This window comes from Tiliqua scincoides, chromosome 3 (genome assembly GCF_035046505.1).
Source record: "Tiliqua scincoides isolate rTilSci1 chromosome 3, rTilSci1.hap2, whole genome shotgun sequence".
In the NCBI taxonomy this organism is placed as follows: domain Eukaryota; kingdom Metazoa; phylum Chordata; class Lepidosauria; order Squamata; family Scincidae; genus Tiliqua; species Tiliqua scincoides.
The window spans coordinates 70,637,682-70,709,770 of NC_089823.1; the positions used below are offsets into that span (position 1 = coordinate 70,637,682).

Consider the following 72,089-nt stretch of genomic DNA (forward strand, 5'->3'; position numbering starts at 1 on the left):
TAAGCAGGGCAAAGGCTGCAATCCTAACCACACTTTCCAGAGAGGAAGCCCCATTGACTGTAAAGGATCTGAGTAGACAGGCATAGGATTGGGCTCAAAGGCATTACCGCACCAAAGGCAGCAGCAAGAGATCTTGGATATAGACAAGTTATTGTAGTCACATTAAACTCCATTGCCTCAGAATGGAATTGAGGGGGTGGGGTAGGCAGGCAGGCATCGCTTAAAAGGATAAAAATACTTTCCGCAGACCTACCTGGAGGTTTCAAGCTAAATTTTGCCAGATCAAAACATTCTTACTTGGGTAGAGCTATTAATCTTTGCTGGATTATAAATGAAGGGTATATTTAATGCTGAGACAGAGGGGGGAACAGCTGGAAAATAGAACAGAACCACATTTTGCATTAGTAAAATCATTTCTCTTGCTCTATATGTGGCCCTACCTTGCCAATAGAAAAGCACAATAACAATTTGCATTTGTTTATATATTGATTTCAGAGCTCATAGCCCTTCATATATGTTCTCACATTGATCCTTAACAATAGCCTTGTAACAGCCATCATTATCCTGACATTGTAGATGGGGAGCTGTTGCTGAGAGAATAGTGCCTTGCCTAAGCCTCTCTCTCTCTCTCTCTCTCTCTCTCTCTCTCTCTCTCTCTCTCTCATGAGTCGTGGAGTTGTGGGTAGGATGAGAATGCCAAACTCCCAGATCATAGCTGAGATCTTTTCATACCACACCAGTTCAAGGAGCAGGATGTGACATTTTGTCAGCATCTGGAACTCTTCCGGCATTTCTTTCAATATCATCATGCTTAGCATTTCTGTAGCACTTTCAAAGTGTTCAAAGCATTTCACATTTCATAATCTTTACATCAGCTCTGCAAAATGAGCATAATGATACCCTTAATGCAGATATGAGAGGGAGTAGGCAACCTACTGGGGGCTGGGGATAAGAATAGGCCCTCAGTTTGGCTGTACTTGTCGTAAGAGGTACTAAACAGCCACCGGGTAGGTGGGACTCGTCAGCCTGGAAAGGCAGCTCATCTGAGAGAAGGAAAACTCTGATCCCAAACCTCCACTGCCTTGTGGCTACATCCAGTTATGGAAAAGGCTTCAGGAGTCAACTTCGAGGCAAAATCCGGAGCCGGAGTCCCTGAGGCAGTTCATGGCTGAACACAGTCACATTCTGGCAACTCCTGCGACGCCACTGGAACCAACCGTATTGGCTTCTGCCTTTCCATTGGACCATTTCAGTGACATGGAGAGGGGGGATTTGCTGCATGGGTAACAGTCTATCCTCCATATCTACTTTACCCAGGCTTTGCGGACTGGAGAGGACACTGTTCCAGAACCACTATTCAGAGCGCGATACCATAGTCTTCCAAGACTGAAGGATGCCAACACTAGGCAACCTAAGGAGTTCATGGAACAGGGAGATTTGAACGGAGAACATTCTGACTCATAGCTCCATCCCTTAACCAATGTGCCACACCATGTGATGAAAATCCCTGATTTTACCCTATCAGGCTGGAGAGAAAGACTTGAGAAATATTGATAGTTTAATTAATGAGAATACAGAGGCAGCATTTGTAAATACAAAGAAGTTCTTGATGAATATTCTCCAGATTTCATACTTTTTTGATGTGGAACTTGCTGTTCTTGGAGGAAGAGAAGGCAAGTTCACTTCAATCAACTGTCCTGCTGGTGACATATTCTTTATTTTATTTCAAATATTCATTTCCTTCCTTTCCTCCCGTAATGGACACACAAGGCATCTAATGACAGAAGTTAAAAAATACAAAAAAAAAGATGATAAATTCTTTCTGCAGCTTCTTGGACACTAAGGGCCCGATCCTATCCAATTTTGCAGCACCGCAATGCAGCCCCAAGGTAAGGGAATAAATGTTCCCATATCCTAAGAAGGCCTCTGTGACTGCCTCCCCACCATAAGATGCAGTGTAAACCCCATTGGCGTGGCTGCACCAGCACTGGAAAATTGGGTACATTGGGCCCCAAAACTTGTATTTTGTGTGTGTTTACAAATGGCAACCACACGCAAACAGGCATGGACACATAATGGGTAGGATTATAAGTTCTGAAGGAATAAGGGAGAATGCAACCACTTTGACCCAGAAGCCATTCCTCCACTCAGTGCTAGCGCCAAGTTCCTGGAGCCACCATGGCACCCCATCCACCCGCTGATGGTACACTGAATACTACTATTGTCATTGACACTGAGAGTTTAGGAGTGTACCTGACTGGGTGGGTGTTCTCTGGATGGGGTCTTGTCCAACCTGCATGGCACAGGCACCACCCCAACCTCCATTGCCCTCTTTGATTGTTCTCTTGCCATAGGTCAGACTGTTTAGTACAGTAGGTACAAGAGGGAAGGGTATGCAGACTCTTGAATCATTAGATGCATTGGCTACATACTCTCTTGCTGCTTTAGAGTTTCTAAAAGGGACAGGCTGATTTCTCTATACTCAGGCTCTATGGTGCATGTAAATGAATGACTGGACATCTGAAGTGCGTAGACTTTGCGAAGTGCGTAGACTGATTACTTTGTTTTATCACCCCATTCTATTTCTGTGATTTGGAAACTTTCAACCATAGATCCTCTAACAGCCTCATCCTATCACCCACGCACCCTCCCTATGCAGCCACACCACCAGAGTGCACATTGCATCCTGTGGGGGGGGAGCAGTCTTGGTGGTCTCACCTGAGTAGGGTAACATTTGTTTTCTTATTATGGGTAAGCCTCCTCTACACAAATGCATCTACTTGGACCTGCCCCAGCAATTTTGCTGGTGCAAGTCCAAGTGGACCACTAAAGGACGGGAAGTAGGATAGGATATGGCAGATCCACCCCCCCAAGTCCACCCCAGTCTCTGCCCTGTTCTGTACCCTTCCTGCCCTGTTCAGCCCAGCCCTAGCTCCCACCCCCTGGTACTTGGGCTCCTTGGAAGGATGCTCGTGCATGGCCACAGCTGCTCACCACTTGTGGCAACAGCCTCTGTTTGAAATGGCATGTTGTCATGTGCAATAGTTGTAAAGCATGCTGTGCTGCTCTCACATGAATCCCAGCATCACAGTATGCCCATAAGATTGGGCTGTCAGTGTATCTGCTCACTGCTATTCTCACCACAATACAACTCTTCTTTTAAAATCCATAGCTGACCTTCTTGTGTTTGGTAAATGCCATCTCCTCCATCCTGTTTGCCTTCCTGCCTTGCCAGATTTAAAGATTTTCTGTTCTTCCCCTTTAATAATATTGGATGACCTCTCTACTCACTCTGTTCATGATCCTAATGTGAGTTCAGTCCCACTGCTTCTTTCTTGGCTGCTTTCCCCCCAATTTTATCCATGTAATATGCTAGGGTACCTCTTTTCCTGCTGTCGTATAAATCACATTGTTATGTCTTTGTGGTTTTTTTTTTTTTTTGCACTTTGGAGTTACAACTTTAATTAGCACATGATCTGGGCTTATGGAAGGTGATTTGACAAGCTGGTTCCCTTGTGTCTTCAACTGTCCTATTACCTCTTATTAATTTTCCTATATGGTTTCATACTTGCAATGTTCAGCAAGACTGCTGAATGGCTGTTATAAAAACTTCAGGCACTTCCACTCATTACTAGCACATCCTATTAAAGGTTGCCCTTAAATTTGAACTATATAATATTATGGCACCCTATAACATTGCCATCAAAAGCCCTTTTTCATTTTGGGATCAGTCTTGTTTTTTTTCTTCATTTTAGTGAGAAGTGACATGTCAGATATGATCAGTGCTATCACTGGAGGCCAATGTTAGCACATTTATGTAGCGTTACTGTGACTTATCAAGCAGGGTGGGGGGATTTGCAATCTTTCAAATCTGGATACAGTCAACTCCATCAATTGCCGGAAAAGATTCCCTGTTAGAGCTAAAATACAATCCACATAACCTAGAGCAATCCTCTCAGCTTCTACAGAACTATGTTGAAATATATTAATGTTGCTTGTGGTATTGAAGTAGAACCGTTTCAGTGCTTTTGATTCTCTGCTGTAATGTGCAAACTCTGTGAGCTTTTCCTAGCTTTCTAGCCAAGTCTGCATTCTTATTTCCCTCCTCTGAATTCCCCCGAGGCTTTCCTCGCTATCATACATGGGGATATTTTAGGTTTCTTACCTTTATGCCATTCAATCCAATTATGTTTCACAGGAACATGACACACAGGGATTGAACCTGGGACCTTCTACATGTGCTCTACCACTGAACTATGGTCCCTTTTCCTGAATTTAGGTTTAAAGGCACAGCTCTCTGCTCCCCTCTGGCTATAGCCTGGGCCAGGGATGTCCAAAGTTTTTGGCAGGAGGGCCACATCATCTCTCTGACACTGTGTCGGGGGCCAGGAAAAGAAAGAATTAATTTACATTTCAAATTTGAATAAATTAACATAAATGAATATATTAGAGATGGAACATATGAATGAATGAAGGTCTTACAGTAGCTCAAGGCCTATAAAAGGCCTTGCACAAAGCAAGGCCAACCTCTCCTTCACTGCCACTGCTGCATCACAGACATAAAACAGCAAGCAGTGGAGGGAGCCCTTGTCCCATAGCTCACATGAGAGGTCAAACAGTCGCCCTCACACTGAAAGCAGTTGCATCTGGCCAGTGCGGGCTCCAACAAATTTTGGGAGGGCCAGAGGCTCATTGGAGACTGGGGGCTCCCTGGGGGCCGCATTGGGAGTCCTTGAGGGCCACAAGTGGCCCCAGGGCCGGGGTTTGGGCACCCCTGGCCTGGGCTATAGCCATTTGCCACAGTTTGCAATAACTGAACACATCAGTGTTTTTAAAATTTATATTCAGGATATACTTCATACAGTAAGGTGTCTGCCTGTGTGTATTACAAAGGATTCCATGTTGGAATTCAGTGTGAAATAGCCCAATCCTCTCCCATGCTGGTGTGGAGGGTACAGAGTCACCAGCACACTGTCTGCTGCATCCTGCACATCAATTGGGTAGTAGGTCAGTCAGAAGAGGTGAGAACAAAAGACTTTGCTTACCTTCCCAGCCACATCATGGTGTCTGAGGGACTCCTCAGATCTACACCAATTTTGTAGCTGCTGTACCTTTGAAGAGGCTGTCAGGGGCATGTCAGGCCCAGGATGGGGATTCCAGATACAACAGACACTAGTGCTGCTGAAATCCATCATCACGCCACTGTCATCCTGCCCCTAACTGCCCCAATTCACCCCCTCCACTGGCAGGACTCTGCTGGAGACAGGTCTGTAGTGGGCTGCTGGTGGTGCAGCACTTCTGGCCCTTGCACTGGTGGCAGCGCTTCACAGGTCAGTAGAGCCGATGTTGCAATGGCCCAATCACCTGCAACTGTATAATGCACGGGAAAGATCAGTAGTGGTGAGTAACTTTCCTTTTATGGAAGCTTGTCCACCATTATTGATGTTCCCATTGGGGATTGGAACCCTTGAGAAAACCCAAGGTAGCCCACTATACAATTTTTTGAAAAATGCTGGTTTATACTAATATAATGTATAGAATATTTACTAAAATGGACAAAATAAGTTTCACTGAATGACTCTGGATAACTCCCACAGAAGATAAACACACACTACTCCCTGATCAACTTCAGTTAGCAGAAGAGTAGATAAAAGTAATTGCAGAGAGCATCTAACCAGAATCGCAGTGCAGATTCCGAGCCAACAGGTCCACCACCGATATGGTATTCTCCCTTAGACAGCTGCAGGAGAAATGCAGAGAACAATGACAGCCACTCTTTATAGCCTTCATAGATCTCACAAAGGCTTTCGACCTGGTCAGCAAGGACGGCCTCTTCAAGATTCTCCCCAAGGTCGGATGTCCACCCAGGCTCCTCAGCATCATCAGGTCTTTCCACAAGGACATGAAGGGCACTGTAGTCTTTGATGGCTCCACAACAAACCCCTTTGACATCCGAAGTGGAGTGAAGCAGAACTGTGTTCTCGTGCCGACCTTGTTTGGGATTTTCTTTGCTGTCCTGCTGAAGCAGGCCTTTGGAACTGCAACAGAAGGCATCTAACTCCAGACCAGATCAGACGGAAAGCTCTTCAGCCTCTCCAGACTGAGAGCAAAGTCCAAAGTCCAGCTGAAATGTCTGCGTGACTTCCTCTTTGCCAACGATGCAGCTGTCACCGCCCACTCTGCCAAAGATCTCCAGCAGCTCATGAACTGTTTTAGCAAGGCCTGCCAAGACTTTGGACTGACAATCAGCCTGAAGAAAACACAGGTCATGGTTCAGGATGTGGACTCACCTCCCTGCATTGCAATCTCTGCACATGAGCTGGAGGTTGTCCATGACTTTGTGTACCTTGGCTCAACGATCTCCAACACTCTTTCTCTGGATACTGAGCTAAACAAACGCATCGGTAAAGCAGCTACCACGTTTTCCAGACTCACAAAGAGAGTCTGGTCCAACAAGAAGTTGATGGAACATACCAAGATCCAGGTCTACAGACCTTGCGTCTTGAGTACACTTCTGTACTGCAGCGAGTCATGGACTCTTTGCTCACAACAGGAGAAGAAGCTGAACGCTTTCCACATGTGCTGCCTCCGACGCATCCTTGGTATCACCTGGCAGGACAAAGTTCCAAACAACACAGTCCTGAAACGAGCTGGAATCCCCAGCGTGTATACAGTGCTGAAACAGAGACCCCTGCGTTGGCTTGGTCATGTCGTGAGAATGGGTGATGGTCGGATCCCAAAGGATCTCCTCTATGGAGAACTTGTGCAGGGAAAGCACCCTACAGGTAGACCACAGCTGCGCTACAAGGATATCTGCAAGAGGGATATGAAAGTCTTAGGAATGAACCTCAACAGATGGGAAACCTTGGCCTCTGAGCGTTCTGCTTGGAGGCAGGCTGTGCAGCATGGCCTTTCCCAGTTTGAAGAGACACTGCCAACAGACTGAGGCAAAGAGGCAAAGAAGGAAGGCCCATAGCCAGGGAGACAGACCAGGGACACACTATATTTGCTCCCAGTGTGGAAGGGATTGTCACTCCCGAATTGGCCTTTTCAGCCACACTAGATGCTGTGCCAGAACCACCATTCAGAGCGTGATACCATAGTCTTTCGAGACTGAAGGTTGCCAACAGATAAAAGTTTGAATTACCGTAGATACTCACCTACAGTACGTGAAATTTTTGCCAAGTAATCAATCTCAAATTATCACTTTGCCTTATCTCTGGGTCAATCAGAGGGCAAAGCCTTTCAACTCTGAAAAGTTTTGTTTCTCAAGTGGCAGACAGGCCGCAAGTTTCTCAAGCAGCAGGCAGGTACAGCTCCTTAGAAGCAATTTGTTAACCTTTTATTCTCCTTCCTTCTGCTGCAACCTGGTTCTGCTTTGCAAATGCTTGCAAAGCAGGTCTGTTTTTTGAAACACTAGGATGGGAATCCTCCTTTCCATTTGAAGCAGGCTACAATTCAATGCACCCTTACTTAAGAATAACACCCATGGAAAGCAGTGGGTCTACTTCTCAGTAAAAAGGGTTGCAAATATATGCAGCTTCATCTCTCTGCTGTGAATTGAATTGCACACTCCCAGTTATGTGTTCTGGGTTGTATGTTGTGCGTAGAGCTTCTGGCTTAACACACCAGACACCTTAAAGGTGGATTTGATTCATGGTTCTCCTGCAGTGGTTGCCAACCTTTTTCACTTGCAAGCATGACCTGCCTTTTTCTACCCTAAAGGTCCTGTTGAGTGTCCCTGGGAGTACATGAATACCAGGCTGGGAACCACTGTTTTACTGGTATGTTGTTTACAGTGCACTTACTCTGATAGTGCTTACAAAAAGGTGATGAAGACCAGAATTTAGAAAGAATAAAAATGTATCTTATGATCTTTTACGATGTTTTTAACAGAGACTACAGTTCTTAGGTAACAATTATTGGTGGGTTATTTTTCAGGATCTGGCCTCGAGTAAAATCAGACAAAACTATAGTCAGACACCCCCCTAAGTTTAACCCATGACTTATCTGAAGGTCATAGAAAATTCCATGATTGTTGGCTCAAAAACCTGCCCTCGACTTATCTGTGGGATCGACTTATAGGCGAGTGCCTGCGGTGCTCAAAACTTTTCTACAGGAAAATTGGGAACTGATGTAGATACTGTACATTTAAGAGACTCTTCACCAAACCTCTATGACATTTTTGGACTCATTAAACCATTTTTGCATACATTAAACCAGTACATTTACTAGAAGGAATGGACAGGCCTCATTGCAGAGAACTATTTGTCTCTTCGTGTTGTCTCTTTGTGTTTGTGTGTATATTTGGTGTAACTTCAAATCTTGCCTCCCTGCTGATTTAACAAAACATGTACTTTATTAGTTTAATTGTGGTCACTGCTGCTTAGAAGCTGAGAATTAAATATAGAAACCAATCATTCTGGATGATGAGTTTTCACCTCATTAGGATTTATCCTGAATAATTGCCTAAAACCGGAAGCCAAGAGCTTTGTGCTTCTAAAATTCAGATTATTTTCCACTCTACTTTTACATGTGATAGATGAAACAGTACTGTTAACCCTCCCCACCATGCATATACCTGTATGCTTTTGTGAACATATGTGCACACACAGATAAATACTTCCATTTCATAAAAGTATGCCTGTGGACATGTGACATGCATGTGAATGAGGATATACAAATCAGTACCGTAACAATTTATTTCTTGTCTCCTTATCATTTAACTGACTATGAACATTGTGACCAGCTTATACAGTATTTTCAAATGGCTCATTTGTCTGTCCTGGCATCGGTAAGTACTGTATTTTTTCCAATTATATACTTTAGACAAGCTGGAATGTGCCATTTAAAAACCCTTTGACTTTGCACTTTAAATACCAGAGATGACCCTGTGGGGTGAAGCTACATGATTACTTTCCACAAGGTTTTAGTGGATTTCCTGTAAGTCAGGTCAGAAGCAGTCAACAGCTGAGGCTTCTAGCTATCTCGTCAAATGAACCATTTCCAGAGGCCTTTGGGATTTAGGGTAACTTTGCTTCTGCTAGACACACAAAAATTGTAGGCGGTCGTGTTGGTCCAGTAGAAACAATCAAAGGGAGGAAAACAAATTTGGACATGTAGTCTTCAGGCACGCAGAGAGCAGACCATGGGGGCTCTTCTGTCCTGTCCAACTTAGTTTCTCTGCCCCCTCCCCTTTTTTTACATAACATCAAACCAGAAGAAGATTCTAGAGTTTGAAAGTTTGCTCAGTACTTAGTGATCTTTTAGATGGTACTAGTAAAGGTCTTATCTTACTTTTGCTTTGGGATTTATTTCTTCTTTTCTATACAGTACTTGGGTATTAGCAGCCATTTTTGAAAGGCTTAAAAGTCAAAATATATTCTTATTTTCTTCCTTTTCGGAACACACAAACACACTTTCGCAAACTTTCACCTCAGCAGCTTCCCTGCTAAGGGCATCCAGTCACTCTAAGGTTACAATCCTATCCACACTTTCCTGGGAGTAAGCCCCATTGACTATAGTGGGACGTACATCTCAGTAGACATGCATAGGATTGGGCTCTGGGTCAGTAAGGAAATGCAATGATATTTGGTCCCAGTAACTTTGCACTCTGGGCTGGCCCATCTATGAAGCCAACTGAAGTGGTCACTTCAGGCAGCTGATTGGTGGAGGGCACTTGTCGTTGTCTGCCAACTTGCCTCCATTGCTTCTCCTTCTCCTTCCATTCCCTGGAAAAGGGAGAGGGGGATGCAGAGGAAGAGGAAATGTGGAGGGAAGGAGAGTGCTGAGCTAGAGTCTGTCTCATTTACAGTGCAATCCTATCTTGCACTGGAACAGGCAGACCAGGAGGTCTGCCTGTATCCAGCACAAGATCGGGGCCAGAAGTGGCTCAGCCACAAGCAAGGGGGAGTCACAGGAGGTGGCACAAGTCTGAGGAGAACGGAGTGGCTTCGAGCCACTCCACATTGCTCGGGGAACAGGGTTGGGATCTGGCATAACTGCTGGGTCCCAGCCCCGCCTCCTGCTCCCCACCTGTCCGGCCCCTGGAACGCCCTCCACCTGCCCTCCCCCCACCCTGGAATACCTCCCTCCCACCTCCTCCATGCCCTCCCCAGACCCCTGCATCAGCTGAGCTCGGCCGATGCAACCTTTCCTCCCTGCTTTGGCACAGAGGCTGGATACAGCCTCCATGGGCCAGTGCGCATCCCTGTGCCAGCCAAGGGCCCAATCCTATCCAACTTTCCAGCACTGGTGCAGCCACAATGCAATCCCAAAAGAAGGGAACAAACATTCCCTTATCTTCAGGAGGCCTCTGTGACTGCCTCTCCACCACAGGATGCAGCGTATGTCCCATTGGCATGGCTGCACTGACCCTGGAAAATCGGATAGTATTGGGCCCCCAGCTGATGCCCAGGGAGGTGCAAATGTGCTTTACGGCACATTTGTGACCCTCCTGGGCCTGCACAAGGGACTTGTGCCAGCCTAGGGCACTGTTATGATTGCAGACATAGTGTCCATTTTCCTTGATTTGATTAAAGCAAACCTGCCTAGTGCCTTAACCCATTGCAACTGGCCTTCCATTTCTGATACCTTGCTTGACCTCACATGCTACACAAAGGAAGCTTGAGTGGGTCTGTTATTGTATGGAGATGCGAGGAGGAGAGAGGGAGAGAAGTAAAGCATGGACATCAGTCAAGATGCGCCCCATCCTTCTCCCTCTCTCCCCCAGCTGGGGGAAGGTGTGAAAGCTTGACCCTGATTCTGTTTTTGGGGGCAGGGAGAACCTACCTAATGTGCAGCCTGGACAAGGTTGTAGCTGTGGTTTTGCTGTGATCTCAGGGTTGGGAGAAGCACTCGATTTCCCACAGGGGAACCTGATTCTTTTTGCTGGCACTGCCCTGGAGGTAGCCACAGCATGCTTGCATACAGATGTGCTGGCAGGATGGGTGAGTGGTGGGATGTGGGGAAATGGGCTTCAGCATTTGAGAGGAGACATGATTTGCTGCTGTTTTTGGCAGTGGATAAGCTGCAGCCTCCCCTGAAAGCCTTCATAGAAAACATGAAAAATGTGCATTAATAAAATATGCTGTAACTTCCTCTCGGCATTTTTCCTTTTCCCCTTAAGTTGCAAAGAAAAGTTTTCAAAATGCAGAGTGTGAGAGGTTAATGAGGTGGAACTAGAGAAGGGGAAAAATGATTGGAGGAGAAAGCATATGTGAACCAGAAAGCTCCAGAAAAGAGTGCCAGATTCTATTAAAGCTTTCTAATTTATTTCTTGCATTTCTGAAACAAAGGCCATATTCTGGTTACCATTAAACAAATGGAGACGTGCAATAATTTGCAGTGGTTGGAAGGAAGAAAAGGGATGGACTTGGACCCGCTTCTTCTATTCACTGGAAACAGCCATTCACATGCATGTACATATGCTTACAGATATATAATTACCTAGACACATACACTTGTTATTTATATCTTGCTTTTCCGCTGTCATTGAGCTCAAGATGATGGGAATGGGGATTCGAGGTAGTCACCCTCCAATAACTGATGGGTGACTTAAAGAAGTTGTATCATATGTCCTCAGACCATGCCCTAACATTCCAGGTGCACTACACACATTAAAAGGTTGGTAACCATAATGGGGTGCAGCACTGAAATTCATTTCTTTACACTCCCCAGCCCACATATAAGGGCACCCTGAGTTATGAACATTGGATTTACTGTCATCTATACTTACAAACAAATATCCAATAAAAGATGATGATCACCGTTACATGGCATATGAAAGTCAATGTGCACAAGCAAACAAGGACTCATGCTTGATGGAGATCTGTGGTGACTTGTGGTGCAGTGGTGGACCTCCCATTATATTTGATGGGGCAAATACCCCATGCACGAGCCTTTAGGACCCCGCAGAAGCCTTTCTGAGGCTCCCGACAGGGTTGGAAAATGTGCTTCTGTTTTTCCAGAAGCACAGTTTATAACATTGGGGAAGCTTCAGGAAGCTTCCCTGATGCAGCCTATGGTCGCGGGAGGCTCCATTAGCTTCAGGTGAGTGGGGAAGGAGGATTTGCACATGGGGGGAGGCAACAGTGTGTGGGAGGGCGCCATCACAGACCTTATTGTTCTGGCCAGGAACAACAAGGTGAAGAAACATGTAGAAAGAGAGAGAGAGAGAGAGATGACAGAAAGTCAAAGAAAAGAAATAGGTAAAATAAGCTTTTGTGGGCTAAACTGGGAACCTAAAACATTTATGACATTGGAAGTGTGTTCCAATGTCAACCAACCTACAAAAGTCAACCAACCTACAAAAAACATCTGAAACACAAGCTGTTTATAACTTGGGACTTCCTGTATGTACTGTACACATGCCCAATACAATTGGTTGCTAGAAGAAATGGAACATAAGTAAGGAATGCTCCCACATATATATCTATCTATCCACACACAGAAAAACTGCCTGTCATCAAAACATCCAAATGAATGTTTCTTTTGCTATCTATCATATCATTTCTTCAAATGAAGAAAAACACGGAAGAAAAATGGTCAGAACACAAATTACAATCTGTCTCCAATTATGCCCCTGTTGGTGTAAGAAGTGATCTTAAAGGGGAATGATTTAAGGAAGCCTGGGTAGAGAGACTCTAACAGCCCAGTCCTGAGCTGTCTGGTGTGCTGGGCTGCAGCAGTACTGATAATGGCTGCCACTGCATCCAGCACACTCCAGCCAGCCCCCATCATCTCCTTGGGAGAAGGGGAATTTTATCCCCTTCCCCCAGGTAAACTGAGTAGGTTCGCAATGAAGCTACTTGATTCTACGACGATCCGAAGGTTGGCGTAGAATGAAGAGCCTCCGTGTTGTGTCAGGCGGCCAGCCCAACACAGAGGCTCTGGATCCAGTGGAGCAAAGCTCCACCGGTCCTGCCTCCCTGCAGCCCCGCTCCCTCCCCCTAGCATGCCTCCTTCCTGTCCTCCCTCTGCCTCCCCCCTTCCCAGAACACTTCCTTCCCACCTCCCCCCACACGCCCACCTACATCTCCGCTGCCTGGTGGTCCACACAAACCCAGTTCTAGCCCAGCGCCGGCCAGCGCAAGGCTAGCACCAGCGGAGCACCGGTGCTAGAGCCTACAAATGTGCCTTATGGCACGTTTGCAACAGTGTGCACCGGCAGTGAGCCGGCACGCACTGCGTAGGATCGGGCCCTAAGAAAGTTGACCTCAAGAGAGTGTGGCTGGCCATTTATTAGATTCTAAAATTAGTGGGCCATGTCAAGCCATGTGATAAAGTGAATGTCATACCATATAATATCTATCTGGAAAACTAAATACTCCTTTTTGGATTGGAAACTAATTTTGAGTTAGTGATCTATAGTTTGCCCTGAGTCCATAAAAAGTTCCTAAAGACCCAGTCGATCCTAATGAAGTATTTATGTGAAATTATCACCAGCAAAACTCAGAAAAAATGTATTATATATGGAAGAATGGCCATTTTAATAATGTTTATTCATCCCCAGAGTGCAACTTGCAAGGCCTGCAACGTCTGTTTGTGTCATCCTGAATCTTAATTTCATCTGTCCCATCTATTTCTAACTTGATACAAAGCAATAACAAATGTTCTCTATTCAGTTTATACAAGCCTGTTGTATATTTAATGGCTCCTGGTACTACCCATCAATGTGGTCTTTCTTTCTTTCTTTCTTTCTTTCTTTCTTTCTTTCTTTCTTTCTTTCTTTCTTTCTTTCTTTCTTTCTTTCTTTCTTTCTTTCTTTCTTTCTTTCTTTCTATTACCCACTACTGTTTGGGTATTCAGCGAATGGTGTCCCAATTCAGGTCCAAGGCTGCAACCTGGTCCCAGGTGTTGTTCAGACCTGGCTGATCATTGTTCTGTTAGCCCAATGTTATGAACTTATTTAGGTGGGGTTTCTGAATTCCCCTTTTTATTTTCTCAGGTTGCTGCTGGTCATTCCCCATCAGTGTCCTGACCATCAGACACTCCACTGTGTTTTGGTGGGACCTTTTTCTCCACCCTGGTATCTTGTTTTCCTCGCCTTTGTTTTTTAGAGGTGATGGGAAGCATTTGTTCATGCCTAGTGCCAATATTTTTCTTTTGGACCTGCAGTGGGATTAATGGAGCCTGTTGGGAGCCTGTTAATCCTCCCTCTGCCTTCCCCCTCCCCCACGTGGTAGGTGGCTTGCTGGCAGGGTAGCCAGGAATAGGGGTGGCATGCATGCTGAGGTCAATAAGGTAAAGGGGTGAGTTAGGACCACTCTGACAACACTTGTCTGGATTGATGAGGCTGGCGAGCCCCTTGGCTGGTTTAAGCAAATGCAAACTCAAGGCTTTGCCTGTGTGGGTTGGTGCTAGCCAGCTGTCTTGACCTTTTGGGGTTGGCTGGGATAACCTAACCCAGTCTCTGAGTGGGTGACACTTTGAGTCAGTATGTCATGTCCATGGGGTCTGGGGGAGGCAGATGGCCAGGCCATTTCCCCCAAATGACTAACTAATGAGGTTGATGCTAACAATGGGATGTAATCATCCTATGGCCTAGAAAAATGTAAACTTGCATTACTTACAGCGCAATCCTATCTTGAACAGGAATGTATCAAGCACAAGATAGGGCTCCAAAGTGGCTCAGCAGAAGGTAAGGGGAAACTCTTCCCCTTACCCCAGTGTTATTCAAACTGTGAGGTGCAGCTCTTTAGGGAGGCGCCAGGAACTCAAAGGGGAGGCGCAGGATGTCCTCTGGCTGCGATACAGTCACACCCCTGGGCAGAATATGAGCCTGTCTTCTGTCCGTCGTCTGCGCTTTTTTTAAAGCAGAAGAAACGGGAGTTGCTCAGCTGCGAGAGTGGCTGCTGCCGCCCCACCCTCTTCTCCCTCCACTCCGAGGCTGCCGCCTTCTGTGTTTGCTGCATGTTGTTTCCAAAGATCTTCGACTCCAACCCCCATCTGGCAAGTACAGAGCATGCTCAGCTTGCAGTCCTTGTCCTTGCTGACCTTCAGAAAGAAACCCTCCTTGATTCTTGTCAGGTTGGTTCCTAGTTCCCAGCCTGGGATCACTTCTCATCAAAGTGAAATCTCTCTTTTCAACCCCCTCCCTCTTCCACTCCTCCCTTTCGATCTCCAAACTTTCCCACTTTCCTCCCCCTCCCCAAATAAAACGCTTCCTATTTTACTAGTCACCAGGGGTCTTAAAGTTGTTTCCATGCAGTTGGCAAAGGGGGGGGGGAGAGGGGGAGAGAAGCAGACACTTTACTTGGCCAGGAGCAGAAAAAGGGTACTGTTTTTAAAGTGATTTATTAATCTTGTTGTTTGACTGAAGAGGAAAGACTGTATTTTTAAAGTGATGAATCTTGATATTTGAAGGGAATTCTTATCAGCCATTGATGAAGTGATTGCCAGCCCAATCCTATCCACACTTTCCTGTGAGCAAGCCCCATTGACTCTAATGGGACTTACTTCTGAGTAGACATGCATAGGCTTGAGCTGTGCATCTTCTAGTATAGGAGACAAATCAGCTTCCTAACCAAACCCTTATCAGCTCTGATATATTTTCATGGTCTATTTTTGTTTTCCCCACCAGCTGCTGGAAAAATGTAATTTCATTAAATTAATAAAGGGTTCAATCCTATCCAAGGAGAATGGGAGAAATGACTAGTTGGATTGGGGTCCACAGGGGTGTGTGTGTGTGTGTGTGTGTGTGTGTGTGTGTAATGTTGGTCAGACTGGTTGTTCACAAAGTTCATTTGATAAAACAATTCTACTGGTATGCTTACAAAGTTTTAAAAAATGAGTCCTCCTGGACCAGACAAAATCTACCTACTCCAGCATCCTGTCTCCAACAGTGATCAGCAGCTGATCATTTATAAAGCATGTATATTGCTGTGTATTAATAATATATTTTTAAAATCTGCATTCAATTAATGATATGATTAATATAGTTAATATTAATATAGTTAATATATATTAAATATTTAATATTATATTACAATAAATATATTATAATATTATATTTAATACAGTTAATATAGTTAATATTTCTGGCCACTTCCTATTTAATGATGTCACTTCCAGCCCTCAGGAACATGATGGGGAGTCATGGCCAACAGCCACGGAGGTCAAGGAAGCCACTGGCCAGAAAGGTTTGAGTACCACTGCCTTACCCCCAGGTAAGCCACTGCAGCTCCTATGGGTCTCCTCAGGCTTGTGCCATCTCCTGAGGTGGCACAAGTCCAAGGAGAGTGGAGTGGCTTGAAGCCACTTCACACTGCTCGGGTATGGGGGTTAGGACCCGACCTAACAGCCGGATCCCAGCCCCGCCTCCCGCTCCTCGCCTGCCCACCCCCAGTACCACCCTCTGCCCACCTTCCCCTGCTCCCTCCCACCTCCTCCTCACCCTGCCCAGAGCCTTGCGTCAGTCGACCTTGGCTGACACAAGGCTCGCTGCCTCTGTCAATGTGGAGGCTGGATTCGGCCTCTGTGGGCTGACACGCCTCCGTGCACTGGCCCAGCTGACTCTCGAGGAGGCACAAATGTACCTTACAGCCTTGCGACCTAAGGGCGAGTCTGGATTGTGCCCTTATTTTATTATGTTTTATGAGTACTGATAGAAAAGAGGCTATTCTCAAGCTTTCACTGCAGACTGAGAATTAAAGGGAACCATTTATCTATGGTGTTTTTTTTTAAAAAAAAACTCATTAGGCAGCATACAGTAGAGGAAAAAGAAGCTTTGATACTTTCTGTGTGTCCTCAGTTTCTTTCATATGCAGGCCCACTGGGTTGAAGTAGGATGAACAGAATGTTAGATTTTTTTTCAGATAGTCATGATTTTTTTTCCATCCATCATTTTGCCTATAATTTTTCACTTTCATTTGGGACTGCTGTAACCTCTGAAAACCACACTTCTGAAAACTGCCTGGTCACACTGCTGGCACACTTTTGTGTTCCTTGGATAAGAGGATTTCCCTTGCGTATAGGAGATGGGACTGACACCGCAGTTAATGAACTTCAGATGTCCGACAGCCATGTGCTGCTGCTCTAAAAAAAATTAAGGTATCAGTTCATTTGATAGAACAGTGAATGAGATACTTGCTAGAGGGGTCTTGAACTTGCTGAAAAGGAGGGTGTTATGCACTTGTAGTGTGTAAAAAAGCAGCGGAGATCAGCCATTACAGTGCTTTTACAGTTATCACTAGGAGGTGGTCATGGCAGTAGCAGTACAAAAACAGAGTCTTGTAGCACCTGAAAGCATAACAGCTTTATGCTGAAAGCATAACAGCAAAAAGTTTGTGGACTGCAGTGTTCACAGTAGTCTGACATAAGATCTTCCCACCCTTCCTCCTGGTCTCAGGGACCTGGCAGTGTCCTGTTCCACACAGACTACAGATCAGTGGTGACTGTAGATAGTTTCTCCTCTCCAAACAGGGGCAGCTTATGCTTGTTCTGAATTCAGTTCTGAGAGACCTGAATTACAGACCTGAGAGCATTGTTGTTAGTTTTCTCTGAGTGCAATGTCTGTGCATGTGTGCCTGTAGTTGTAATGAACTTGACTGATGGGAATGCAGAGGAAATGCTGGAGGATTTGAACAGAGGTGGAGTACACTCTAATCCAGTGGATCGTCAAGTGGTACCTCTCCTTCACATCATTTAATCAAGAAGGTCTGTATGTGGGAATGTATCTTGTATGTACAGGTGGGACTGCACAATGAGCCTGTGACATATTCAAGAATGAGGTTGTAAAGTCTTGGATTTCTTGTGTTTAGGTTTTGTGAGACCACTCCCTCCAGGAAGCACATTTTAAGCACTGTGGTTCCCCCCCCCCCTTTTTCAGAATACATTAACTGAAAACATCATATGACTGGGAGGATTTGGAGACTTTATCCTTCTGGGCCTTAAAAAAGTTTGCTGCATCTTAGAGGCAGCTGTGTCATCTATTACAACCAGCATAACAGATGAATTTGAGGTCTCAGAAAGAAAGAAAGAAAGAAAGAAAGAAAGAAAGAAAGAAAGAAAGAAAGAAAGAAAATCAATTTCTTCAGTAACAAATGGATTCCTGTTCTTGTTTGCTTCCAGGCACACATGAAATCCCAAATGACAAGTGAAGGAATACTTGTCGTTCTGCAGTACATCTGCAGTACCACAGCAACGTTTGAGAAAAAGATGCTGAGATTCCATGTGAACAGAATTCTAACAGGCACCAATAAGCAGAATTAAAGCCAGTCCCTCAAGCGTGCTGTCTTCGAGAGTTCATGGTGACTCACATGGCTGCATTGGGTAAGATTATGTCAGCAGATAATAAAGAGTCGTCATAGTCACAGCCTCATTCTCTTTGCTGCAGGATGGAGACACAAACATTGCCCATCAACTCTCTTTCTCAGACAACCTTCATTGTTGCCATGTGTACTGTCTTAATCAATGGCTGCCTCCCTCTGTGCTGTGTGTCATATCCCTGTCCTTTTTTTGTCAGGGAGTGGATAAAAACACGTCACACACTGGATCAATCCAAAACAATTTCTCTAATACTAAAAGTAAAAATGGGAAGAATGTCAAAGCATCTTCTACTTCTTTAGTCCTTAGCTGGCACTTGGGGAGAAGGTTGTCCTCTCAACCAATACAGTGCTGTAGATGCCACTGCGATCTGTATGTCATTCATGATGCACTTCCACTCTGCAATTGCTGGCAATATTTCTAGCTTCATCAATGGTCAATCGCTGGTTCCTTAGATCTTCTTTAATGTGTTTGAGCCACGTTTTCTTTGGTGCAGTCCATTGAACATTCCAGCAGGGAGCTCACTCTTGCCAAAGGAGCTTGTGTGGCAGCCGACTGGTGTTAATTCTGCAGACGTGGCCAAACCATTGCAGTTTGCGTTTCTGGATTTGCTCTTAAATTGATAGCTGATGGTCACGCCTTATCCGAATTGTCTCTCAGTGGCAATCATGAAGAGAAACACCCACGATTTGTCTGAAGCATCGCATTTGGAAGACCTTACGCTTCTCAAAGCATAGCTTGCAAATTTATTTTGGCCGGCAAAAAGTATAAATAACTAAGGGCGCAATACTAACCCCTTATGTCAGTGCTTTCCAGCACTGACATAAGGACAATGCAGTTCTGAGGTAAGGGAACAAACATTCCCTTACTTTGAGGAGGCCTCCATGAGTGACACCCAACTGCAGCACATGTCCCATTGGCACCGCTATGCCAGTGCTGGAAAGCACTGACATAAGGGGTTAGGATTGCGCCCTAACTATATAACATATGTGATTGTGTACAAAACCTAAATAAAAGAAGAATAAACATAAGAACGTTAATGAATGTCATGGAAGGTTCAATGAAATCAAATAAAAGGGAAAAGCACGTGGACAAAATTTGAAATGTGTTTATAACTGAAAATGGCTGACAGAGCAAAGCAATGAAATCCAAGTGGATGGAAGTCAAGGTAAGGTTGAATACCTTGAAAACTGATGTTTTCAATTAATTTTCTGAGGGCTGGATCTGGCTTATGAGACATTTTTAGAATCAGGACAAGCTACTATTCATTTGCATTGGATTCTCTTGTGACGAGTGAACTTGCAACCACTGAACGCCATCTCCTTGAGATGTGACTGCCCCGTTCTAGCACACGACAGTGCAGAAACACAGAATAGGGTGAACCCAGAAGAAAATGCAATGTTAGGGATTTATTTTCTCTTTACATTAGGACCATTTTCAAAGTGATGTGCAAGATAAGATTGGATCCATATTATTCTCAAGTCAGTTAAGGAAGTTTTAATACTGCTGTTATTACCCTTTCTAGAATAAGCAGGGAAAGCATTAAACCTTTCCAGTTCACATCTTTGAGCCTGAGATTATTGTTTATAGCTTGGCCAAAGTATATACTTTATCATTTTATAATTCCATTCTCATTTTCTAATTACATTTTCATGTTCTAATTAATAATTATCATATCAGGTGAAAGGAATGCGGAGATTAGCCTAGAAGTCTGGTAGGCTTATGGATAAATGTCTTGTACATACTAATCGAAAGTCTACCAGACATTAAAGAAATCCATACCCTTATTTTTTCATCCTTTCAACTTTCAATTTTTAAAGAGCAATTTTAATATCAGTGCAGGGTAATTCCTGGGGATGAATGGCTATTGGAGATTAAAGGCTGCAGTTCTGCCCCACAAGTTTCTAAAGTGTAAAAATGCTTTAAAAAGTCTAAATTGGACTTGAAATCAGAATGAAATATTCATGCTACTTATTTCAGAATTATTCACATAGAAATTTTAAGACTACCATGTAATAAGTGGTTTACTTCAAAATGTGGTTCATTGTGATTACAGTGAATAGTATAGAAGTGAATATATGTTCCCTGTTTAATTTCCTGATTTTTCCATAGGTTTCATCCTCTCTGCTTATCTTCTGGTTTAATTTGGTGAATCTTTAAAATTAATTTTGGAATTAGTGCATGCACAGTTTGCTACAATTTTTAGTTCATGTATTTCCATTGTGCTTTTTTTTTCTTTCATGTTACCAATACATAATACAATATTGTCTATAAACTCTATAGTAATGGTTCCCAAACTTTTCAGCACCAAGACCCACTTTTTATAACATCACTCTGTTTGGACCAACCTTGGCTTACCAGACTTAAAAAAGGAGATGAAAGAAATATTTTATTTAAAGTAATAATGACCAGAAAAAAGACCCTCAAACTTTATTTCTCTATATTTACATATGTTTGCAAACTGCAAGAGCTCAGCTCCTTGCAGGGAAATTAGCAGCTACAATATCTGATTTTTCAATAGCCGCAGGGCTTGAGGCAATTAGTTATCTGATCTTTCCATCACCCTTTGGTGACCCACCAAAAATGAGGTCACGACCCACCAGTAGGTTCCAACCCACAGGTTGGGAACCACTGGTTTGTACACATAAATTAAAATATCATGTAAAAAGAATGTTGATGCAGTTTATGCCATTGCATGATTCTGATCATATACATTTTAATCATCATGGTCATTCATTATAATCATCATAAACACTTAAACATATGAACATATATGTGCATTGAAAACCTTGCAGAAAAAAATATGTTTCTTGGTGAGATTGCATGATTGTATCAAGATTCCTTATTATGCTATGATTTAATTAATGCACAGGTGGGCCACATGCAGTGATTCAAATCACCCCAACTCAAATAAACTTGAGCTGCAATCAAGTTTACACTTGCAATCAAGTTTACACTTAACTGCAAGTAAGCTCCACTGAAGACAGTGGATCTTACATGCATAGGATTCCACTGTTTTGTGAGGCTAAGAGCCCAATCTTATGCATGTCTACTCAGAAGTAAGTCCCAGTGCAATCAGTGGGGCTTACTCCCAGCTAAGTGTGGATAGGATTGCAGCCCAAGGCTATCCACACTTTCCTGGGAGTAAGCCCCATTGACTATAATGGGACTGGCTTCTGCATAGATATGCATAGGATTGGACTCTAAAACACCACTTTGAGATGTGTCAGCATTCAAGATGCTGTTTGGTACAAGAAGCCCATAAAGACAAGAGTGACTTAGCAATGATGACTGGGGGAAGTGGCAAATCTGTGGCTCCCTGCCACTGTCCCCAACACAGCACCTGATTAACCACTCCACCCAACCACTGCCTCATCCTCCTCTCTCAGGCAATCTCCCTGAAAGGAACACAACAGTGGCGCTAATGGAGAAACTGCTAGAGGAGGGTGACAATGAGGACCATGTGCGCTGGACTGTGGTGTGTGTGCGCGCGCTGATGTCTCCACACCAGGAAGTGCTTGCAGGGGTGCTGGGCATTTGATTGACTTAGGCTGCTCCTGCATACAGATGGCACATCAAGGAGCAGCCACAGTCCAACCTCCAGCACATAAAGGACAAGGATGGGAACATCTGCACAGAAGCACAGTTGGAGGTTGACACAGTGGCAGCTCACAGTGACCAGAGCTCATTCCAATGCTGGTGCAGTGCCAGAATGTATGTGGCTATGAACCAGAGTAACACTAGATGCTGTGACATTAGAGAAGTAGACATCAAAATCAGATTGTTCCATAGATATAAACATGAATAGTCCTGAAATTTAAAAAAAAAAAAAGGATGGCAGATGTGTGAATGTATTGAGGAGACCCCAGAGGCCAATAAACGTGGATCAAAGCATCAGCACAACTCTGTGTCAAAATACCCTGGCCCACATGTTAATCTGTAAGTACTTTGTTGAAAGCATTTTTTTTTTTTGCATACATGCATTTAGAACTTCCATCTATTACAGAAATATGTCACATTTCCCTAAACCTTTTTCATAAAAAAGCTATGAACATAAAAGTGGTATGAATGTGCCGAAAAAATACATTGTGCATTGTTCAGTCAGGATATGATTTTATATCCACTGAAGGCAAAATGCATAATGCATTCATCTAAAGAAAAATGAAGTACTCGAGATAGTGTGGCAATTGCTCTGTTTGTAATGTATAGGAAACTCCATATAAGTCATTTTGTGTCTCTCTCACAACACACACAATTGTGGTCTGCAAAATTGTTCCATATTTGAAGGCATTTGCACTAGGTAGCATCTACAGTACCATTTTTTTCCTTTCCTTTTTATATTTTCTGTTGGGAAATGTTGTCAACATTATCCCTCTAAGGCTGCTGAAGGCAGATCTGCAAAGTGGTTTGGATGGTGATGATTTGTGCATCTAATAATGCTGATTTGACCTTCACAGAAGGGACCAATTCATCATGCTCTGGTCCCTCCTTTGAGCCAGCCCATCTATACAGCAGATGAAGTGTTTGTAGGATTCATTCTTTTCCACATAGGAGAGAGGAAGGCATGTGATTTTCCAGGTCTCTGCGCTATACATGTTCCTCCCTTTGGGCTTTTTGGTAAATGAAGTGAACAGGTAGCCTCGTACACCTTCCCCAACAGAAAGAACACAAGGCACTTTGAGAGTATTTAGTGGGTTGAAGAGTATCTGGGGCACAGAAATACACCTCATGTTACTTGTCCATCAAATAGAATAATGACTTGGGTTAGGGCTATGGTTGAGATTAGGGAAGTCTAGTCACTGTGTCTTGGTATTTCATACCTCACAGAAAAAATAAACAGTGCTGTGACACCTAAAAGGTAAACCAATTTAGGGCGCAATCCTAACTGGCTGTTAGGTGGCCCTGGAGGGTCGCAAACGTGTCATAAAACACGTTTGCACCTCCTTAGGCGGGAGCTGCGTCAGCGCATTTAGATGTGCTGACACGCGGACGGAGGCAGAAGCCGCCGCCGCGGCTCCCACGCCGCCGCTTGTGTCAGCGCAAGGTAGGTGTGGGGGGGTGGGGCAAAGGTAGGTGTGGGGGGTGGGGAGGGGGCGGGAGGGGGCATTACTGGGCAGGGGAGGGCGGGCCCAGGGGCGGGTGCGCGGGGAGCCAGGGGCGGGGCTGGGACCCGGGGATCCCAACCCCCGTTCCCGGGGCGAGCGGAGCAGCTTCAAGCCTCCCAGCTCTCCTCAGACCTGCGCCACCTCTGGAGGTGGCGCAGGTCCGAGGAGACCCATAGGGGCGCGCAGCCCTTGCTCGAGACTGAGCTGCTGCTCGCTGCAATCCCGCGTTGGATGCAGCAGAAGCCTTCTGGATTGCGCCCTTACTGTGATTAATTTCTTTCAGATCATATTTTCCCTTTGCAGTGACCAAGCCAATGGTTCTGCCCCAGTACTACTGAACCTCATCCCCCAAACACCTATGTAAAGAGGTATGTGCATAGGGGCCCTTTTCACCCATTTAACTGACAGTGTAGAACTTGGGGATCAGGCCAGTTGCTTCTTTGTCTACAGAGTCAGACCTGGCTAACATTGACCTGAAGTAGCACCCACATTTCACCCACCTTTTTAATTCTTTACTGAGTTCATATAAGCAGGCACGTTTCCCCCCCCCCCCATTACTGCCACTGTCTCATCTTTTTGCCACTATGGCTTCTTCAAAGCTTTTAGGATCCTCGCTGCAAGGCCTGCTTCAAAGAAGTACTGATGGAGAAGGGCAGGTGGTGATGACTGTGATCTTCCTTCACCACCACTTCTTCAAGGAAGAAGAGGAGGTAAACTGCCTCCATCTCTCCTCATTTGCCCTCCAAGGACAGCAAGCAAGAATGGGCAGCAGCAGAGTGGAGCAGCAAGCCAGGGCCTCCCCTGGCAGCAGGCAAGTGTACATCCTGCTCAGGTCTACTACTCAAAGTAGCCACTTCTCTCTGCCTCATCAGCACGTGGTTAGTAAACACACGGAGAAAGAAAATTGGGCTAACCACCTGATTCTAGACAGGACTGTGCTGTCACGCAGAGCCTCTTATGACAGTGGAAGATGCTTCTGCTGTTGTAAAATGGCTGCTGATGGAGCACTCTGTGTTCTGCCAGTGTCCATTTTGTTGCTGCAACAGGTGAAGTGCCACAGTTCCAGACCAACCCCGCCATGCCCGCAAGACCAGGTGATATGGTCGGCAAGGGCAAAATGGTGGGGGAAGGGCAGAATGGGGCAGAAGGGATGATGGAAGTAGGATGGGATGTGTACTGATGTGTTCAACTTGAATCAGTATACTATCCTTTTTCTCATCTCCCGGCAGGCCCTCTTTCCCTCCTTGGACTTGTGTCAGCTACAGAGCTGGTGCAGGTCCGAGGAGAGAAAGAGGGCATGCCAGGAGGTGAGAAAGAAGATAGTATACTGGCCAGCTACAGAGCTGGTGCAGGTCTGAGGAGACCCATTGGCAAGTGGGAGGCTTGCCTGGAGGTAAGGGAGAATATTTTCTTACTTCCCCCAAGTCTCCCTATCTCTCCCCCAGGATGTAGTGTAAGTCATTTTTTGGTGCAGCTGAATCAGTGGAGAGGAGGAAGGTTAGGATTGGGCTGTTTATGCCACAATAAATTTGTTTATGTAATAATATTTTATGTAATAAATAAGTTTATGCCACAATAAATTTATGTAATAATATTTTATGTAATAAATAAGTTTATGCCACAATAAATTTGTTACCCTCTGAGATGCCACAAGACTTTTGCAGCCAAAGACTAGTCTGGATGCCTCTTTGGAATCCATCTTGCAGAATTGTTGTGATGATGAAATAAGATAACCATGCACTCCATCATATACTCCCTGGAAGAAGGGAAATATACATGGTGTGATATCTATTCTCTTGTACTTCTTCCTTCTTTCCTTGCTATGTCCAAAAGTGGCTGAGATGATTGGAGATCCAGCTGTCCTAGCCTTGAAGAATCCATGCCTGGCTAAATCCAGGGTCAAAGATCAATATTATGGAGCAAAATGTATCTGTATTATCAGCACAAAATAGCCAAGCCTGTGCCTTAGGATGAGTTGGGAAGATAGATTCCATTGCAAATGTTGACCCAGAAACATACTTTTGTCTCTCTTTATTTCTTCTGGAAAATAATTACATTTGAATCAAGGCTTCACAGCTGGAAACTGCCAGCTTCAAACGCATTCCTTTGCCTCTTGTTTTCTTCAGTTATGTTTGCTCTTTTTTCCCTACCCAAAGGATTCATTATTGACCTAGAAATAACGGTTCATCAGAACTGAAACAGACTGTGACAAGCCTCTGCAGTTCAAAGAAAAGCTACACAGCATTGTTCAAGCAGACCCTGAGTGGACTCCTTCACACAATAATAAATTCGAGAGTTGAGGCCAAGCTAAGTCTGTGCAGGATGATTAGAAAGGTTGACTTTTACACATCGAAGTTGCTGGAGATCAGAGGTGCTGAGAAGGTCACTGCCTGCTCTTAAAAGATGAGTTGGAATCCCTTATAAAAGGCTGCCTGGGCCAGGCATTCAAAGGAAGCATTCCCTTTGCACAGTGAAGTGTTTATTGCTTACATGACTTGGAATCTAGCAAGCCTCTCAGCCAAGTTGGACTCACTCCCAAACAAGCACTGCAGATTTAATCATCCTCCTGAAAGCGTCTGGGTTGGAGTTTTGTCTGAACAAATTGCGAGAGAAATGAATGTAGCCAAATTAAAAAGAGAGAAACGAGGAACGAGCAAGAGTGGGGGATAAATGGGCAAATGGATTGATTTCAAAACTGTGCAGATTGATTTAAGTCTACAAGAGATTCAAAGGCCTCTGGAGCACTGAAAAAAAGAAAGCAAGCAAGAAATGATGAAAAGGCATGACAAGCATAGCAAATAAGGATAGATTGACAGCGCCTGGAATATAATGCAAGTGGAAGGGACCTGTGTGGGACAGGCATTCACTGAACTCCAGAGTGAATGACATTGCCCAGGATGTCCATGAGTCTGTACGGCTTCTAGAGAGAAATGACACTGCCTGTAATGGAAAAGCAGAACCTAGAAAGGAATGATATAGGGATAGCTCAAGGCAGAGATATTTGCCTGGTGAATTCCTATGGTGTGAAGGCAGGAACAACAGTATCCCAAGAAGAATGAGGGCCACGTTGCTCAAGTTTCCCTCCAAACCATGTGCAGATATTTGAGGGCAGCATTTTTGTTACATTCCATGTCACCCCAAAGTGTTAGTTAAGGTGAAGTTCCAGGACTCAAGCTAGACACATTTGCCTTTTTAGCTTGTCAGCCTCAGATGTGCCCCTGCCATTTTCGCCTTTCATAATCCATTCTGCCATTACAGCTGGGGTGATGTTGCCATTACCCCTCTTTGGGAACCTGGCATCTTGCACCTAGCTTGGTTGAAATGTGGTATTTTCTCGACTCCCTCCACTCTAGTTCTTCTATTGCTTGACTTTCATGATCATTCCTCGGTAAACAAATGCCCTTAAGTCCAGACATGATCATTCTGGACTTTCCTGCCAACTCATTCACTTTAGGTCAGTGTTTCTCAAACTGTGGGTCAGGACCCACTAGGTGGGTTGCGAGCCAATTTCAGATGAGTTCCTATTCATTTCAATATTTTATTTTTAATATATTAGACTTGATGCTGCCATGGTATGTGTCTGCATCTGGGGAAATGTTACAGCTCTGTACTTTTAACAGACTACTACGTATATGCTTTTAACAATGATAGTAAGTGGGACTTGCTCCTGGGTAAGTGTGGGTAGGATTCCAGCCTAGGATTGTTAAAAATTTTCTTGCTTGATGATATCACTTCTGGTCATGACAGCACTTCCGGTGGGTCCTGACAGATTATCATTCTAATAAGTGGGTCCCAGTGCTAAAAGCGTGAGAACCACTGCTTTAGGCAATGAGATGGTCATCCTGCTATCACTCTACTATGCAATGACTTGCATACAAATTGCAAGAGAAAACTGCAAGAGAAGAGATTCTGACTGGATATCAGGAAAAAGTTCCTGACAGTAAGGGTGGTTCGGCAGTGGAATGGACTGCCAAGGTGGATTCTCCTTCAATGGAGATCTTCAAGCAAAGGCTTGATAAGCACTTGCTGGAGATGCTCTAGGACAGGGGTGTTCAAACTTTTTGGCAGGAGGGCCACATCATCTCTCTGATACTAGGTCGGGGCTGGGAAAAATAGAATTAATTTACATTTTGAATTTGTATGTATTTACATAAATTTACATAAATGAATATATTAGCGATGGAACAATATGAACGAATGAAGTCTTCCAATAGCTCAGGGCCTATAAAAGACCTTGCACAAAGCAAGGCTGGCCTTTCCTTTGCTGTTGCTGCTGCATCACAGACGTGAAACATCAAGCAGTGGAGGGAGCTGTTGTCCCACATCTCATTTGAGGGGTAGAACAGTTGCCCTCATGCTGAGAGCAGTTGTGTCGGGCCAGTGCAGGCTGCAGCAAGTCTCCGGAGGGCCAGAGGCTTATTGGAGACTGGGGGCTCCCTGAGGGCCAGACTGGGAGTCCCCGAGGGCTGCAAGTGGCCCCAGGGCCAGGGTTTGGGCACCCCTGCTCTAGGACACTGTTTCTCAAACTGTGAGTCAGGACCCACTAGCGTGGATCGCCAGCCAATTTCAGGTGGGTCCCCATTCATTTCAATATTTTATTTTTAGTACATGAGACTAGATGCCAACATGGTATGTGGCTATATTTGGGGAGAACTGTACTTTTTAACAGGCTACAGTGTATACGCTTTTAACACTGAGAGTCAATGGGAATTATTCCTGTGTAAATGAGGATAGGATTGCAGCCTAGGATGGATAAAAAATTTTCATGTCACTTCCGGCCATGACATCACTTCCAGGTTTATGACCACTTCTGGTAGGTCCCAGCAGATTATTATTGTGGGTCCTGGGCTAAAAAGTTTGAGGACTTCTTGCTACAGGTAGGGGGTTGAACTAGAGGGGTTGGACTAGGTGACCTTTTAGGTCCCTTCCAGCTCTGTGATTCTATGACTTCTGCAACTTGGTGCTGCACTTGTTGGCGCTTCTTTAGCACCAGCCTTGAGCCAGAGCTGCCCAGAGAGCCTGCCAGGCACTGGGACCGACCCCCACCCAGAGCGCTTGCAACCTACTCCGTCTCTACTCGAGCTCGACGAATAAGTAGTAGTGGAACTAAGAGAGGGGGCTTGCGGTGGAGGTGAGGTAGGGTGGATGAAGTCAACTCAGGAAAGGGTGCGAGGAATGAACTTGGCTGGTCCAGGAGAGGGCTGGGAGGGACGGCAGCACCTCGAACTCTGCGCCACCGCCCAGGGCTCTTTCGCCGACCCCTTGCCTGGTGTGTTGGTTCTGGGACAGGTGCCAAAGGAGCACCCAACGGAGAGGGCAGCGAGAGGAGGGGGGCGGGCGTTTTTCTCTCCCCCCTCCCAGCGCATCAAGTCACTAGAAGTGGGGCTGTGGAAGAGGGGTCTCCAGGGGTCTCCTTGGAAAATCAGGCCTGAGGCTATGGGGGCTGCAACTGCCCCTGCCACTTGCTCTGCCCCCTGGACTGTGCGGGGGGAAGGCAGCTCTTCCCGTCGGTGCAGCTGCAGTGCCTCCCTCTTTCCCCCGAGGAAGCCCTGGCAGTGACGTGCCTGGCTCGGCGCTGCTGGCCCCGGTGCAGCTCCCCCGCCCCTTCCCCAGACGGGGGGGAGGGGAGGTGGGCGGAGTGATGTGGGCAGAGCTGGGCTGAGCGCGCCCAGAAGTGGCGGCTGGAGGGAGCTGCTGCTCTGCCCCTGATCGGCTGCTGGCTGGCTGGCAGGCAGGCGGGGCAGAGGCGAGCTCGGCGGCGCGGGACTCGCAGCCTCGGGCGCCCGGCTTCCTAGCAGAGGGAGAGGCGGCTGCCGCTGCCCCGCTCGCCCATGGCTTCCTCCGGCAGCGGCATGGAGGAGGTGCGCGTCTCGGTGCTGACCCCGCTCAAGCTGGTGGGGCTGGTGTGCATCTTCCTGGCGCTGTGCCTGGATCTGGGAGCCGTGCTGAGCCCGGCCTGGGTGACGGCCGATCACCAGTCCTACCTGTCCCTCTGGGAGTCCTGCAGCAAACTCGGCAACCCGGAGATCTGGAACTGCAAAACTACCCTGAACAGCGGTGAGAGAGACCCCCCGCCCGCCTTCTCCTCCATCACCCTCTTCTCGGACCCCACCCATTGCAGCTGCGCCCCCGACCAGCCCTGTCGGTGACATCCCCCCCGCCGCGCCCTTGCCCCGAGCACCTCGCCAGCCCCTTGGCTCAGGGCGACACCCATCCCCCTCCATGGAGTGGAGACCTCTGTCTGTCCTGCCCCTGTTGCACCCTATCCCCTCACCAGGATCCCTGGTGGCCACCGCTGAACAGGTCTGCTTCCATAGCCATTCCTCCCCGTGCCTGCCAGGCTGCCATCACCCTTTCCCCCTTCAGATCACCCAGGACGGAGCACTCCCTGGTTACACCTGTAAGCAAGGTGACCAGATCGACTGGAGGACAGAGTGCCTATACCTTTAACTGTTGAATAGGGGATTTTGGCAGGTGCAACTCCATATGGAAAGGTTTGAACAGCTGCACCTGCCTAAATCCCCTGTACAATGGTTAAAGGTATAGATGCTCTGTCCTCCAGTCGATCTGGTCACCCTGCCTGTAAGGGCATCGCAAACTATCTCCTGCCCACCAGGATCCAACATCAATCACCTTTCCTCTCTCACGACTACTTTCGCACCCCACCTGACTGGGCTCCACAGCACATCCATCCCTGCAGTCTCATTTAAGTCCTTTTTAAGCGGGTCAGTTATTCCTGGGATCATCTTTCCCACCTCATTCCAGATCATCACCAAAATATTCCTTTATCGGACCCAGATCTGACAATAATCTCCTCCTTTAATTGTGGTTAATTCATTTTGTGGATGGACAGCATTCATGCCCTGCCCTCCTTCCTGGTACCCCATGAGCCCTAGTCCCTAGCCTGCCATTCTGCATTTCTGCCCTTTACCTTGTCCTCCTGCTTATGCTGGCTTTCATATTTTTCTCTCTGCCTGCTTATTTTCCCCAGCCGTCCCTCTGAAGCTATGCAACCCCAAGTAGGCAGGGAAGCAATTTCTTTAAATTATGCCTGTTTTAAGCAGCAGCCTAATATTTGCACATGCATACTCCCCCCCCCCCCATGCATGTTCTTGCTCTGTCTTGTAAACCAAGGTACAGCAGAGGTTGGAAAGAAGGGATTTGGTGTTTGCTAATCACTTTAATGGCTGATGTCTTGATTTTTTCAGTTTGCTTATTTAGTCCATGACTAAGACTGGATCTTCCTTGTACAGGTGTAGAGGTGGTTTGTTGTTGTTGTCAGTATTTATACCCCATACCCCCCCTCCGTTGCCAGCACCCAAATTGCAGCTTGCTAGAAAGTTGTGGCTTTCTTGAATCTTTAGCCCACATAAGAATCAACATCCTTGTTTCATAGTCTGACATGTTCTAGATATGGTTATCCCCAGGCATTCCTCTCCTGTTCCTAAGGGGATTTTCCTTATCTAGTACATATGTTTTCCTCTCTCCTGCCTCTTTGTCTTTACTGGTCACATTTTGTCTCAGCTCATGAATAAGAAGAAATACCTCCCCCCTCCCAATTTAACATGCCTCTTGCAATTGGAAAGATGGTTTCAAAATCATCCCCAGTTCCCAACTGAGTAGCTTGCTGAGGTTTTTATTTTTTTGCTTTAACTTTCCACTCGATCACAACTTCTGTAACCTCCTTTGGAAACATTTACAAGTTAAAGTGGAGCCAATGCACTCACTGAGCCCTCAGTTACCCTCTGAGTCATGTATTATGACTGCTTCGTTCTTGGAGAACTTGTGCCAAAAATCGTTGGTTTTCTACTGGTTGGCTTGCCTATTGTGTAGTTTGAGCTTGTGTTTTTGCCTCTTGCCGGTGATTCTGAGAAAATTCTTTCTTGGAACTCTTTGCTTCAAAACTGCAGCAGAAGCTCTTTCTTGTCTTTTTTGGTACTTGTTATCATTCTGTCAAGTAACACTCGGTTTTTAGTGAAGTTCGCTTTCAGTTGTGTCATTAAAAAAAAAAGAATCTTTTTTCCCTCCCCTTATAGAATAGCTTCTTTATGCAGTTACTGGGAAGCTAAACAAACTTTGCAGGAGAGCTTTATTTTTCTTCCCCCCACGCAAATGAAATTTATGTAGGAATGTCAACTATCTCCTTAGCAACAGGAATCCTTTGCCCCCTTTCTCCATCTTCCAAAATAATATCCCTTTGATTGCATAAAGACCTTTTAGATGGACTGGGTGGGGGTGGAGCAAACTGAGCTTCAGTTCTCCCCTCTTCCTTTCGGTCTTGTTGCTTTCTTTCTAAAGCTATGGGGGAGTCAGAGGAATCCTACACATGTTTACTTGGGAGCCTGTTCAACTATGTTAAATGGAGCTTACTCCCAGGCAAGCATGCAGAGGATTGCAGCCCTAGTGTATAGAGAAGCATTAGGAGATTGCCAAGTGCTCTCTCATTGTATCTGGCCATCATCTACCTTTCAGGTTTTTTTAAACAAGAAAAGTGGATGTAGGCTAGGAGGGTTGGAATGGCAAGGACAAGCTGGCCATTGCGTCTCAAAAAAAAAAAAAAAAAGATGGAGTGATCAGATATGTCTTGCTGTGTCTTCCTGAATGCCTTCCTGCTACTTCAGGAAATTTCAAGAGTCTTCCATTCTCTTTCAGCTCGAGAGTGAGGCTTGCTCATTTCTGTTAAAAATAGTTTCTCAGGTTATGCAAGCTGCCAGGAAAGAATGCTACTCTGAACAAGACCTTTCCTTGTATCCTGGCGGAGGAGAGTCATGCCTTGAAATTTTTTTTTTTTCCTGAAACATGAAACTCAGCACTGTTTACACATGGTTATACCCAGACACATACTGGGATACCAGCAAATCCTTTGCATTGATGGGGAAAAGGTTCCCATTGATCTTACTGACTAATGGATCAGACCCCTCTGGTCCTTAATGTGCTTTGGTTTGCCATTAGAACTCGGTTCCCTTCCTCTACCATAAAAAAGGGTCCTCCTTTTTAAGGTGTACCGTCCCCCTTCCTTCAGACGCACCTTACAACTGCATGAAGTGTGCACAGCCATTGGAATGGACAGGAAAGAAGCAGAGAGTTCCTTTAGGACAAAGGCGCCTTTTAATTTTGGCATCAGAGCGCTATAATGGGAGAAGCAGAAGGAAACCATAGGCGAAAGGCATTCTCTCCCACTGCCTTGAAACATTTGCTTCATTGTCCCTTGAAGGAGAGCACCTCAAGTGGCACTATCAAGGGCAGGCACACACTGCAAAAGCATCTCCAAGGTTTAATTAAAAACCTTTGTCTTAATTAGGCTTTAGGCCCCGACAGCTCTCAGAAAGGGCAAATTCAGATATGTGTGCAGTACGGAACATTCTCTGAGCAATTCAATCAATTGTAGCAGAAAATAGTCCCTTTGTCCAGTTTTGCTAATGGCCAGCAGATCCCTTGTTAACTGCATCGTGTGCTTTTAGCCTTGCAGGTCTTTCTGTAATGCTAACTGAGCATCAACATGTTTCTGCTAACAGGGCTAATGGTGAGTGAGTGTTTGTGTGTGTGTGTGTATGTGTATGTGTGTGTATTTAAAATATTTCAGGAAAAGCCTAGCCACATTAAAGTTGCCTGGGCACAAGCTTTAATATTGCACTTGTCACTTCTCTGCACAGATCATCTGGGATGATTTGCCTTCATTTATTTAAGCAGTTTAAATCAAAATATTTCTGCTTCCTTAGAAGTCATAATGGTTTTTGTGAGGCTATATTGGAGTAAAACTGGAGAATCACAGCTTGTGAGTCTGACTTTGTTCTGATTCAGATTAGGTGACTTTAAAAACGCACAGTGTGGCTCATTCTTACATCAGGATTTTGCACATGTGTCTCTGTGTGCGTTTAATGTGTGAAGAAGGTACTCTGTATGTATGGCATTATTGCATAATGTTCTCACAGTCCATATAGTTAAATCATGTGACGATGAATTATGTTCGGCATAACATGTTGTTTACTACTGATCAACCTTATGAACTTGGTAGTAATGGATAAATTATGTGGCACTTAAAGATGTGATCTTCTTATAAAATGTGTATATTGGCTTAAACATATACTGTACATAGTATTTATATACAAAAGCCTTAAGGAGTTACCTGTGATGTGCTGAGTGATCTGAATAATAATGAATAAACACTATAAAGCTTTATAGGACATTATTGTTTTTTCTTCTGGTGAATGACACATTGTAATGTTAATGCATCATTAATATCCTTGTAAACAGTACTCCTTACAACTTTTAGGGACCCACAGGATGAAATATAAAAAATTGTTTGCATAGTATCAAATGTATTTTTTTAAAAGAATCTTAATGCAAAAGAAATGGATTGATTGGTTTGGGTTTTTTTAAACAATGCATCTAAAATGTTAGGGATTCAAAATTCATTCCTAATGGATTGTTGTTTTAAAAGATAAAGTAGTACAGACTGTTGCTTGTTGGGGGTTGGGGGTGGGAAGAAGAAGGAGAAACACTTGAAGAGTTGTAGCCTGATTTCAGTATTCAGTGATCTAATCTCAGCTAGACAATTACCAGATTATTCATTAAATCAGCCTGGGTTTTACAGTCATTGTTGGCACATATGCTTATTTTACATGAGAGCAGTGGTTCCAAAACAAAATTGACAGCTCTAAAGCAACTCCCTCCTGAGAAAATGTAGATCATGGCTTAAATAGAGTTGATAGTGATGGATATTTGCAAACAGCTCCACCAGACTGCTAGTCACAACACACTGTTCTTTCCTGGCTTACTCAAAATGTCATAAACTTCATAAATGGTGTTCTGTTAAGAGTGGAAGAAAAAAAAAAGCAGCTAACCAAGATGGAAAAAATAATAGTTAACATTAAAAAAAGTTTTACGGACACAGTGTCCAATAAACTGCATAAAAGGCAAGCTTGTATCTCAGCCTAAAACTGGAGGAGTTTTAGAAGGCTTTATTTTGTGGCTTTCCGGAAACACTATTTTTTTTTTAACCTCAAATATAGTGATATATATGGATATAGACCTTTTCAACATCTTCCTCCTAGTGGTGGAGGGGGGAAAACCTTTTAAACCATTTCTATCCTTCAAGTTATTTGCTGCTATTACCTCCATTCAGCGAGTGCAATCTTTGTGTGGACCATTTTTTTGTCTGAATTTTTTTTCTCTGCAGGTGACAAAGAATCTGTAGGGTATAAGAACTGAATCCAGCACCTGGGAATGCGTGTTTGGTCCTAACTGGCAACCATTCCACCACTGTTGGGAATTAGAGATACGTGTGCAAAAAAAAACACAACAACCCTCATGGCTCTAGTCCAGAGATCCTTGCCTGCAGCAGTGCATTGTGTATCAGGGTCTTTGTCATTAAATATGTGATCCAGGGCTGGTGTCCCAGGTGGGCCAAGCTAGGCATGGGTATAGCAGCTCATACCTACCTTGCTCATCTCAGGGCACACACCTACTTGGTACACAGATGACTCCTTTGTGATGGGAGCAGTGGTATGGCCAAAGGACTGGTGCCACTGCGGCTTCACTACTAGGCACACTCATCTGCAAATGAGAGCATCTCCCAGAGCAGTGTCCTCTCTAAGCTATGCGGCTCCATGGCCAAACAGAGCCCCACATAGCTTCCTTCTTGGTGCTTCAGAGCTTGGCAGTGATGATGATGTCATAGCCAAGCACTTCAAAACTGCCCCATAAAGCTCCACTGGGACTCTGTGCAGTCCCTGGAATGTTTACGGGGAACAATGCCCCAGAGGTCCTTGAGTCAGTATGAGGCCACTAGGGGACATTCCCATTGGCTGATGGAAGGGATGAGAAGATAAAGAACTGCCATGTGAGTCTTGTCTCCTTTGTTACCCTCCCTGCCAGCCAGTGGAATTTGTGGCTGGGCCTGGAAGAAGGCATTGGCTGGTGGGAGTAGGGAAAAGTACCCATCAAAAGTGGGAATGGAAGAGTACTACTGCTGCCAGCCTCGCCTTTGTGGCAGCTGCTGCTCCTCTTTTCCCATCCCAGATTTGCTACTACCATTGCACTGCTGAGGAAGAGTCACAATTGAAGTTTTCAAAGGCCATGACATCAGTGGAAATAAAGGCAGTTCCTTTTTGTTCCCACTGGTACCAAATGGGGGTCCAGCATGCCATGGGACTCAGCCTTACTCAGAGGCCCAGCACAATCTTGCATCAGCCCTGACATGATTACTGTAGTTAACTCTTGACATATTACTTCTCTGAGGGTTGGTGGGCTTATTGGGGGGAGGGGCATAGCTGAGGAGAGTACTTGCTTTGGATGCGGGCAGTTTCTGGTTCGTTCCCTGATATCTCAATTAAAATTATTGGATAACAACACTGGTAAAGACCCAGGCCAAGACTGGAGAAAGTGCCACCAGTTAGTGCTGACTGTACTGGGCTCAGTAGAGCAAGAATGAGGCAGCATCATATGTTCATGTCCGGTCTTTAATCACCTCCAGTGAGCAGCACTGTCAAAAGCTGACAGGAGTTCATTCAGGAAGATTTCATGCAACAGTGTGAGTGTGGCTCACTTTGCGCATGATAATCTTGGAATTGATGTGAGGTGATTTGTTTTTGATCTGCCCAGGTTTAATACATGGTCTGTTTCAATTGACGACTCTGATCATGGCAATAAATACAGTGAGTAGCGCCACCCCGTCTAAAGCTGCAGTCAATGCCTGACAAGTGGGGCAAAATCTTTGTGGCTTTGCATCAGGGCTACTATCCTCACAGTTAAGGGTACTGTGACACAAAATTATTCAGGGTTGTGTTGGCTCTTTCCCAACCTGATGGTCCTGAAAGGCCCTTAGAATGATACGAAGATAGTAAGATGCTACCTACGTTTTTGTCCATCTATTCCCAACCTTCCTCAAGATCTCTGCACAACAAAATTGTGCCAAAGTAGGTATCAGGACCCTTTGCAAGCAAACAGTGACAATGCATTTCTTGCACTGCTGCATAATGCAGTGCTCATATTTTATGAATGGATGGAAGTTCCCCTCCTCTTTAGCAATCAGTGGCACCCATGGCTGTGCTTGTCTCCAGCAATAGGAAGTGGCAGGTGCCCTTGAAACAACTGAATGACTTGGGTTTCCCCAAGGAATCAAGAAGTCTTTTACAGAGGGGAAGTCACTTGCTGTTCCTTAGCAGACTCTGTTAGCACAAATTTTAGGGAAGAGGAATAGCTGCTTGTATTGCATTCATTATGACATGGTTGGTCTGTGCATTATCACTTGGCCAATGGCCAGTCAAGAGACTATATATGTATGCACACAAACAGAAAAAATGATGAATTGTCATGCAGCACCTCGCACATCCCTTAAGAACTGCCTGAGTTTTCTCTTGTACTTCAAGAATCCTGGCTGCATGTACATTTCTCTTAATAAGGTTGCAGGAAATCACTTAGATCACAAAGCAAACTTTTCCAGACCTCTGTGACCACAAGGCTACAAAGACTGATGGGCAGGCAAAGCTAATTTCTTACTCCTGTTAATGGAGACAGATGGGCTGAAAAGGGGAGAAAAATGTAGGGAAACTGAGAGAACTGAGCTATTAAGATTCCCAAGGAAAGAACACAAAAGAATCAAAACAATAGTCTTCATAAAGTCTGCATGCTGGTGAATATGAGGGAAAGCGTTCAGCCGTAGTTCCACTCTTGATCCAACATACTTACAAATATGGTGGTGGAAAATGAAGAAGGAAGCAACTGGAAGCATTTTGATCCTTCTCTAGTGGCTGCTTGCACTACAGTATGAAGGCCCATACAAGCCTGACCGCAGACATATACATCTTCCTGTTTGGGATACTCTGAAACATACTCAGCTGCAGAACTCCGCAGCCCTGTGCCCAGGGCAAAGCTCTGCAATGGCGCCCCCCCGTGGGCTATCACCACCCCCATGCAGATATCCGCCCCCCCCCACCAGAGGCTCACAGAGCCTCACATGACCACAGCCTATGCTGGAGAAACCTCTGTGAGGTTCCCCAGCGCCATAAACTGTGCTTCCAGCAAACTAGAAGCAAAGTTTCCGCCCCTCAGAGAGGCTTCTGTGGGGTCCTAGCAGCCAGCACCTGGGGCATTTGCCCCAGGAAAGTCTATGGTAGGCACACAACTGAGCATACTTTCGTAGATGTTAGAGAATGGTAGTATCAGGGCCTGGCAGATGTAAGCTGAACGGTACTCTAATGCTGAACAACTGCTGATATAGACAAAGATTCAAAGAGCCAGAGGAAATCACTGAAGACAGGTTGGTGATCAAGTTCTGGAGGATGAATCCAAGGGTCAGAGACACATGGTGGGTTGAGGATGGATAGGTGGCCAGATCTGAGAGCCAGTAAATAAGATGGGGGAGAAGCAAGGTGACTTCTTCAAGCACAAGTTGCCTAGACTGGGCATCCAAGCCCAGCGAAGTTCATTTATAGAGCCAAAAAGGTTCCTATTGGTTACTCAGGTCACCTGCGTCCTCTTGAATGACTGGCTGGCTGCAGTTTCCCCTCTTGCCACTGTTGTAGGCATGCTGTGATGCAACAAGCTCAGCCAGTCTCTCTTTTTATCAGACCTCTTTATGATATGAGGAATAAGGTCCCCTGGGTTGAGCCCACTTGCACCTCATACATTGCACCTGTTCTGGGTGTTCCTTGGAAGTCTGTCCTTGGACCATACATCTAGTTCTGTGACTAGATGACAGTCACAAAACTGATTAAACTACCTTACAGTGTGTGTGATTTTTTTTTTAAGTAGGGAAGAAATCTTCAGTGAAATGTATCCTAAACTAATTTATCTTGCTGTAACTGCTTTTGCGTATTGCTACATTTAAAATTTTAATGCCTGCTACTCCTTTAAATATTTTTAATTGGGTTCCCAAAGTTTAAAGGAGGCTTTTACAGCTAGTGATAATATAAAGTAGTCTAAATATTTTATGAGGTATATATTTAGAACCAAGTGGACCATAACCTTGACTCATAATCTGTTGATCTGCTGCGAAAAATGACGCATAGGATTCATGCTCATAATCAGTGGGAGGCAGGTTCTCTGAGGTTGGGTTATTTGATGTAATATTGCTTTCTTCAGTAATATTAGTAATTACTGAATCACTGTCAAAATGAGAGACAGTAGCAAGTGGCATTCCACGGGAATCCCCTCAGTTCAGCAATGCCAATATTTCATTTATTTTGATTTAGATACAGACAATATGCCCTTCAAAGTAACTGTCAAACCAAAGGTAAGAACCATAAACTTTAAAATGTCATTGATTTTAGTGGAGAGAGAGCCACATGATCAACCTGCTTCCATTCAAAGCAGTGCCTAGTAGAAGTGCTTCTTTTTGCTAGACCGCTCTGCAAATTTGCAGTATCAAAAAACTAGTAGGAACTTCAGACGATCAGTTCAGGGGCAGTAGTGTAGCTAGAAGGGGGGGTCACAGCGCTAAGTTTTGCAGGTGCCTGAATGTGCCATGCAAGCAGCCCTCCTTTGGAGTCATTCTAGGCTCCTAGAGCAAAATGGAGGAGACAGGGTAGGATTGGACCCTGACTTCACTCTTATTTGTTTTTCCTCTATTGTTTTAATGCTGATGTGTGTGGTGGTTTTTTACTATGGGTATTTTGTTGCATAATGTTTATTCTACATTACATGTATTTTATCGTTTTTATTAATGTTGTTAGCCGTGTTGCGTGTTCACTTTGTGAAAGAAAGGCAAGATAAAAATTCATTAAATGAATAAATAATAATAAGAATTTTAGTTAACTTCTAATCATCTTATTTTAAACTTTTGGATAATCTCTAGATTTAGCATTTAGACAAAAGCAATGGATTATGAAGCATGTAGCATTTATGCTATATAGGACTTGCTCAGTTGGGCAGAAAAACACAAATGAAACAAACAGCCTGGCCTGCTCAACAGCAGATTAAGCAGCTGTCAAAGGCAGAGTTATAAGGGCCAGTTCAGAAGGCAGCAGCCCTAACAGCACACAGAAAACGAATATGCATTGAATTGTAGCCAAACCCTGCCTTTGGCAAGTGGAAGAACTTCTGATCACACAAGAGGGGACTGGATTTTCAGGGGTGCAGGAGAGCGAAGCAGTGATTGGCAAAAACCACTTCCTGTCTCTCATGGCTAGAAGTTCTTCCCAGGGTCTAAAATGGATGGATACATACAACCCATGGGTTAGTTTGTGGTAAGAAAGACTGTCAAGTAAAAATAAGGTAATTATAGTTCACTGAGTAAGCAGGAAAAGGATAATAAGTAGAAATGTTCTTAAATGTTTTTATTTTTTCCACAGATTTCATTTTTTCCCCGAAGAGGAAAAGTGTAAAATGTGATGTTTTATTCCAAGGGTACATTTTAATAAATTATAATTATAAATTATAATAACTTTAAAAGTGTACTATATAGGTTGTATAGTGTCAGCAAATGCAACCACATTCATTACCCATGCACTCTCCAGGCCATTTAGCTTACAGTGACCATTATGTAGAGGTGTTTATTTTATTTTTGCAGATTTGGGATTTTGTTGTTTTTGTTGTTTTTTTTTACAAAATTGAGAAGTGCAGAAAGTGGTGTTAGGTGTTTTTATTTCATTATCACTGAAAAAAATCACACCTCTAATAATAAGCAATAGGAGTTATCCCACAGGCAAAGTTTGGTTCACCATGAACTTGATCCAGCCAGAGTTAAGGACACATTTTAAATCCTGTTGATTTCACTGGGAGAGTTAAGTACATCTTAATTCTTTCCAATTTCAATTTACTTGGGATATCAAGGGTTTAACTTTGATTTCATTGTTCCCAAACTTCCTAATTGAAAGAACAGTTTATATCGGAACAAGTTGTCTGGGAAACTCAGGGAATTCACTTTCCCCAGAGTGTGATGACCAGAGAAGAATTTGTTGAGAGACATTTTTGTTCTGGAGCTGGTAATTCGTTTAACTCCAAGACCTTCATCATGTCTATATCACGAGGAGATGCTGGAGGGCTGCAGCTCATTTTAAGGACATGCAATTATACCTTTGCATTATTTTAATTATCCTTTCTACACATTATTGTAACTTTCCATGTTACTCTGAATATGGAATGAGTGCCCAGTAAGTAGATATTTAAATATTGACCTTTAGGACCAGGTTCTTATGTACAGGGTACATACAAATTCTTATGTACAGGGAATTCTTAAGTGCATAATAAACTTATTCTTTATATGATGAACTATAGACTATGATTTTCCATAATGCTTTACTTCTCTTGTGCTTGGACAAGTGCTTGGGAAACATGATAAATGACACCATTTTCATTGTCTAATCCTGGGGGGAGGGATTTGAATAGGATTGGGCTGTATGCTCATGACGTTCATGTTTCAAGATGACTACTGGGCTGCTCCTTTGTGAAAGGAACAATTTGAGGAAAGTTGAGTGACATCAAGGCTTTTTATGGAAAAACAGTGTGTGTGTGAATTGTCCCTTAGCAAAGATTAATGGCTTAGCAGCTTATTTTGCAAGTGAATGTTTCCAGCAGAAACCCCCAGATAGAAAGACCCCCAGACAGATCTACTCAGCCTCAGACAGCTTCATATATGCCCAATTGAAAAATATATTTTCAGGCAGCAGGTGGGACACTTGTTTTAAGTGTTATTTCAGATATTTTAAGCTGGGCCTAAAATGCTCCTTTTCTCTTAAAATAACGTTCCTTTTCCCAATCCCACAGAATATTACTGAAGCCGTTCCCCTCAAATGTTGGATCGTCTCATGCTCTGGACATGACTTCCTTCTGATTTCCTGCCTGCGTGGTTCTCATCCTGCTCCCTCCTTACACAATTCTGTGATCTATCATGTCAGTTTTCATCCCCACCACTATCCTCACCGATTTTTGCATTACACCATCACTTGGTAGCAGTGTCCATAGTGAAAGAAGGAATTAAGCAGCCAATTTGAAAGTAACTGCCATGGAAAAAGTAAATTTTCCATTGTTCTAGGTCAGGGGTGCCCAAACCCCGGCCCTGGGGCCACACGTGGCCCTCAAGGCCTCTCAATGCAGCCCTTAGGGAGCCTCCAGTCTCCAATGAGTCTCTGGCCCTCTGGAGATTTGTTGGAGCCCGCACTGGTCCGATGCAACCGCTCTCAGCGTGAGGGCGACTGTTTGACCTACTGCGTGAGATGTGGGATGAGGGCTTTCTCCACTGCTTGCTGTTTCACATCCGTGGTGCAGTAGCGGCAGCAAAGGAAAGGCCAGCCTTGCTTTGTGCAAGGTCTTTTATAGGCTTTGAGCTATTGTAAGACCTTCATTCATTCATATAAGTTCATCTTTTATATATTCATTTATGTATACTTATGTAACTGTATTCAAATTTTCAATGTAAATTAATTCTTTTTTTCCCCTGGCCCCCAACACAGTGTCAGGGAGATGATGTGGCCCTCCTGCCAAAAACTTTGGACACCCCTGGTCTAGGTGCATGGAGATCTGGTTTTTGTTTTGGCAAGCCTAGGAATTTTTTCACGATCTATTTATTTAAGATAGTTATGCCCTCAAGGAGCCTTACAATGCTAATAAGGATGCAGACCTGTACACCAGTGTTTCTCAAATTGTAGGTCGGGACTCACTAGTTAGGTCATGAGCAAGTTTCAGGTGGATCTCCGTTCATTTCAATTTGCATTTTATTTTTAAAATATTAGACTCAGTGGGATGACATCACATCAGTGGGATGTGATTGTAGCAATGATGTCAAGCAAGGATGGCCCATCCATGAGGCCGACTGAAGCAAACAACTCAGGCAAAAGATGGGTGATGTGAAACCCATTTCTGTCTCTCTATTTGCCTCCATTGTTCCTCCTTCACCTTCCACCCACTGAACTGGAAATGGAAGAGGGAGGTAGAGAGGAAGGTGAAATGTGAGGGGAAGGAGAGTGCTGAGTTAGAGCATTGGAGAGTGGGAGGAGTGAAGGCTGGCACTTCATCAGGTTAAGGAGGCAGCACTAGGCATACTGCCTGAGGCATCTTGGGCCAGCCCAAGTGCCAGGTGGAAACGTCTAAGAAGAGACTTCCACAACCGAAATGCCGCAGTAGAATAACGATCTCTCTTTGGTAGCCACTTGTCTAATCTCCAAAGGTACCTGGTTGAAGAAGGGCCTCGAAACATATCATTTCATAGGGAGGTTCATATGAAAGCGAGGAGAAACAAACTGGAAAACAGTGAAGGTCTTTAAGTATTAGAACAATACATTTATGACAGCCTGTTCTGGTTAACAACCTGATAATACCAGTTGAAGTTTCTGAACACTAACAATTGTGTTGATTATTCCGTGTTTACAGTAGTATTGTAGGAAAATATTTCCTATTTTTCTAATAAGAGAAAATGGTCTACGGAAAAAGGTGTTAAGAGAGCTCTGCAGTGTTTCTTAATTTTGGCACACTGTTGTATTAACTGCCAACCTTCAATTAACTGTGAGTTTTCTAGCTATCCCTAAATTGTTATCTAGGGTAGCAGCTCACAGATGGCAGTGGCGGAGAGAAGAGGTGCAGTAGGTCATACAGGGACATCAATGAGGTGGGCTGCTAAGGAAAGTGGGGATTCTAGTGCTTGTCTGAGTGTGGAGAAGTGTGGTAGGAAGTGAGAAGCTTCCACATGATTTGTGGAATTCAAATTATGAGCCCAATAATGTCTGACACAGAAGTGTGTGTGTGTGTGTGTGTGTGTGTGTGTGTAAGACAGAGAGAGAGAAGGAGTAAGATAAGGACCGGTGATGTGAGTCTATCCATCTCCTAAAATAACAGTGGTCTACAAAATAAAACAAAAATTCTGGCACACAAGAAGACTGTTCACACCTAACAGTACTTTTTATGCTGAATTTAAATATGTTACAAGTTTTTTTCTTCAATCACACAGGGATTTTTAGTGACACACAGGTTAAATCTGAAAAAGATTTATATACATTTATAACAGTATTCATATTACCTACTTTTTGGCGCACAAGAAAACTGATTGTAGCAGTACTTTTTATGATGAGTTCAATATGTTACTCGTTTTTCTCTTTCATGAAGGGATTTTTAGTGACTCACAGGTTAAATCTGAAAAAAAATGTAAATTTATGCACATTCATAACACTATTCGTACTACCCAAAGGGTATTTTGTTTTTGTTTTTTTGGCACAAAAGAAAACCTGTCTAATCCTAACAGTAAAATTCAAAATATTCCTTTTTCCTGGTGAGGAAGAGAATGATCTGTAGTGATGATGTGAGATGCATGCAGTGAAATAGGAATTGGAGAAGAGACGGCCACAGTGAAGGGTGATGGAGCAAGAAGATGAAACTCTCTCTTCGTGCATGCATGCACAGAAAACCATAACCCTGCCAATGAAATTTCATGGACCTTTTGTAATCCAGACACTGAAGATGGCTGATATGTTAAGACTGTAGTAGGGTGTCATGCAGGATGACCATAGGCGGTGTTGAAGCATTACTGTAAAATCTAAAAGCTTTTGAGGAAAAGACTTTGGTGGAGGGGAAGATAAGCCAGTTATTCTCACAAAGGCCTTCTTCAAACTGTTGTGGCTCTTCTTCTGAATCTTAGCTAGAAAAATATCATTATTGTTCATTGCCACTGTCACACAAACCAGGCATGTTCAAGTCAAAGTATCCATGGGTACCAAACAAGATGAACTAGGTTTGTATGATGGTTAAAAGAGGAGCTGTCTTTTAATATTTTCTGGAAACCATGCATGGACATCTCTACTTTCAACTGAGATTTCCATATAGAGAACCACTTTCTCTCATTCTGGGAACAAACTGACACACCGCAAGTTTATTTACATATTTACATTGCATTATATAATAAGTAAGAAAGCAATGTAAAAACACTTCTGTTGCTTTCGTTTATTAAGAACTTTTATAAAACACCTTATGATAACATTGAATTCCATGTCAGAATAACTTTAGGCAAAGTAGCGTAAAAGCTTAAGTAACTATATGTGAGTTCTTCTGAGAACAGCCCAATCCTATACATGTCTACCCGGAAGTAAGTCCCATTATGGTCAGTGGGGCTTATTCCCAGGTAAGAGTGGCTAGGACTGCAGCCTAACAGCCCAATCCTGAGCTCCCATGGCACGCGGCTGTGGCGGCACTGAAAATGGCTACCAATGCATCCTGCATGCCAACAGCAGCCGCAGACAGCACCTCGGGAGAAGGGGAGTTTCATCCCTTTCCCCCCGGTAAGGGAAGTAGCCCTGCAATGGGGCTACTCAATTCAGGGAAGAGCATTCATGTCAGATGGCGAGCCCCACACCAACACTCAGAATCCAGTGGAGCGGATCTCATATGCCTGAGAAGGAAAAGTATTTCCCATGATGCCAAATCACTTTGAATACATTGTCCATAAAAAGGAGCACCTTAGATCTTTCTTCATCCTTTATGACATGAATCAGATTGCTTATTTGCTCTAATAAGTATATGTGGGGGATCAGGAAGTTACAATCCTGGAAGGATGCTGAGAGACTATGCCCATGGTGACTTCAGGCATGCAAAGGGGACCAGAGGCTGGTCCAAACCATTTGGACCCTTTATGTGAAGTTTAGAATGGAATGAAGAAACCCAGACACTCCTTCCCCTGAGAAAGCTTGTTGTGGACCCACCAGCTGTGGAATTAAGTACCAAGTTCAGTGAGCTTTATAATTGGGGTTTCTCTAAATCTTTTGTCAAAAAGTCTGCTGAAGAATGTCAGGAATTTGGGGCTGATTTGGATGTTACCTACCTGTTATCACATGAGGAGGGCCATATGTATTCTTGTCTCTGCTCCCTTGCTTGCCATTCCACCCTTCATAGTCGCACAGGGAGTGTGGAATGTTCAAATAAATTATACTGCTTTGAAGCAATAGGATGGAGATGATGCATAAGTGGGTAATTAGTTGAATGGTATTTAGTGAGTGTATGTAGGGGATGAGGAACTTACAGTCCTGGAAGGATGCTGAGAGACCACCCTATTGTGAACCTTGTTTCTCCATTACTTCAGTTTCCACCATTCTACCCTGAAATGCATTTTGTTGACACATCTGGGATATCATGAAACTATGGATAACTCCTAAACCAGGGGTGTCAAACATAAGGCCCAGGGGCCGAATGCGGCCCGCGGAAGCTTTTTATCCGGCCCTCAGGCTCTCAGCTGCTGAGCCATACTGAGGTGTTACTGCTGAAAAGGAAGCCCACTTGTTGAGCTCTCCCATATCTTGAATATGATCAAGGTATGTATATTTTCTCTTCTGTCATTTGCAGCTAATGAGTTCCCAAGTGAGAAAAAGTGCTTATTTTTGGTCATGACCTGTTTAATGACATCACTTCCTGCCTAACAACATCACTTTCGGCCCTCAGCAGGCATCATGAATGCTATTCATGAAATGAGTTTGATACCCCTGTCCTAAACGTTCCACTATATTCCCATTTCTTGGAACTGCACAGCCAATCTGTAGTATCTCCTTCTTTCAGATGAGTGATGTTCCTAATGTTTTAAGGCAGTGTTTCTCAAACTGTGGGTTGTGGCCCACTAGGTGGGTTGTGAACCAATTTCAGGTGGGTCCCCATTTATTTCAATATTTTATTTTGTTAGACTTGATGCTACCATGGTATGTGACTGCATTTGGGCAAATGTTTCAGACTTGTACTTTTAACAGGATACTATGTATATGCTTTTAACAATGATAGTAAGTGGGACTTACTCCTGGGTAAGATTGGGTAGGATTGCAGCCTAGGACTGCAAAAAAATTTTCCTGCTTGATTATGTCACTTCCGGTCATGACATAACTTCCGGTGGGTCCTGATAGATTCTCATTCTAAGAGTGGGTCCCGATGCTAATTTGTGAGAGCCACTGATCTAAATAATAATATACAGAGAGAAAAATGTACAGTAGTACCATCAAAAAGAAAGGCGTTAGTGTAAGACTTTGCACCCAGAATAATGAACAAAAGTCAGTTCATTATAAAAAAGGAGGAAAATAGCATGAGAAAAAACCACTAATGATTCTGTAGAGCTACTGGAAAAATGGAATTCACAAAAGAACATAAAAACCAACACCTGCTAATGAATAGGTAATTGGTGACTCAAATAGATGGGCCTGAGGAAAGGGAAAGGGTTAATCAAAAGAGCCAGGCTAAGTCCACAGGGGCAGAGAAGAATGGATTACACAGATTGCTAAAAATTAATAGAGAAATGGAGGAAGTGATAGAGGCATTTTACATGCAAATGCGGCTGCTCCCAGGAGACAGCAGAGTTCCTGATGGTGGTGGAATTTAAATCTGGGGAGAGAGCAAGATAAAAAGTTTCAGTGGAAGGAAGGAAAGGAAGGAGTCATCTGATCTCAGGCTAAAGCATTCAAGGGAAGGCATTCTGAGCCTGTCTACCATAGGTGGAGGAACCTAGGGGAACCTCAACCTCACTCAGTGAAAAACAGATCAAAAACACGTTCTACTCTGACCTTGTTCAGCCCAGGGAAAGAGTAGCAGGCAGGGGAAGGAGATGAGCTGAGAGGATGAAGTCATCTTTACTTACATGTACAGGCATTCTCACTTATGCTCCTGCTCAGTACTCCTGAGGCTGTGATATTCTTTTGAATGGGTGTTGAAGAGACTACCGAAGGAGAGGGTGGTTTGTCAGCATCACAGTAAACCAAATGGGCATTTGATCCCAAAGTATTTTGAAGGGAAGAAAGTGGGTCCTGAGAGGTCACTCTGCACTCTCTTAGCCAAAGAGCACCATCAACAAACAATAAAATAGTAACATTCTTGTGGGATGAGGTGTTGAACTTAATTTCCGAAGTCTGCTACTACAAAAGGCTATGTGAGCCCCAGGATGGGTGTGTCTCCCCTGGCTGCACTATGGCCTTGGCACATCCCATCTCAGACATGCCACAGTTTTTACCACTTTAGCTAGCTCAAAGGGCATGAGGCTCTCAGACACGGAATTGAAACTTTGGCTTTTGGACAACAGTAGAAAACTGAAGTTCTGAAGCACGAAAGCAAATGATTGTTATAAATAAGTACAAAATACTAAGGAGCAAAATAGTTTGGTAGTTTTCACACAGCTTTGTGCCAAGCTACAGCATGGTTCATAAGGTGCTTGTGGTGTTGAAGCAGCCAGGCTAATGGTCCCTTGTGCATAGCTGCCTTTTCAGAGCAGAATCATTTGGGGAATATGCATGGCGATACGAATCTAAGTGCACATCCTTCTCAAAGAAATATCATGTGGGTGTCACTCATTCATGTTGTTTTATTTTCAATCAGTTCAGCTTTGAATGTGCATCCCCTTTCAAATTCTGTCCTGACCAGTCCTGTGTTTCTCCAAGCAATGGAAGCCACAGCACAGCATGACAGCGAATGTTTGCATTTTTTTTCTCCTCAACATTTAGAGGGAAAGGAATAGAAGAACCATTTATCTCAGTAGTATCTTTGGAGAAATCTGCTTGGCTGTGAGGCACACCTAATGTTTGCTGGGATGTGGTTGGCTGACACCATGATCTCTAATGCACTCGGATCAGGCATTTAAGGAGATTTTTGAAAAATGACACTGAAGCAGCAGCAGTCAACTAGAAAACGATGGCTGTACAAATGTACATAAATTTTAGAAGATACAATTTTTTTCATGACTCATTCAGTGCATACTCAAATGGCAACATGCACCTCTATAAGGGAAGTCTGTAATCCCACTTCCTACTCAGTGTAGTGCCTCCCAGTGAGTACAAAACATTATTTAAACCATGTAAAGTGTTTGTCAAACTGAATATGGTTTTTCATGCATGTATTGCGTTTTGCATGAGAAATGATGAATGATGACAATGTGTACCTTGCTTCTTTCACGAAAACACCTTGGCAGTCCAATTTTACTTAGAAACTATTGTCACTTACATCAGTGGAATCCTCACCCATAATTATGGAGTAGGACCACAGATTAGAAGTACCAGTAGAAACAGAAAGGGATTGTTAACATGTTCTCTTTGTGAGCTTCCAGGAGCCAAGTCCAAATCAGCATAGGAATCTCTCCTGTTAAATGTATATTATGATGTCACCTGCTTTTTTCCATGTAACCATGACTACTGTTCAATTGCAGCATCTGGTGTCTGTCATAAAATCTGACAGCCAAAGAATGAGCTGTCAGTTTGTCCTTTTCTGGGCTTAGAATTTGGAAGGTGACTGAATGAAACAGTGGCACCAAAATGATTGCCAGTGCATAGTTCACCTGGGTTATTATATAGCTGAAGGATGCTTTGTATCATTTTTGCCTCTGGTAATTACAAAGTCCCTTCTTTGAAACAACATGCATGGGCACAATTTTGATCAACATGAAGTTCTTCGGAAGTTAGCTAGCAATATTTATAAGGTATGGCAATTGCAGTCATATAGATCTTAATGTCATTTACATTTTTCTAATAATAATAAGATAATACATTTTCAAGTAACTTGTTTATGTATCAGTCCTGTTCACAGAAAAATAATTTATGTTATTGTATTTTGGATGTTTCCACAATAGCAAAGTATTTTTCCCCTAATAAATGACTGTCATAGATAGGTAAACCTGTTTGGTTCAGATTTGTAGTAGCAAAGCCCTTTTGAATTATATAAGTGTGCTGATTCTAGTGTACTGAGAAGGCTGGCATGTGATATAGTAACTGCAATGATAAAAAAAATATGCTGAGTATACAGATGGGTAATGATGTGTAGAATCAAGCTGCTATTGCATTTCAAAACACATAGAACTAATAGAAGTCACCATCACCCTTTTGGAATGAAATCAGTAAACTTCCTTTATCCACATGGCTATATCCAAGAGAGAAAAGTCAGCAACAATGCAATCATATGCATGGGTACTCAGATGTAAGCCCCGCTGGGTTTAATGGGATTTACTTCCATGTACGTAGGATTGCAGCCCAAATAATGTTTTGTAGATAGGATGTTGGTGCTTTTGGAAAACAATTTCATGAAAAGGGAGAAGAAAAAGTTACTTCATTGTGACTTTTGCACTTCAGAAATGGCCACCTGAATTAACTCTATATGTTCCCCAGTTCAAAGGTCAGGAATTTCAATAGACTACTTTGTAGTATAGCAGGGTTTCTCAGAATGTAGGTCAGTTCCTACTAGATGGGTCACGAGCCAATTTCATATGGGTCCAATTCATTTCAATGTGTATTTTTCAATATGTTAGACTTGATGGTATGTGACTGTATTTGGGGAAATGTTACAGGTCTGTTAACAGGCTACTATGTATATGCTTTAAACAATAATAGTCAAAGGAACTTACTCCCGGGTAAGTATGAATAGGATTGCAATCTTTGAGATGTTTGGAGATTTTTTTTTTTAAACAGATCAGAAACTGCTTAGGAGGGTTCAAGGGGTTCTTCTTTATTTTAATTTTTTTAAAAAACTTAAACTTTTAATTTACTTAATTTATTTGATTTTGTCATGGAGTGGTAAAAAGTTTCCTGCTTGATGATGTCACTTACAGCCCTGTCATCACTTCCTGGTTAATGACATCATTTCTGGTAGGTTCCAGAATCTAAAAAGTGTGTCCTGGTGCTAAAACGTTTGAGATCCTCTTTTGTACAATATGATTGTACAATATGATTAATACAAACCTATTTATTAATCTCCATAGAATTACTTACCTATGACAGTGATTCCCAAACTGATGGGTTGCGACCCACTGGGGGAATTGGAAGCAGGCCATTCCCCCTTAAGGGAAGTGGCCCAACAAGGATGGCAGCAATGGCATTGTAGCAGTTTTCTGGTTTGCTTCTGGTTCCAGTTTGCGATCAGGTCAAGGAGCCTTTCTTAGCAGACAGGAGGCCCGCAGAGGGTTCTGTGATTTCCCTCCCCTTCTGGATGGCCAGCACTACCCCCAAGTGTGTAAGGAAGCCAGTTGGTCACAGCAGCGCCATGATAGCTGCGATGCTGTCGCTCCACTCCCATCCTGCTCCTGCAAATACTTTTAGGGTTCCCAAATTCCAAGAAGTTTGGAAACCACTGCTGTATGACTAAAAGATTGTGGGTGACAATCTTGCAGATGTATATGTCTGAAATACAGGAATTTGTAACAACATAAAGAAGTCAAGTGTTTACATATTGGAAAAATAGACATGGTTTTTCATGACACTGATGCTTTAAATAGGAACAAAGATTTAGCGGTTGCAAACTTTTTAAGGAAATGTGAGAAAGCGGTACCAAGGCTTATCTGTTGCCATTTAGATAACAGTGTATATCTGTATATACACTGTGTGCAAGTGTATATGGATGTATGAGAGTCCTAACTATCTTGATGTAAATCTGTGGTGCCAACTTTTAGGGCTCCTGGACCTATAACAATTGGGTGGAAGAGGGAATTTCAGCAGGTGTAGCTTGTTATATCACAGAGATGCAATTATTGCACTGTGCTTACCTTATGTACATTTAACATTTACATAGAATTGTCATACATGACATACAATATTCCATGACCACTACCTACATTTTTTAATCTATGTCAGTGTGAACAAGGGAGTAAATGATACAAACTGATTAAAAATATCCTCCATCATTAGCTTGAAGAGACTTCCAGATTCCTGCATGAAGATATTCTAAATTAGCTGGGGATTTTAACCCACTGCACTCATTAAACTGGCTTTGAAAATCTCAGCTCAGGATTTTTTGGTGCATTGTATTCAGCCTGATTGTCTGCCATCAGTTATATAACTGAATGCTTCGTTCCTTCATGGAGAGGTTCTGTTTTGCAAGGAATAACACATTTTGTGTTATTGGATAGCAGGCAAGCTAAGCTCTTAACAGTTGTAATGAACTTTCATCTATTCTAACATAAAGCCCACTGCCCTCTGATCTTGCTGGTTGCTCTTGCTGAAGAAATACAAAATGGATTCCTTTTGCTGGTGTCAATCTACTATTCTGAGCAGAAGATCAGGAATATGCTGGTGGTTGGGACTGAAGAGACCACCATAAAATTAAAGGAACTGACTTTCTTTGGTCTTTCCTCAGTCTACAGCTAATCAGCGCCATTGGGTAATCTCAAATATAGTAGCGTTCCTAGAGAGGGCGAGGGGGCAAATGCCCCAGGGCACCACGCTTTCAATGCCCATAGGGGCAGCCCCTGCTGCTCGTGCCACCACCACCACTTGTCCTCTGGATCCCTTCTGAGAGCTGGGTAAGCTTCGTGCAGCATCTCCTGGTCCTCCGAAACCATTCTGAGGCTTCCAGAGGGCCTTTGAATACTACCGGTTTTCTGATGAAAACCGGGTAGTGTTCAAAGGCCCTCTGAAAGCCTAAGAAGTCTTTTGGAGGATGCTGGGTTTGTCGTGCAAAGCTCTGGAGGATCTGGTAGGTGGGAGGGGCAGCATTCTGCGGTCCTGGCCCCAGGTGGTGCGCGGGCCAGGATCGCGTCTGGTATAGCTAACGCATCCTATTGTATAAATCTCAGTTTCTCTGCGAAATCTTCTTTTTTCTAAACCAATAATGCATCCTGATCAGTGATAGGGCTAGGCACTGAAATGAAATGAATGCATTTTATTTGACAGATAGCCTCGAGCAACAGTGATGTTGCTTGGGGAAACTCACTATATACGTGGTAGAACATATTCTTTGCAATTCAGTTCTTCAGTCCTTGGTATCTCCCGGTTGAGTTGTGAAAGACCTCTGCCTGAAACCCCCAGAGTAGCTGGTGCTGGTCAGTCAGTGTAGCCAAGACTGAACTCAGGGCTGGCCCGGTCATGAGGCCGGGTAAACTGGGTGCTTTGAGAGGTGGGCTGGAGAAGGAGGAAAAACCAGATACCCTGTGACTGCCCATCTCCTTTCCCAGCCTGCCTTCCACTTCACGCTGTGTTGGAAGTGTGTAAGAAGCAATTCACCTCTTCCTTCATCAAACTTAAAACTTCATAAATTATAAACATAAAAGGGGGTTTAATTTGCAATTAGCTCTTTTTGGTGATTTTACTCTGCCTGTTTCCCACTTACTTTTAAGACAGGCCAGGCTTGATGAAGCTCCTTTCTAAGATAAATATTGACTAGTTACATAGAGAAGATGACTGCTCTCATCTGGTATGGGAAAATCATTAGTAGATAAGTGGCCAGTAAAATAGGTGACTAGCATCCTATTTGCTGAAGTTCTTTTCAGTACACAAAATCTGTAGGGTTTCCTTAAGTGCCTGAAGCAAAACTCAACAATGATGAAGATAATTCTGTACTGTGATGCTCTTAAAAGATCATTTCTACTTATAAATATCTCTGTGTTTGCTAGAGTTCTGGTATAGTCTATACTCTGCATAGACCACCTTCTGTGTGAGTTAAATATCTCACTTTGACTGTATGTGTCTTTTTTTTTTTCCTCCTTCCTCTATAGACTGGCAGATTGCTACACTTGCTATGCTGCTGGGTGGTGCCGCCATAATTCTGATAGCTTTCTTGGTTGGATTAATTTCCATCTGTGTGGGATCACGGAGGCGGTTCTACAGACCAGTTGCTGTCATGCTGTTTGCAGCAGGTAAATAAATTAATTGCTTCCCCAAAGTATATTAACGGTGGATAAACTGCCGCATTACAGTTGCATAGAATATAGATGAGGCTTGTTATACATAGGAATCCAGACATAATTGGTTTGCTTCCCAAGTTTGTTTCAGAAGTTGCTGATTATCCAGCATCATTAGCCCACGTTAAGATTCGCAGGGAATCCCAGGGTGATTCCGTCTCACCCGAGCACCCATGGCCAGGTCATTCTTAGGTCACCATGTGCTAGAAATAAATTTTCGGCTCTGCTGATCTCTGCATACTGCACGATCATCATGCTGTTGTTTAATAATTTCTTTATTTGTTCCGTAAAAACTCAAGCACACAAAATAACGCAGAGGCTGTTTACTGGATTGAGCCTTTTCCCTTTATTTCAACCCCTAATTTATAAATAAATCAGAGATTGAAGGGATTAAATGAGTTCTCACTTTAAAATTCAGTATCAACTTCATCCATACAGTTGTGTACAGAGATAAATGCCTTCATATTGAAAGTTTTCAGCCAGGTTGAACATGTAGAGAGCTATTATCATAGCTCTTTTGACAGATGGCTGCTAATCCCCTACATTTACAATGTAGTTCATACTAGGCTTTTTTTCTACAAAGCGAGGTAAAGGATTCTGTAGAGCAGAGGTGTCAAACTCATTTTGTACAACTGGCTGAAAAGCACTTGTGGTGCATGCTTAGGGCTGGAACTGACATCTTAAGCAGGAAGTGACATCATTAAACAGATAATGATCAGTAATAAGCACTTTTGTTGTCACATAGGAACTCATTAGCTGCAAATAACAGGAGAAAAAACATGCAAATCTTGATCATGTTTTCAAGATACAGGAAAGCCCAATTTTCACATGGGCCACCCTTCCAATACTGCCACATCTGCTGAGGAGTCCCTTTGCGGCTCAACAGCTGAGAGGTGCTCTGCGAAGTGATGCCTCAGCAGAAACAGCTCTGCCTAAAGAGTGTCCCAGGTGATGACTGGGTTCTCCCAGCATCTCAGCGGTGTCTTCCTCTCTCATTCCTCTTGGTCTACCTCTTTGCCCCCTGGTGTTCCTTGCCTTCTGAGGCCTCCTTTCATCTCTTCCTCTTAGAGCTTCGGCAGAAGCAGCACTGCTGAAAGGGTAGTACTGGGAGAACCAAATTATCATGTGGGCCAGATAAAGAGCTTCCATGGGCCATATCCTGCCCCTAGGCCTTAAGTGTGACACCCTGGTATAGAGCAGGGGTGTCCAAACCCCGGCACTGGGGCCACTTACGGCCCTCAAGGACTCCCAATGTGGCCCTCAGGGAGACCCCAGTCTCCATTGAGCCTCTGGCCCTCCAGAAACTTGCTGGAGGCCACAATGGCCCAATGCAACTGCTCTCAGCATGAGGGCGACTGTTTGACCTCTCATGTGAGCTGTGGGAAGAGGGCTCCTCCACTGCTTGCTGTTTCACATCCGTGATGCAGTAGCAGCAGCAAAGGAAAGGCCAGCCTTGCTTTGTGCAAGGTCTCTAATAGGTCTTGAGCTATTGCAAGACCTTCATTCATTCATATAAGTTCATCTTTAATATATTCATTTATGTAAACTTATGTAAATTTATTCAAATTTTAAATGCAAATTAATTCTCTCCCCCCCCCCCCCCGGCCCCAGACACAGAGAGACGATGTGGCCCTCCTGCCAAAAACTTTGGACACCCCTGGTATAGAGGATTAACTACCACAGTTTACCAACCCACAGTTTAATATTTTCAGTGAATAAATCTTAAATTGGTATTAAATATTAGAGGTGTATTAATCTTGCAACATATTAATTTCTTGTCTGATCTCGGTAGCTAAGCAGGGTCAGGTCTGGTTAGTACTTAGATGGGAGACCGCCTGGGAATACCGGGTGCTGTAGGCTTATACCATAGTCTTTCGAGACTGAAGGTTGCCAACCAACCAAGATATTAATTTTAACTTACACTAGTATTGCTGCAATTTTGAAATCTATTATGGACCAGTAATAGCGCTGTTGAAATTCTAGGTCTATGTGGAGACTGCAAAGTCTGAGACATTAAATGTATCCATTCTTGAAGGTGTCTTTAGGTTTTTATATGCTTGCTCCTTTCTTTCTTGCTGTCTTTCTGAACCTTTCCTGATAAGTTTTAATGCTGTTCTTTTCAAACTTGTGATTGAAAATTTCCACCAAGTATGAGCCCTTGAAATGATTCACATGGAAGTAAATAGGATTAAATTGAAAGGTGTTTATATCTTTCTCATGCTCCACAGAAAGAATAAATTTCATTGTGTCAGATTTGCTTTTTGTTATTAATTTAACAGCCATCATGCTGTAAAGCTTTTGCTTTTAAAAGCATCAAAGGAAACAATTTATGCAGGGAGGTACTTTAAGAAAGCCCTGCATAAAGAGTCTAGCTCAGAGAATGCTTTTGAATGCAGGGCATAATGGCCCCACAAATTGTCACTTGGTATGCAGTCTACTATCTTTCAAGTTACCCATATAACTGGTAGAATTTTTTTCACCCTGAAGTTTTCCAGCCACAGCTTCCCTGCACTTGTCAGTCATAGCTGCTCTGGAACTGAAACATTAAGTCTGTCTGATTGGCCATTAAGGAGAGAGCAACAGAACCATCTATTCCGCTAGATGGGTTTTAAAAAATCCATTTACAAGGATCTGCAAAGAAAGGTGTGTAGTGATTGAAGATCCTTAAAATTTGAAGCCTTGAACCAATGAGAAGGGGAAGTCTCGTACTGCCCCCTGCTGTTCCCTTATTTTAGTTAAATTACAGCAACTTCTCTGAGAAAGGGGTATTATTATTATTATTAACAGTATTTATATACCGCTTTTCAACTAAAAGTTCACAAAGCGGTTTACAGAGAAAAATCAAAAAACTAAATGGCTCCCTGTCCCAAAAGGGCTCACAATCTAAAAAGATGCCAAGGAATACCAGCAGACAGCCACTAGAACAGACAGTGCTGGGGTGAGGTGGGCCAGTTACTCTCCCCCTGCTAAAAAAAGGAGCACCCACTTGTATGTTTATCCTAGAGCTCTATCATCTCACAATGCTTTCAAATAAATTTTGCAAACTGGATTTAAAGTTGGTTAACTAATAGATGTGTTTGTTTCACAGACAACTGACATTTATCCATGTAGGATAATTCCTAGAAGGAAGAAAAACACTATCACCTTATGGAACTTACTTCTAGGAAACAGCAATGTCACTGCAAGATGGTGCCCCCCCAAAAAGACCCATTAGAAATTCTAGCCCAAAAAGACCCATTACAAATGAGCCTATAACTACTAAGGCCAGCAGGATCTAAATATGGCTTTTTAAGTACGGGATTCACAACCACATCCTTCAAGGCAGTATCATATAAGTTAAATTATCTGGCATGCTGACCAAGGCAGCCAGCTTCTTATTTTTTAGCTGTTATACTGGTCAAGAGGGCCAAGGATCAAGAGGTCTTTGATGGATGGACTCTCCAAATTCCTTGGCAGCATCATTAGGCAAAATCAACTGAGGTTCCTTCTAGTACTGTAGATGTCTGATACAGTTGATGTTCCTTGAGCTGGCAAGAGTGGTTGACCTTTTCAAGATGGCTTACGACGCAGCAATGCCAAAATGGCTTCCACCACATCCAATGGCATGGGAAGAGCAGTTGCAGAGGTCTCCTCTGGGTAAGGGAATATTAAGCCCAGGTCTGCGCAGACCCATAATGTGAGATCAGGTTCAGGAAGGAGTTTAAGATATGATGACCACTGCTACTGCCAAACCCACCCCATCTAGGGACCTGACCTGCCCATCCCCCACCCCATCTTTGTCCAGTTTCGCCCCTCCCTTTCTACCCTCCCCCAATCCCCTCCTGCTGACTTACCTTAATTCAGGGCTCTCCAAACCCCAACCCATGTTTTGATCCTAGTTTTGGAAAAAAGCCCCCACCCCATGAGTGGCACTTAATGTTCTGCATCCCTATACCTAGATCAGCTTGAAAGAAACACAGCAGCGTGGCAGAACAGTAAGTGCTACACCGGACAGGGAGAGTTTTTTGGGATGCAGGGGTTTCCAGTTTGGAGACCGCTGATTTAGTTAATTGATCTGCTGCATGATTTTTATACAATTAGTTATTCATATTTGTATCTCTTTCTAGTATTTGTTTTATGTTCTTGTATGCCACACTTTGGTTGATGAAGTGTGACATAAAAATCCATTAATAAATAATAAAAAATAAATCCAGTCTAATCCATAACTCGAATTATGGTTATGCCAGTTGAACTTCATAGTTGAGGAGAAGTTTGCACCTAGATCTTTCACATCTAGAATCAGTACTCTATCTACTGCATTATACTTTTCCTTGTGCATCTTACACTCTATACTTTTGTTTTATGGGCAATTTTACACAGACATTAATAACTTAAATTTTGGCTAACCTGTTCCTCGCTTTCCTGATTGCCAACTAGAGCAAGTAGTTTTGTTTTAATCTCAGTAGTTACCTACACAAAACAAATATTTTAGTTTTACAAATTAGAGAGCTTTCACTGCATTACTCTAGAAGATGAAAGAGCATGGATTTGGCCAAAACGTCAGATATTAATCAAGATTAGGATTGGAGGCTATATGTATTCAATACACAATTCCATATGAGTTCTGTTGTAATTATATACTGATTAATATCTCTTATTACAATGAGTCATCCAAGATAAATGAGCTTCCTCTGGGTGATATTTCTTCATTACCCTTTATTCTTTTCTTATTTCATTGTGATCTATTTATAGAAACCATTAACTTTGTCACCTGTGTTCTGTTATTTATCTGGAAAGCTTGAACTGTAAAAAAAGAAAAGGAATCCTGAAATATCATACTATGTCCCTGTTCTAGCAACATACTTATATACAGTGAAATATATTTGTATGGCTATAGTTTTTTGTTCACTAAACACAGCTTTGGTTAATATTCAATTCAATTCAAAAACCTTTATTGAGCATTAACAAGCAACCAAACAAAACAAATGAAAAGAAACACATAAACATACAGGGAAAAAAGTAATATAAGCAGACTGTCTAAAAAGTGGAATCGTTAAAATAAATGGTAGAATAAATTCTGCGTCTTGTTAAAATGTCAATCATTAATATTATTTACAGGGATGCACATTCCACAAGGAACTCTGAACAAGCTTTATTGAAATGACTGAAGTTTTATATGAACTGAAATTAATGAGACTGTGCTCTTGTGCTGTTGCTTTCTTTTCAGTGAGATCTGTTCAGCAGAAGTTTCCATAGAATTGTATCCATAAGATACATGTCTGATCCAAGCCTTACCCAGTGTTGGGGACATGAAACTCGGCTGGCCAAGCTGGTGCATCCTGCAGCATACTAACAACCTGGCCAATGCTTCCCACAGCGGCCCAGAATGACAGGTCTTTTAGCAACACTTTTCATGCCTCTCTGCTCAGCCCTGATGCCTGCATCAGGTGCTGGTCAAGTGGCCATTGCACAGCTGCTGTTGGGACTGCCCAAGCCCCTGGTAGAAGGGAGGACACAGTGACAGGAAGTCAGGCATGGTTGCTTATGAGAGCAAGGGCCTGACAGCCTGTCGCCCCACAGAAAGCTCTAACCAAGATGCATTTCTTTGTACTATTTGATTTCTTCTAAGCAAAATGATGAAATCCCTTATTTGATGTATCCTTTTTCTCTGTCTCTCTCTCTCTCTTTCAGTGGTTCTTCAGGTGTGCAGTCTCGTCCTTTATCCAATCAAGTTCATTGAAACTGTCAATTTGAGAATATACCATGAGTTCAACTGGGGCTATGGCCTAGCTTGGGGTGCGACAATATTTTCATTTGGGGGCGCCATACTTTATTGCCTGAACCCTAAGAACTATGAAGACTACTACTAAAAGGAGCTATTTTTGAAAAAGAAACCGAATCACACAAGGATTGTTCTGTCTTTTCTAACACAGTGTTTTTAGAACTTTTGAAGAGTGTCAAACAGTCTACTCTCTTGATTTATCAGCCTTTACCCTTTTTGACTACAAGTACTGCAAGAAGTATTTTAACATCCCTTGAAAAATTGCAGAAATCACACCTGCTGATCAACACCTAGGCAGATACTATAAGCAGCTGATACATACTTTGGGTTTTCTCAGTTCCATAGGAGAGGTTGGCAGCCATTGTAAAAAACTAGTTGGAATGAAAATATGACATCAACATCAGCAATATCCTGCAGGGGAGTTGTTGGCACAAGAGTTGTGTTCAAACTTCTTTTTATTACACATGATAGAAATATTCTAGTGGGTCGTCAACCTGTGCCACTGTGTTGCATTGGCCCTCAGGGACTTTTGCTGAAATAAAGTGACCAGATTCTCAGAAAAGTGAATATAACTGATAAATGACTTCCTTTAGTACGTACGTTCAACAAGTTCCTGACAACAAATGACAAGTTTGTGCATTTGGCAATCCACATTTTCCAGCCAGCTGTGGGATATCAGGATGTCACACTTGGAAACGCATTCTTCCAATTATGTGGTTGAACATTGTGTCTCAGCTGTAACCAAGTAGTGGAAATCATGCAGAGAAGGACACTGAATCTGTTGTCTCCCTTGAGAAAATTAAAAAGAGAGAAAGAGAATACATGCATGAACTGCATTTGTCCTGAGCATCTTTTGATTTCCAAACACTGTGGTAAAGTTTCCATAAGCAACAAGCCCAACTATTTTTTATAGAAGACATTTGTTGGTAGGAAATTACTATAAAAGACAAAATTATAGAAAGGACGTACGGCATCTGAAGCTAATTCTGAATGTGGGGGTTGTAATGGCAAGAGCTCTAAGTGAATTTAGATTTTCAACAGTCTTCTCTGAGTATTGGGTAGGAATGCAGTCTTTTCATTTGTTCATATATTGCATGATCTATAACTTGATACAAAAGCAGACATGCTTGGGATGCAGTGAATTGACTGCTTCTGTGCCACTGAAAAACTAAAAAACATCAGGATGTCAATTTGGCAAATAACTTAATAATGGTGATAGAGGCAAACATAAGGCTAATGTGATGATACGTTCTTTATCATTCATTGTAAAATGGAAGCATCTATCAAACTGAATATATTGTTAGGACGGAGTGAAAGAAATATAGTTTTGATTCTCAAAAGACAACTTGAATCACAGGATTGCTTATTCATCTACTAAGCTTTTGTCAAACAGTGGGGGGGGGGATATTTCAGTGCATGTGACCTTGAAACAAGAGCAGAAATGTTGCCTTGGGGGCAGTGCAGTCAGTATGGCAGGTGCCAAAATGGCAAGTGCCCCATCTCCCTTGCTGCCAGAACCATTTTGGGTAGTGATAGCAATGCGTTGTGCATTGCCATTGCTGTCCCAAATGGCTCTGATTATGATGAGGGGCCACTTACAAGGCGCACTGTGGCACCTTCCATACTTAATGCGCAACCCCCCCCCACACTATGCTTCTGGACAAGAGCGACAATAATAGAGGCTATAGTGAACATTTTTATTGGGATGTCTCTTTAGAAATTGGAGCCACTAAACTAAGGAATGCTTGATATTCTGCAGGAAAGGAGAAATAGTTGGGGGGGGTTGGGTTCTAATGTGAGAAACTGCTGCTTAGATTGGATTTTATTTAAGACAGGGGTGTCCAAAGATTTTGGCAGGAGGGCCACATCATCTCTCTGACACTGTGTTGGGGTCCAGGGGGAAAAAAGAATTAATTTACATTTACATAAGTATACATAAATGAATATATTAAAGATGAACTTATATGAATGAATGAATGAAGGTCTTACAATAGCTCAAAGCCTATAAAAGACCTTGCACAAAGCAAGGCTGGCCTTTCCTTTGCTGCTGCTACTGCATCACAGATGTGAAACAGCAAGCAGTGGAGAAAGCCCTCATCCCACAGCTCACGCGAGAGGTCAAACAGTTGCCCTCACGCTGAGAGTGGTTGCGGACCAGTGCGGACTCCAACAAATCTCCAGAGGGCCAGAGATTCATTGGAGACTGGGGGCTCCCTGAGGGCCACATTGAGAGGCCTCGAGGGCCGCATGTGGCCCCAGGGCTGGGGTTTGGGCACCCCTGATTTAAGACAACAAAAGTCCAGTGAATGTTTCTTTTCCAGGGACTAGGCAAGCACCTAATTATTGAAAACAAATGATTTCAAACAAATGAAATGAACAAACAAATCCTACAAGGAACTTGGGCTGATGCAAGTCTCTTGCGTTGGCCTGAGAGTGTTGCAAAAGTGCCATAAAGCACTTTTGTGCCACACGCTGGGGAGGTAGGCTGGTGCATGAATGTGTGCTGACCTCCCCATGCCGAAGCAGGCCTTGGGGAAAGGGTGAGTTGCGTTGGCCGACCTTGGCTGATGCAGGAGGCTGGAGTGGGTGGAGGGAGGAGGTGGGAGGGAGGTGTTTTGGGACAGGGGGAGGGTGGGTGGCAGGCGAGACCATGGGTGGGCAGGGGGGAGCAAGAGGTGGGGCCAGGATCCAGCAGTTATGCCAAATCTTGACTCTATTCCTGGGCAACCCAGGGCTGCTTGGATTTGCACCACCTTGTCAGATGGTGCAGATTCGAGTGGACCCATTTGGGCCACTGCAGCATGACACAGGGTAAGAGGAAACGTTTCCCCTTGCCTTGAGCTGCGCCACTTTTGGCCCCACACTTGCGCTGGATGCAGCGTAGGCACACCTGCCAGCCTGTTTCCAGCTCAAGTTAGGATTGCAGTCTAAGGCCCAAATCCTAACCAACTTTTCAGCACTGGCATAGCTGTCCCAATGGGACATGTGCTGCATCCTGCAGTTGGGGGAAACTCATGGAATCCTCCTCAAAATAAGGGAACGTTTGTTCCCTTACCTCAGAGCTGCGTTGCCCTTATGTCAGTGCTGGAAAGTGGGTTAGGATTGTGCCCTAAGTGTCATAAGTGTAGGAGACAAACTATTTTTTTCCCCTCCTCCAAATGTAATGGATTGACAGACAGCTATTTCCATCTATCACAGCTCGATTAATTTATTTCTTATCTAAATCTTACCGAAATGATGTATAAAGTTTTAAAGACCCAAGTTAGCGTGGTGGAAATTTTAGATTGATTTACGCTACATAACATTTATTTTTATTTACAATCCACCTATTTGGGTATTTTCAATTACTTCTGAAAATATTTTTATAGAGTGTATAGAGTTCTAATAGACAAATTCAGAAATAATTATTTTTGTTATATGGAAATTAATGTGTACCCTACCATGGACCTCATTTTAGAGCACAGTCTTTGGAATGCTAAAAATGCAGCTCTATTGCCCTGTAATAATTTTACAGAAATTGAGTGTATAGCCAAATTACGTTTTGTATTAAATGCGTAGTTTGGCCTTGAATGTTTATTTTTTTAAGTGTAAATACCAGCTAGTGGGGGGGGGGGGGAATGATTCGGATCAGAACTGCAGCCTGCAAGAAAGGAGTACTTAATAGTTCCAACAAAAATTGCTCTTAGACCCAGGAGGGAAGCTATTGGCATAGATGGGAGCTTTTCTCTTGAGGCTCAAAGCAATTTCAGAGAGACCATTTTTATCAGGACCCCAGTGCAAGGGAAAGAGTTAAATGCCTCTTCCTCAAATGACGGAGTCCCCCTTAGATGCTAGTTCCACTTACAAGGATAAACATGTATATTTAATTCATGGTGTAGTTTGGCCCTAAGACCTCAAAGTAATAAACATCATAGAGAGAGAAAGAGTTATCCCAGAAAACATAAAACAATATGTGTATACATATCATTACTAACAAAGTATGATTTTTAAACAAACAAAACCCAAATATCTGCACTCTGATCTAGCAAAGTGCACCTACAAAAACACATTTCTGGCAGAGGTCAACTTCTGGATTCAACCACCTGCCTCAGGAATAGACAGGTGCTGTGGCATACTTGTGAGGGTATTAACTACTCACATACTTAGGAGCAGGTGCTTCAGTACTACATACAGTGCATACAGTAGAATGGTTTATAAGTAGTATGGTAAGACCCCAGTCCCCAACCCTACTTTATGCTACTTGTGGCGATGGATTGCTGACAAGACTAAACAAACATTTCATATGCACATAATTCCAAATTCATCCAGAAAGTCAGAACAGGAGCATGTTCAGAAGCAAAACTCAGTATTTTTCAATGTGTTGCAAAGGCAGCTGAGGATAGTGAGGGGACTAGAATGTATGTTTACTGTTGATGGAAACTTAAGTTAGTCAACACAGTTTGAATACAGTGCGGCAAGAGTGGCAGCACAATATCACAAGGCATGCTGACATCCCAGCATTGCACTGATGTTAGGTCAGGGCTGGAACACACACAGAGTTGTTAAATTAGACCAGCACTTGGGCTCAAGGACCAGTCCTGTAATATGCTGCCGACACTCACCAAACCACTTGAGGATTCCTGAGAAACAGCATGCCAGGTTAAACCAGGACTGGTCTTTTACTGTGTGAAAAATAGGTACAGTATTACCATAGTCTTGCCCAACCTTTTTCTTTCTGTTTTCTTAAGTGCAGAGTTTTGTGATTCACTTACACCTTTATTTTAAAAAAGAAAGAAAAACAGATCATTCAAGCAGGCCTAGAATTTCAGTACTGAGCTGTAGATTAACGCAATCCAAAGCAGAAGTATCTTTTACCACCTAGGATAAGACACTTTGGACAGGCCACACGTTAATGTTTTACTTGTATTGTTAATACATCATTTGTGTTTGGCTTTATATCACTAGCAGGATCAATTCTCATACAACATATCTATTGTTTATCTTGCAAATACACTCACACACATGCACGCCACGCGCGCACACACAGAGGGAACCAAGCTGCCACCAGGGCTAGTGATTTGTATTTTTAAAGCTTAAAAAATACCGTCCGGTGCTGAGCTGTATCTAGCATCGCTCTTGGATTTCTTGCACAAATACGTTCAGCTTTTGTAAGCTCAACATGTACATTTTAAAGACATAAAATAAATATAGAGAGATTTACGTGTTTGAAATATAAGTGATATATATATATGGATTAGCATGGAAACTGTATATTATTAAACATGCAACGAACCGATTGGTAAGTGAAGTTTAATCTTATGGCTAGCAATGTAATTTATTCAGACTGTATTTTTGTACAGAACAGTGCACACTAACCTATTGCCTCGGTGTCCGCTATAATGCCTAAAACTGTGCCTAGAGATTTCATTTCTGTCTCTCGAGAACAAATGACGAAGGATTCTTCATGCTGTTGATGGTATTCATTTCTTTTGACACTTTTATAATTTATTTTTTTTTAATCTAAATGTATGCGGAGTTTTATTAAAGGATCCATCAAAATGTGGTTCACTTTAGTCATGGGGGGAAAAAAAGTAAATGTACTTTTTTTAAAAAAGAAAAATCAAAACTTGGTGTGTGTGTTTTTTTTCCTTTTTAGCTCATTGTTTTCCTGCCATTTCACAACTTTTGTAGCTTACATGAAGTTGTATGTTTTAAAAAGTAATCCAAATAATAATAAAAAAAATCCTGTTACATGGCTATAATGCACATTTTGCCTTATGTACACATTTTGCCTTCTGGACACATTTTAAACATTACCAGCATTTGTGTTCACTTGTTGTAATGCCATGTATGCCATTGAAATGGCATCAAGCTAAGCACCATATTTTATTCTGCAGGAATACTTGGCAACACTCTTGTTCATTGCCCCTCTTCGGCTAAAAATACATGAACTGTACTTAGAGGCTGCCATCCTGACACCAGCATAACTCCTGAACTGAATAGCAGAAAATGCCAAATCATGGCCAGGGGAACAGAAACTAGCCACTGATTGGTTTGGGTCCTTTTATAACTACAGTTTCTGCCACATCTCATTGAGCGGATTAACTGGCCATTAAACGAGTGGCTGCCTAGTCTCCTGTACTAAGCATTCTTCTTGTGGTTTATATAATTTCCCTTTGGGAGAAGCAAACAGTTAATGCCATTCTTTCAGTCTGTACCACAATAAAGTGAACAAACAGAAGCATGGAAATGCACAGACAGTTGCTATATTTGCCATCGATTTCCCGTTATGACATAGGCAGTCGGGGATTTGAAGGGAGACACAAATTGGATGGGAAATCATCAGTGCTGCAGGAATGGGGATTGTGGTGGCTCTTGAGTTACAGTGATGACTCAGAAAAGGGGGGGAATATCAGTAAAGGAGACTGGATATATAGAAGGTAAAAGATGAGTTGTTCTACAAGTTACCATGGTTCAGTTTTCAGAACTGCTCACCTTGGTTATGATGACATTTTCCAAACTTGGTTTTCAGCCAGATCTGTGTTTTTAGAACTGGAAAAAACTCACATAAACCATTAATCACTCAATTTTAGGGGTGGGAGGAGAAAAAAAACACATTCTTCTTGGTAACGTAGATTAATAGATTTCAGCATTGGCATATTGCTTCATTCTCATAAGCTGAACAAAAAAATATTTCGTTGGTAAAACCTGGACTCGGGTGCTTTCTAGTTTATTATTCAAGGATCACTCCTGATTTTGCAAGGGCTGAAGCATTGGCTTAAAATTGCTTTAATTTGTTCTACTGGACAACCTTAGTCTTGTAGCAGTAAAACTCGTTAAGAATAAGAAAAATACATTTGTCCTGGCCCATAACCCAATCCAAACTAAATTCCCATGCAGTAATGCAGTGGCTCCAGCATGGGCACTGCTGCATCCTACTGGGAAATGTTAGCTGCCAGATGTCTCCTCAGGGTAGGGAGACATTTGTCCCTTTGCCCCTGGATAAGTTACAGTAGCTGCAAAGAGTCAACTCAGAACTGCACCAATGATATTGCTGCAATATTGCAATCTGCAATTGCTGCAATAGTCAGGATTGGGCTGTAAAGCAATGTTCACTAACACTACACTGTTCCAAAGATTTACAAGGTATGGTTTTCACTTAACAGTTTAAGCTCTCATTTCAAAAGCAAGTTTTGTCATGCAACATGATCTAGAAAGAAGTTCCATGCAACCGTTACACAGTTCTGCTAGTAGTGACCAATAAGTAGATACTCTTACCGTCCTATTAAAACAGTTCAGAAACTAGTTGCAAATAGATTAACAGCCAAGACAGAATATATCCTTCTTTCACCTCCCAGGTGAGGTAGGAGAGCCAAGCAGTTGTGGACCTCTCCAGCCCCACAGCCCGGGGCAAAGGTCATTGATGGTGCCCCTCCACAGGATGCCATGCCCCCCACAAATCTCCCCCCCCCGGTACTTACCTGGAGCTCACTGAGCCTTGTGCAACTCCAGGACGCACAGAGGAAGCCTCTTTAGGCTTCCCTGACATCCTAAACTGTTCCGGCAAACCAGAAACACAGTTTCTGACCACACCAGGAGCTTCAAAGGAGGCTTCCATGTGGTCCCAGAGATGCGCAAGGCTTCGCTTCCGGTGGATTTGCCCCTTTCATTTAATGGCAGGTCCGCCACTGGAGCCAAGGCATTGAAGCAATTCCATTCATAGTAAAACTGCCCTTAACTAAGAGCTTTAATGCAGAGGTTCTCAAACTCACAATCACAATCCGCAAGTGGGCCACAATTGCTGTTTTTAGCTTTTCTGAGGCAAGGGGAGCCTAGTAGAGGGGTCTTCAGGCTCCCTGCACTCTCCAGAGGGTTAGTGCTGCAAGGGGTGAGTAGAAAAAAAGCCCCGGTGGCGAAGCAGTTGTGGGAATCACGTGGCTTCCATCCCCCCACTTCTGCACACACTTACAGGGGCCTAAACTCTCCACGAGAGTTTGGGAACTGATGGATTTAATGTAACAAGGAAAGAACTGAAACCATAGTAACATGGTCAGAAAACGAGGCTGGAAAAGTAGGAGAGAGCAGCTGAAGTAGAGCAGTCCACGAGAAAGCAGCTTTCCATTAGGTGACAAAACCTACTGGTGAAGGCAACATTTACCCAGTTTACAATGGGTGTCCCAGCTCATGTCCTGTCCTTTTTCCAGCGGTAACTAGTACTAATAATTTTATTTCAGACATTTCAGGAGCAGACTGATCTGCTAATATATTCCACTGCCCCTTTCAAATGTATTTTGCACCTGTTAGTAAATGAAATTATTGTAATGAATGTCTTGATTGCAAGTTGATGTCCCTGGTGAAACATCTCCTCTCCCTCCTCAGTACCCTCACAAAAATACATAATGATCTTAGCCACACCTTCCCAATTTAATCTTCAGTGCCACATTTTCTTTCTTTGCCCCAAATCACTGAAATGAGAGCAGCTGACAGCCTTGACAGTTTCAAGCCAGTGTGTGAGTACCATAGAACCACACCATAGAGTACCATTCCAATTGTTTCCACTTTTAAATCTTATGAATTAAGGCTAAAAAACAAATATATCTGAGTAATAAGAGAGGACATCACTTTAGATATGGTGAAGTATTGCAAGTAAACATCAAAGTTTTGCGAGGCCACACGGATACTTCAATATCTGCACTCCTAAATGTACAGCCCAATCCTAACCATCATTCCTTGTGCCAACAGGGCACACACTGTGGTTGAGGGGCATTCTGTGGTTGAGGGGCAGTCATGGGAGTCTCCTCAATGTAAGGAAATATTTGATCCCTTACCTTGGGGCTGCATTGCAGTTGCATTGGCACTGAAAAGTTAGTTCGGATTGGGCTGTAAATTATTCTAGTGTGAAGTCTATTGTAAATATAGTTAGTAATGAAACACTGTTAAACATCTTGTCATTTTTCCCTGGGACACTGGAAACATGGAGATAGCTAAGTGAAGTGTTACAATGTGCTTTTTAGCCAGTCCCCCCCCCTTTTTTTTTTTACTTTTCACCCTTTTCTGATGTCTGAATAAAATGAAGTTAATTAATTATTGTGCAATCAAGCCAGCACATACCTCTGTTTTAAGCTAACTAGCTGCACAGAGATTCTGACAGCAAACAGAAAAGTCCCTTTGCTTCTCATAGAGGCCTTGCTTTTGGTAACTGAACAAAAATACAAAAGACAAGATGAAGCAAAGCTGTGTCCATAGCCACTCCCATCTGTGGTTCTCAAAGTATCACTTTTCCAGTAGCTAATTACACGTCAGTCATCTGGAACTCTTAAGTTTCACACATTTTTGCTATCAGCCTAGCATATTAATTGCAGAACCCAAACAAGGAACAAAGGCTGAGCTGTTCAGATGACAAGGCTAATGTGTGGTCTTTTCAAGCCAAGACTAACAAAAAGCAGAAAAAATGGTGCTCTTTGTGGAACTAAGGCAGCAGCTGACCTCGTTAAACTAAAGGCAGAATACTTTTTTTCCCCCCTAAGGGAAAGAAATAGATTTTCCCCAACCAAGCCTCTCAAATGTTTTGAACATTAATTTCTGGGTTTTTTAAAATTAAATACATAACAGAATTGCTAAACTAATTACACACACACACAGTGAATACATTTGTGTATTTTCACACTGTCCATACATATGTAAGCATGTGTAGATTTGCATGTGAAAATGCAGTGTATTTCAGGGGGTTTTAACCCATCTTTGATTCAGGAACAGTTCTGCTGTTATTAAGAATATTATTAAGACTTTATAATTAAGGGCCCAATCCTATCCAACTTTCCAGCGTCAGTGCAGCTGCAATGCAGCCCCCAGGCAAGGGAACAAATGTTCTCCATAACGGCTATATCAGGGCTGGAAAGTTGGATAGGATTGGGCCCTAAGGCTACAATCCTATACACGCTTTCCTGGGACTAAGCTCTAATGAACACAATGGAACCAACTTCTCAGTAGACACACCTTGAATTGCATTGTATGAATATACCATTACATACCAAGAATATTTATATACCATTTTTCAACCAAAAAGTTCACAACAAAATAACATAGCAAAATAACATTACATAGCAAAATAAATACTGTACAGGCAGGATGAAACTGCTTGCCCAAGGTTATCACTTAAGGGCAGAAAATGATTCATAATTTCATTTGTTATTGCAACTCTGGAGGTACCATCTGGATCATCCACCACGAACACCAACTTGTCTGGGATCATCTTGGAATTGGCCTCAGAGCCATGCCACTGAAGCCATGGGGAACAGGCTATGTTTACTCCTGGAGGAGGGAAATACTTTCCGAGATAAATGCTCTCTCTTTATTTTAAGTCTGACTTCAGCCTGAGGCATTTTGATTATCTGTAGATATTTTTCAGTAATAATGAGTTCTGCTACACAGGAAGCCCTGACTAAGAGAAGGAGAAAAGAGATTGTGTCTTCTGTCCTTGGATTTTTTTGCTAATGGGACTGCACATTGGATGATGTGTGACATACTGACAATGGAGAGGCCCTCCCTTTTAAGCAGAATCCTTGTTAAAAAGAATTGCTTGTTGCTGGCATTTCTGGAGGGGGGGGGGCAAAATGCTCCGTTTCTTCAATTTTTTTCAGGGTTAAAGATAGTTTTAAAGACCTGCTTCTAGGTTTCTTACTCACCCCAGAATGCATCGGTATAACTATACCACGTTCAGCCACTAAATGGGGTGAATAATGGAATCTAATGGAATAATTTCATTCCATTAGATTCCATTATTTTTACCCCATCTAGTGACTGAATGCAGTATAGCATTTATACCTTGCTATAAGGCATTTAAAGGTGGTTCCTGATATCCATTGATTTTGGTATCTACTGGGGGTTCCAGAGCAGAACCCTAGTGGATACTGAGGTCCCACTGTATACCTGTAGATTACAGTTGTCTCAAACACAGAGCCATAGTAAATAAGATGCAAATGCTGTTGTTCAATTTTTGTCTCTTTCTCTCTTGGTGAAAAATAAAACTACAGACAGAGACCGATCCATCACCAGGAGTTGATTGTTACAGCCTGACCCTATGCATGTTTAGAAATAAGTTTCACATACTTCAGTAGAGCTTACTGCAAAGTAAACATGCCTAGGATCACAGCCTTTATTGCAAAAGCCAAGTACAGGCAAACTTAGTAAGTGGCTTTTTACAAGCCTTCATTTTAATTTTAATTACGTATTTGTTTTTTAAAAGCAATGTTTCAGGGTTATTAAACCATGGATAATGTAAGACATTTAATATCAGAAATCATGAAAAGATGTGGTTTTGACCCTTTAAAAGAAAGTCTTCAGACTGTAAAAAAGCAGATCAATGGGATGAGCTAGCCAGCAATTTACAGAAACAAAAGAATGAACAGTTGTGGCTTATTTAATTGACAAAAGTTTGGAGGGATGACTGTATATCATGTAATAAAATAAGCTCCTGTTCGCTGTGTATTAATAAATGTTTGAACAGCTTTACTCAGGATTAACTGTCTCCTGCATCTGAGCTTGCAGTAGCGAGGCACAGAAGTCATTCAGATGTACGTGTCTGGGGCAGATCAAAATCAACGGAGTATGACAACATACTGGCGACAAAGCATGTCGGTGTTTGTCATCTCGACAATTTACAGGCTTGGTATAATTAGACAGCATGCTACAGAGGTGCTAGAGAAAAGGTCCGGGAATCTTCAACAGCAGTTCTTCAACAAGCTCAGTTCTTTAGCTTGCCTGTTGTTAATAAAGGTTGCTAATAAAATGTTGGGGGGGGGAACATAGTGCATGAAGGATATGGTTATAATACCACTTGTGAGTGGCATAGATCTCTTCCCCTGACCACATCATGCAAACATTCAAAATTATATGAGCCAACTACATAAGGAAATGTCAGAAAATAAAGCAGAACCTCATCTGAATGGCATGAGCAGGAAATGGAATGTATCTAAACAGTAAATTAATACCACTTATGATGTGTCAGCCATATGTACAGGGTATGTACATTGCCAAGTTCTATACCCTGAGAGTTAAAACTACTCCACCTTTTTACATTTATGTTGGAAAACAGTCTGCTCTTCCCAGGCCTAGAGGTAAATGAAATTTTGTAGGCTAAACCAAGTTACTGCAACAGCATTACAGTCTCGGCTGTTTCTAATCTTACACAGGAAGGATACTCATGGTTCCACAAGGCATATTTTTTTCTTCCTGTTACAAGACAACCTTGCAGGAATGTGGCTTTATAAACCTCTACTAAAATCTCTGCTGGTGAAGAATCATATTTTCGCAGGATATGCAAGACAGCAAGGAAGTTATGGAACAAGTATTTGAAACCAACCACAGAGAACAGTGGATGCAATCCAGTTGTGTACTAATAAACGACATGACAAAATAGTTACTCTGTATTGAAGTGTTTGAAAGAAAAACCACATGCTTATAAATGATGCCATTTGCTGAACATAAAATGCGAAATACAACTTTCCTCCCAGAAGTGGGTTGCAATCACATTTGTTCACTTTTCTGAGGCACAGGGAGTCCAGCAGAGGGCTCCGAAGGCTTCCTGCACCCCCTGAAGGGCTGGTGCTGCGAGGGGTGAGTATTTTTCAAAGGCCTTTCTTTCCCCGGTGGTGGAGCAATTGTGGCAATCACGTTGCCCCCATCCCCCCCTGCCCTCCTGCACACACTTACAGCAGCCCAAACTCTACATGAGAGTTACAAAGCTGTTGGAATATGGAACTGGTTGTTTGGCAAACATACATATATGTAATATGCATATTACATGTGTGTATTACTATGTATATTACACATGCATATTATGCATATGTAATACGCTGGCCTGGTGTTTGAAGAAAAGGGATGTTCCAGTCAGGGCATGTCCTATGCATATTAGTGACAGCCCAATCATGTCCAATCCCCCTCCACAGCATACATCTGCATCAACACAAACGTGCTGCATGCTCTGGTGGGGATGTGAGATCAGGAAGCTTGTCCCTTACCCCTTCATAAGCCTATGGGTCTCCTTGGATCTGTGCCAGCTCTATAGCTGGTGCAAGTCTGAGACAGAGGTGTGTGTCGGTGGGCTCTGAGGGAGATAACATCAGCACAAGTTGCTTGTCCTGGAACACACTCCCTCCTGTTTCTGACATGCCCCATTCCTCCACCTGATCAGTAGCAACCCATGCACCCTGCCAACTTACCAATATCAGCAGGTCTTCTTGCCACCACATGTGAGGTCCTCCTTGTCATCTGTGGCAACAGTCTGGAAGCATACTGTATAGGATTGGGCTATAAGATTGTTTTCATTTTAATGTTGTATAAGATTGGCATAAGATTGGGCCATAAGTGGTTTCATTTTAAAGTTGCAGCTGCCTTGAGCTTCCTGTTGGGTTACAAAAGTCAGGATATATATGTTTTA

The 72,089-nt window shown here is 43.1% G+C and overlaps 1 protein-coding gene across 1 annotated transcript; it reads left to right on the forward strand.

The window, feature by feature from the left end:
* Positions 1-29,137: 29,137 nt before the first annotated feature.
* Positions 29,138-60,248, forward strand: TMEM47 (transmembrane protein 47). The gene is made up of 3 exons (XM_066621705.1): positions 29,138-29,429; positions 52,726-52,866; positions 58,582-60,248. The coding sequence occupies exons 1-3, from the start codon at positions 29,204-29,206 to the stop codon at positions 58,758-58,760; spliced, it is 546 nt and encodes a 181-aa protein (XP_066477802.1). The 5' UTR covers positions 29,138-29,203; the 3' UTR covers positions 58,761-60,248.
* The last annotated feature ends 11,841 nt before the right edge of the window (positions 60,249-72,089 follow it).

Excerpts from the sequence above, each read along its gene's own strand:
- TMEM47 (XM_066621705.1), top strand. The coding sequence starts at position 29,204 with ATGGCTTCCTCCGGCAGCGGCATGGAGGAGGTGCGCGTCTCGGTGCTG. Across the intron at positions 29,430-52,725 it reads CAAAACTACCCTGAACAGCG|ACTGGCAGATTGCTACACTT; the intron begins GTGAGAGAGACC and ends CTTCCTCTATAG. Across the intron at positions 52,867-58,581 it reads TGTCATGCTGTTTGCAGCAG|TGGTTCTTCAGGTGTGCAGT; the intron begins GTAAATAAATTA and ends TCTCTCTTTCAG.